The 71,205-nt window shown below is 39.5% G+C and overlaps 4 protein-coding genes across 5 annotated transcripts; all 4 read left to right on the top strand.

Annotated features, from left to right (window-relative positions):
• The first annotated feature begins 6,408 nt into the window (after positions 1–6,408).
• On the top strand, positions 6,409–18,449 carry amt (aminomethyltransferase). Its single transcript, XM_088330041.1, has 9 exons — positions 6,409–6,678; positions 10,963–11,130; positions 11,209–11,289; positions 12,967–13,098; positions 14,594–14,672; positions 14,753–14,898; positions 16,718–16,898; positions 17,954–18,109; positions 18,190–18,449. Exons 1-9 carry the CDS (start codon positions 6,430–6,432, stop codon positions 18,363–18,365), a joined length of 1,368 nt encoding a protein of 455 aa, XP_088186167.1. The 5' UTR covers positions 6,409–6,429; the 3' UTR covers positions 18,366–18,449.
• A 7,746-nt stretch (positions 18,450–26,195) lies between these two features.
• LOC148369983 (olfactory receptor 51L1-like) lies at positions 26,196–32,194 on the top strand. Its single transcript, XM_088330040.1, has 2 exons — positions 26,196–26,298; positions 30,969–32,194. The coding sequence occupies exon 2, from the start codon at positions 30,970–30,972 to the stop codon at positions 31,945–31,947; it is 978 nt and encodes a 325-aa protein (XP_088186166.1). The 5' UTR covers positions 26,196–26,298; position 30,969; the 3' UTR covers positions 31,948–32,194.
• A 3,155-nt stretch (positions 32,195–35,349) lies between these two features.
• On the top strand, positions 35,350–46,007 carry ifrd2 (interferon-related developmental regulator 2). Of its 2 annotated transcripts, XM_088332256.1 has the most exons (13): positions 35,350–35,990; positions 37,788–37,844; positions 38,544–38,660; positions 38,832–38,916; positions 38,992–39,116; positions 39,202–39,359; positions 39,463–39,516; positions 40,533–40,711; positions 40,821–40,929; positions 42,566–42,700; positions 43,836–43,964; positions 44,195–44,287; positions 44,401–46,007. In XM_088332256.1, the coding sequence occupies exons 1-13, from the start codon at positions 35,945–35,947 to the stop codon at positions 44,479–44,481; spliced, it is 1,368 nt and encodes a 455-aa protein (XP_088188382.1). In that variant the 5' UTR covers positions 35,350–35,944; the 3' UTR covers positions 44,482–46,007. The 2 variants fall into 2 exon arrangements, with proteins under 2 accessions (XP_088188382.1, XP_088188383.1); XM_088332257.1 differs by lacking the exon at positions 37,788–37,844 and having other exon boundaries at positions 35,352–35,990.
• A 4,330-nt stretch (positions 46,008–50,337) lies between these two features.
• apeh2 (acylaminoacyl-peptide hydrolase 2) lies at positions 50,338–70,730 on the top strand. Its single transcript, XM_088332254.1, has 21 exons — positions 50,338–50,555; positions 53,389–53,524; positions 53,595–53,670; positions 53,749–53,824; positions 54,813–54,907; positions 54,985–55,119; positions 55,197–55,288; positions 56,444–56,481; positions 56,668–56,789; positions 58,318–58,378; positions 58,583–58,677; positions 60,637–60,688; positions 60,783–60,886; positions 61,762–61,894; positions 61,984–62,067; positions 63,603–63,683; positions 63,934–64,022; positions 64,892–65,085; positions 65,178–65,280; positions 68,503–68,609; positions 70,037–70,730. The coding sequence occupies exons 1-21, from the start codon at positions 50,417–50,419 to the stop codon at positions 70,134–70,136; spliced, it is 2,112 nt and encodes a 703-aa protein (XP_088188380.1). The 5' UTR covers positions 50,338–50,416; the 3' UTR covers positions 70,137–70,730.
• The last annotated feature ends 475 nt before the right edge of the window (positions 70,731–71,205 follow it).

Genomic DNA, 71,205 nt, shown 5'->3' with positions numbered 1-71,205 from the left:
CTCTTACACTACTCACACACAATCACATTAACGGTGCATACATACGTCTAGGTCAAGGGTCAGGAACCTTTTTGACCCAAAGAGCCATAAAAGCAAAAAATGTTTTAAAAATAAATTGAGAGAACCACATCATATATTTTCAGACAAAATTTAAAAAACTGCCAAACGCGCTCTCTAGACAATAGCTAATTTTTCAGCACATTTTATTTCACATTTTATTCTGTGTGTCATTTGATGATTTAATCAAATGTATGAAATGATAATGCCAAATCCTGTGTCCCAAATCAATGTAAATATGCCATTTACAATTTGTCTTCCACCTTCAGTTAAGAGTGTTGAAGCCATTTTTTTCCATGAAATTTGTCCTTAATAACAGTTTCAAAACAATGAGCATGCAAAGTTCTTTTGTAAAAATGTCACAAATGACTGCAAACGATAAGCATATTGTCATATTCACTTTCGGTGTAGACTGCACTGAGCGAGAGAGGGAGTGAGAGAGAGAGAGAGAGAGAGAGAGAGAGAGAGAGAGAGAGAGAAGGAAGTGCCTTGCGCTGTGTGCAGGGATCCGCCCACCTGTACTGCCCACCCAATCAAAGTCGTTTGCCAGCGTTTTTATTTATCAATTTAAATGGTTTCTTCTCAAACTTCTGCATTAAGTTGCTTCGGCTTTATATGGACCAAAATCGGGACTAAATCACTTGACTTTGGAACGCCAGAGAGATGTGCAATAGTTACATTTTATTTCGGAGCCATATGTACTCATGAAAAGAGCCATATATGGCTTCCGAGCCATAGGTTCCCTTCCCCTGGTCTTGGTCATCACCATCAAAGAACAAGCTCACAGTTTATACTGTAATTACCTTCATGGTACTGTTAGGACTAGCAAAATGTGGTAAAGTATGGACGTTTTAAGCTATATGCCACTCATTGTAATGCCGCACAAACATATTAGAGATTCCTTGTACTGTACATTGAAAATCATTTATTTCAGAACACCTATAGGGGGAGCTAGAGATTTATACAAGTCATGCCAGAAAACAGGAACATTGATCAAATATTATACAGTCAAAAGTATATTGTATATCTTGTTATGTTTTGTTGGATGGACCCAAATGCAGGGAAGCCCGACAACAAATAATCCAGTGTAATGATTACCGAAGTGAATCACCTGCGCCCGCTTCATTGGCGCCTCGGACTCTGATTGGCTCCCTGTCCCTATTTATACCTACTCATGTCTGTCGCCTTTTGTCACTCCATCTGCGGATCTCTGTTTTTACACGGCAAGCCCTTTCTCGACCCTGACTCACGCCAGTCCCGTTTTTTGCTCCTGTTTGTCTCCCGTTACGACCTATTTTGATCTCGACTACGTCTGCTCTCCCCTCCCGGCTTATGACTTGTTTCTGACCCCGACCACGTCTTGCTCTCCCAGTACCGGCTACCGACCATTTTTCCGCCCCTGACACCACCATCGCTCGCTACGGAAGATCCACTTCCATGTTCGGATCCCAAGCCGAGTACGAGAGCGAAAACCGATCATGGGCGCACCCCTTCCTCTTCCTTCAATAAATCATGTGGTAATTGTTACGCGAGTGTGTCCTGTTTCCGTTCTGGTCCTGACATCCAGACCAAGACCAGAATCAAAAGACTAACCTGAAATGGAAGTGAAAGACAATTACCCTGCAACCTACCCAGCGGGAAGCTTTCACGTCCCCATTCCTTGGGGCAAGGGGAAGGCACCTCGGCCAAGGACCCTCAGGAGTCCAAGTTGGCCCTAATCTAGGTTTACCCACCAAGAAATCTTGATCACCCCCCAAATGCTGGATATTTTTTAAGCCCTATGCATTTTTCCAGGCTTGGAACCGATGCAAGTAGGATACTGGTTATGTCCATTTGATGGTGGATTTTTTTTAATTCATTCATTTATTTATCTATGTATTTATTTTAAATGATTACTATCTACCTATACTTTCCCACCTATTGCTACCTGCGTGTAACTCACCACAAGGACACTTTTCAATTTTCCTTGCGGTGGGAAAAGGCCTCCCACACAACGAGGTAATGGTACAGATATTGCGGGAATTGTTTTTAGGTGATGAGCCAGCAATGTTATTGCTGTTTTATGTAATCTTATTCCCAGGACCGACCCAAGCCTTCATGGGGCCCTTAGGAAAAATTAGATTTGGGGCCCCCTATTACTTGATCATTTCTATACCTCCTAGAACTCATTCTATGACATGTTATACTTTTTTTTAAAATAGATTAGTTTCATGAAATTGGTTTTGAAACAAGCACAATTAAAGCAAAATAGTATATCGAGTCCCTGTTTTAAGCATTTCATTTGTTATTTCGCTTTGACGTATTACTGTAGGGTTTTTTTGGGGGGTATTTTAATTATTTCTGAAGTTGTATTATTATTGAGGTTCTGTAGTTTTTTGTAGCGTTACTGTCGTTTTATTTTTGTAATATTTTTGTAGTATTTATTTATGGAGTAATTTGCACGTCACATTGGGTATTTGTATATTGTATTATTTTTGCTTTATTATTGTATTGTTCTCAGCTCAGGGATGCTGCTGGAAATGTGAATTTCTCTGCGGGGATGAATAAAGTATCTATCTATCTATCTAATTTGTATGTCGTATTTCCATCGTATAATTGATGTATTTTCAAAGCAGTATTTTAGTAGTATTTTTTATATAAATTTTGTCGTATTTCCATAGTAGTATTTTTGTCATATTTCTTTAGTATTTTTGTCATATTACTTGAGTTGTCTTTTTGTAGTATTTTTGGAGTAAATGTTTCTGTAGTAGTATTTTGTAATATGGTATTATTGTAGTAGTATTTTGGCAGTAATTCTTTATTTTTTTTTTTAATTTACAGAATGAAAGCAAAATAATATATGAGGTTCCTGTTTTTCAGGCACTTTACTTGATGTTTAGTTTGCAGTTATTGTGTAGCATATTTGTTGTTTATATGTAGAAGTATTTTCGTTCCTAGGAATCCAGATGGTGTGGTGTTTCCCGGAAGCACACCCCAGCCAGTCACGTATGCAAGAGAGGGCATAATCTGAGACTCCAGGGAAATAAGCATCTTAAGAAACAGATTGCAGATGTCATGTAACCAATAAAATGGAAGTGGGTAGTGTTTCGCTGTCCTGGTTTAAATATTGGGCAGCAGTAGCTCAGGGGGTAGAGCTCGTCTTGGGCAGCAGTAGCTCAGGGGGTAGAGCTCGTCTTGGGATCAAGAGGTCGCGGGTTCGATTCCCGGTACCTTCGAGTTATATATCGACGTGTCCTTCGGCAAGACACTGAATGGCTGACACTGCTATCGGTTATTGTGTAAAGGTGAAAGTGTGATGGGAGGTCTACAATGACTTGAAAAGCGCTATATAAATGCAGAACACAGAGCGGATAAACAAAGTGACATTGTTGGCACCAAAAAAGTTAACCACTCTTGGGGGTGGCTGTATCTATCAAGGTAAATTAATGATAATAATCCGAATAATGAAATCTATAATGTATTGTATTTCCAATTGCTGTTTATCCCATAATTTACAAGCTCTAATAGGAGTATGATGAAAACCCAAAAGTTGTTTTATCCGAGTAATTCCTATGTAAAACAAATGTTAAGTATCAGGAATGTTAGCACTTTGAAGACAATTTATAGTGTGTAATTGTGGAAAAACACAATTTCTCAAAGGAACTGTGAAAAATATTTATTGTCTCCGAGCGGTACAAACATTTTCATTCAGTGAAAAATAACATTGATTTGAATCCTCGGCAAACGCACTTGAACTGTCATACCTAATAGGTTTAGACATTTGTATTTTTTAAAATAGTGGAATCCCTAACTGCCAGTCAGTTACAGGGCACACAGAGGCATACAACTGTTCACATGCTCATTCACACCTATGGACAATTTGGACCGGCCAATTAACATCTCAAGCATGTTTTTTAAATTTGGGAGGAAACCGGAGTGCCCGGAGGAAACTCACGCAGGCACGCCGAGAACATGCAAACTCCGCACGGTGAGGCTTCGGTAGCTGGACCTCCACACTGCGGGTCATCAGGTCTATGCGCTGACCACCCAGCTGTCGTGATAAGATCAGTCCAACAAAAAAAAAAAACGGTTAATAGTGTCCTCCAGTCTGCTCACAATGTCCTCGGACGCCCGCGATCCTCCCCGAGAAAGCCCTGGATATCAGAAAGGACACTAAACATTATAGACCAGCGGCGTGAGGCCGGCTCCGAGGCGACCTCACGGAGTATCGGAGACTGAACCGCCTGCGCAATGTGGCCATTGCTGAAGATAGGGAGAGGTTTTGGCAGGCAGAAGCCCAACAACTTGAGTCCGCGGCCAACAACAACAACATGAGCCGCGTATCCAGTCTACTACGCCAAGCCCGTAGCGGCCCACACATAAAGACAGCCCTGGTAAAAGACTCAGACGGCAACCTCATCATGACAGAAGCCAACTGTCTCGCGCGCTGGAAGGAGCACTTTAGCCTCCTCTTGCAGCACAGCACCATCCCGGCTGATCCCACCCTCCTAGTGGCTGCAAACACAGCACCTCCTAGCGACGCCTGCTGCACAGACCCTGTAACACCCGAGGAAGTGAGAGCTGCTCTGAAGAAGCTGAACACAAAGAAAGCCCCCGGCATCTGTGCCATTACCGGCGAGATGCTCAAGGCCGGCGGTGATGGCATGGTGGAGTGGCTAACCTGCCTATTCAACCAGGTGTGGGAATCGGAGCAGCTGCCCACCGACTGGACCAGAGGAGTCATCATGCCCTTCTGGAAATGCAAGGGTGACAGGCTTGTCTGTGGAAATCACAGAGGTATAACCTTACTCTCCATCCCGGGCAAGGTCTTTACCAGGATCTTGCTCAGCCGTGCCCTTCCAGCAATCAGAAGCTGCCGCCGTCCCCAGCAGGCTGGCTTTATGCCCAACCGCTCCACAACGGACCACATCTCTGCCGTCCGTTTGTTGACAGAGAAGACCCGTGAATTCCGTAAAGATCGCCATCTATATATCGGATTCATTGATCTGAAGGCCGCCTTTGACACCGTCTGCCACTCTTCACTGTGGAACATCCTCCAAGCTCTCGGAGCACCACCCAAGATCATAGCCCTGTTCAAGCTACTCTACAGCAACGCAGAGAGCTGTGTCCGTATCAACGGCATTGACTCCGACTGGTTTACTATCTCCAGCGGCGTTCGTCAAGGCTGCGTGGCTGCTCCCGACCTTTTTAATTGCATCATCGACCATCTGATGTTCAGGGTTAGTGAGCGCATCCCCGGAGTGTCTTTCGGCAACTACCACCTGACTGACCTGGAGTATGCTGACGACACCATCATGCTCAGCACTTCCTACAGCCAGCTGAAAGACGCTCTGGGCATTTACAGCGAAGAGGCAGCGCGGCTTGGCCTCCAAGTGAGTTGGACGAAAACCAAGTTCATGTATGTTGGTGATGGACCAGATCCACCTCCCATCCAAATTGGTAGCGACATCGTAGAGCCTGTCAAGAGCTTTGTGTATCTGGGGTCCATGGTGACACACAATGGGGACCTAAAACCAGAGATTCTCCGCAGAAGAGCCCTGGCAGCATCTGCTCTGCAGTCTCTCTGGAAACCACTCTGGCGGCACCAGACCATCGCACGCAAGACGAAGCTCCGCATTTACAACCTCGCCGTACTCTCTATCCTGCTTTATGGCTCAGAAACATGGCCCCTGAACGACACCCTGGCCACAAGAATCGACGGTTTTGATAGCAGGGCTCTCAGAACCATCGAGAACATCAGGTGGCCCCAACGAGTCTCCAATAAAGAGCTTAGAGCCCGCACGTGCCAGCCCCGAGCATCTTCCTTGGTCGCACAACGCCGCACCCGCTGGTTTGGCCATGTCCTTCGTCTACCACCAGACCATCCGACACGAGCCATTCTCCAGTTTGACCCAAAGGCAGCAGGCTGGAGACGACCACGAGGGAAACCCCGCACTCGATGGCTCGACGTCATTGCGGGCGACCTCCAACAACACGGAGTTGCTGGAGAGGATGCAGAACAGCTGGCACAAGACCGCCAGCATTGGAAAAACCTGGTTCATCTGGTCGGCTCAACGCACAGGGACGGGACCCCCCGACCTTCGCTGGAGCAATAATCAATCAATCAATCAAATCTACCTAGAAGTCTCCGGCATCTTGCTGCTAAGCTGTGCTCTGTGGCACAGGTTTTCCTTCGCATTAGACAATATAGTGCCATCTAGTGGTCACATATTATACACTGGGGCTTTAGGAAAATGTGCTTCCCGCCTCCTTAACCTCCCAACATTTCACTTTCTCGACCTGATGACAGGAATTAACTCGTTAGCTAGCTCGTTCCTATCCATCAATCTGCCTAGTCTAGCGCATCCCTTGCTCCGAACTCCAACTCCCACAATGCCCTGCGCGTCTCTAACAGGAAAGCGGACACTCCATCACACGAGTTCCAAGTCCATCAAGTGTTCAGCAACTTTTCCAAACTGCCTTGCCTTTTGCACCTCCAAGCTGCAAGCGTCACACTTCATCGGCATGTGGGCTCGCTTGTCGGCCGGGTTCGGCGCTTCGGTTGTCGGGCGGCGGGCTCGCGAGGGAGCTCGGCTACGAGCGGCCAGAGAGCAACTACGAGCCGCTTCGTCAAGTGCGGAGGTGAGTCGACGCACGCTGAAGTGTTAACAAAAATAAATGTGTCTTTTGGACTCACATGTTCAAAATGCAGTAAAATCTGTGTGATTATTCCGATAAAATATCATTTGTGGTATCCCATACTCGTCGACCTCAGCCAATTCCTCCCCTCATTAATGATTACAACCCCCGTTGTTAAGCGATAAAAACCGTAAAAACACAAGGCAGTACCTATCTACTCACAACAGGATAACGTGAAATTCACAACCAGTGTTTAGTGTACCACTTCCTGTGCTGTGTCCTGGGCAAGTACAGCCTGGGTACACCCATCACTCTCCAGGCCGTTTTTTTAGTAGGGTTTTGCTCCCCCACATGAAAAATACAGTGCGGGTCTCCGTGGTTACCGGTAGCAGGAGAAACCTGCTCAGATACAGCACCTTCATCATCTGGTTGTTGTTGTAATTTATGATGACGTTGTCATCTGCTACCAGTGACTAAGGCAATCCGGATTAAGACAAGGTCATCCATCCATCCGTTTTCTACGCTACTTATCCATACTAGAGTCGCGAGGGTGCTGGAGCCCATCCCAGCCATCTTCGGGCAGTGGGCAGGGGATACCCTGCCAGTCAGTTACAGGGCACACAGAGGCATACAACTGTTCACATGCTCATTCACACCTAGGGACAATTTGGACCGGCCAATTAACAACTCAAGCATGTTTTTTAAATTTGGGAGGAAACGGAGTGCCCGGAGGAAACTCACGCAGGCACGCCAAAAACATGCAAACTCCGCACGGTGAGGCTTCGGTAGCTGGACCTCCACACTGCGGGTCATCGGGTCTATGCGCTGACCACCCAGCTGCCGTGACAAGATCAGTCCAACAAAAAAAAAAACGGTTAATAAAAAACAATATATTTTTTCCCCCGTTCAAACATTTGTATACAGCGTACACAATTTGAGCTATCAAAAAAATATACAGTTATGTAATCCTGTTTCTAAAAACTGGAAATGCACAATTGGAGAGCGCAACAACAACCAAAATTTATCTTACAAAATAAAATCACCCTCATAATTTTACTTTAATTATTTTCAAGAGCAAAATTCGTTTATCTTTGCACATCTGTCACATGAATCTGTGCATTCCAACCCGTGATTCGAATTTTCCACTTTTTACAAATTATTTCCTGACAAGAAACAAATGTGTTTCTTAACATTTTTCTTCCCTGAAAAATCAAACCAAGTTTATTGACCGTAATGTATAATGTATAAAACGGAGAATAACCATGGAAATAATAATTTTGCCTGAGAATTCATATAAAATCAGTGTCTCGTGAATTTGAATAATTGGTCTCGTTTGCACACATCTGATTGGATGAGGCCCTGCGATTGGCTGGCAACCAGTTCAGGGTGTCCCCTGCCCACTGCCCGATGATTGATGGGATGGGCTCCAGCATCCCCGCGACCCTACTGAGGATAAGCGGTGCAGCGAATGAATGATGATGATTGGATGAGTGATTATTCCGGAATGACTGAGAGCAATTGTGAGTTCATGCAGATGTAATGAACATCTGTGCCCTTTAGTATGCAATCTTTCAATGTGATTCTATTTTAATTATCATGAATTAACTGATATCACATTAACAGGTCAAGTCTCATCTCTATTGTTCCATGTTAGAAGGAGGCTGTCTTAAGTGAACTGGGTCATTCATTTGTTGGTCCAGCAGCTTCAACAGCATACTGATGCTAATCATTAATCCTAATTGGTGGTATTTATCACATTTTATCTCAGTGTGGTAGCCTTCCAGCCTGCAAAACTCAGTTCCTTAAATAATAGCTGACCTTGGACTTTTGTTTAAAAAAACAAAAGAGATGGAAAAAGTGCAAACTACCGTTCCACAAAGCATTGCACACTGATAAGCTTGACGTTCGTGTCTTGTTCCAAAGGTCAAACTTATTAATGTGATTGTGTTGTTGCTGCATGCTGTATTGAATTCTAAGGCTGCAACTAACAACTATTCTAATAGTCAACTGACTATTGAAGCAATTAGTCGAACATTTGGATAATTTTTACTATTATATTTTTATTAGCATGAATTTGATTTATTTTTGTGGCGAATGTTAAACACAAGAAAAAAATGGTATAATTAAAAATACATTTTGTATTGAACATGCGTCCAAAAATAAACAAAAAATGCTCTATCTAAAACCAATTAAGCACAGTGCTCAGTCAGTAGATACATGAAGCCATCGATGAATCTTTGTTCATTTTTAATGACAGGTGAATAAATAATATAATTAATATCAAGTAAAAAAAATGTTATCCCTGTACACAAGCAGTAGGAAACCTTTTTGAGACAAGGAAAATAATAATATTGGGTGCTTTTTTGTGAGAGCCACTCTATATATTTTAAGAAAGAAATCAACAAAACTGCCAAACTCGCTCTTTAGACAAAAGCGAATTCTTCCGTGCATTTTTTCACTGTTTGACGTTAGATGATTCGATAACATCTATGAAATAGTAACGCCAGAGCCTGTGTCCCATTTCAACATAAATATCCCCCTTAAAATGCAACTCCCTTCCGCAGTTAAGAGTGTTGAGGATCATTTTTCTCCTAAATAATGGATTCAAAACAAGGTGCAAGCAAAGTTCTTTTGTAAAAATGTCAAAAAATAGTGCAAACGAGTATACCAACGTAGATGCCTTTAGTGCAGACGGCGCTTGGCAAAGAAAAAAGAGTGTGCGCGCCCTGTGTTTAGCATCACCCATTCTTTCTGCTCACTCATTCAAATTGCTCTAGGTTCTTTGCTACAGCTTCTGGGTAAAACGTTTGTGTTTGGTTAACGTTTGTTTTGTTACTTTTTATCATAAAGTGTCTCAACAATGAACATAGATTGTTTAAATGGCTTCAGCAATTTGCAGCTCACTAAAACTGTGTTTGTTGGTGTGACACCTTGACTGTAAAATGTAGTTAGAATTGTGGCCTATAAATACTTCACCGAACCCTTGTTTCATATGTCCTATGTCTATGCTTCGCTCATGTGACAATGAACCCATTGTGAAGCAATAGCAAAGAGTTCTTTTTAATCCCTGAGCCATATGTAATCATCAAAAGAGCCATATATGGCTCTCCAGCCATAAGTTCCCGACCCCTGCTGTAGACCAAAAACTGGCTCATAAGCAGCAGTAGAAAAGTAAATGAAACGAATATTATTAACATTATCTGAAGTACATTCACTGGTAAACTGCAAAGTAGATAACAAAAGTACTTTTCAACAGTTTGAAATCACATTTTAAACGTTTCGATAACTGACGTTTGTTCAGTTTCAGTTTAATGGTATCCACATTCTTACTATGAGATTCTCATGGGTCCATTTGAACCCAACTGATGTGTCATTAGGTGACCAAACCCCCCAATTCCAACCCCTAATGCTGGATGCCAAGCAGGGAGGCAATGGGTACCAATGTTATAAGTCTTAGGTATGATCCGGCTTTGGCTCGAACCAGCAGCCTCTCAGTCTTGGGGCAGGCGCCCTACCCGCAAGGCCACTAAGCTGGTTCTTCGGACTTGATGGATTTAATATCAAGTATGTTTGTCTGGTACAGTCTAGCTATGCTCAAACTATTTTATAGCGAAATATATGCATGTATAATGTACAATGCATGTCATACAAACTGTATTGGCTTGATTCAAACTCTGATACGTATAACTGTCCGACTCTTCTTTTTAAATGTTCGTATATCACCCAAGTACTAACAAACTTTGCAAGTAGGCTTTTGGTTTGCCATATGCAGGCTAAAATGCTCCCAAACTTAAGAAATTATAGTACGCATACGGGTGGAAACATTTGTTGGCCTGGAGAGGGATGGGCACCACCAGGCTGTCCATGCCCACGACACACCACAGAAAACAGTGCCCCTACGACCCTAGTGCATAAGGGATCCACCCAACCATCCCACTTGATGTGGACACCGTCATTTTTGTTTGTTACTTCTTGAAACATAGACCTAATTGCACATGAGCAACTTTCAGCAAAGATTATATTCGTACCAGGAGAGGGATGGGCGCCATCAAGTTGTACCTGCCCAAGAAACACCATAGGAAATGGTGCCCCTACAACCCAAGTGGTTAAGGGATACACAGACCCACCTTCCCAGAAATGCTTGGACTCTGTTGCAAAAACGTGTCTGGCAACAATATTCGACAACGGAATTCTTTGTCGACTTGTTTCCATTATCGATGTTTGTCTACACCGTCGACTAATCGTTGCAGCTCTCTTTAATTTGTGTCCCTTTACTGTCGCCCCAAGGTCGCATTAAAGAAGACGCCATTATTCGACTTCCACCGGGCACATGGAGGGAAGATGGTGGAGTTTGCGGGCTGGAGTATGCCCGTGCAGTACAAAGATAGTCACATCAGCTCTCACATGCACACCAGAGAACATTGTGCCATATTCGACGTCAGTCACATGTTGCAGGTGAGACGCCGACTGGCCGCTATGATCTTTTTTTATTTTGCACTAATTTATGGCATCCTCTTAACATTGTTCAATTAGACCAAAGTCCATGGCAAAGACCGGATCAAGTTCATGGAGTCTCTAGTGGTAGCTGATATTTCAGAACTGAAAGACAACCAGGTGAGATCAACAATCTAATCGAGCAGCCATACCACAAATTCTGGACTAAAGAATGTGCCTTTTTTAAAGCCACATGTGCAGGTTTAAGGAAGAAACTCAGCTTTGTTGTTGTGCAAATTTCACCAGATTTTAAGCTGAATAAACAACCATTAAAATGAACTCATTCATGTCCATTTCCCCCATAAAAAAAAATCAGCAGGGAAATGTTTAGTACAGAAAAGGAACATTTTGCGGACTGTTGTCCAAAGCTGTCAATCTTAATCACCTAGCGCAGCAGTCAATATTCATTCAATTGGCATTAACATATATGCAGGAGTGCAACAGAAATCAGTATACATAAATGTTTGGAATCTTTCTAACAAGTCGTGTCGCCTGAATGAATATTTTAGTGTAGCAGCAGGTGACTAATTATCGGGTATATGTTTTCTATGAGGTGGAAAACTCTGACGTTACATTAGGCTATTAGTGATCATTTTTGTGTACCCTTCGTTAGTTTGCAACTAACGTATTTTCCAGACTTTAAGGCGCAGTTTTTTTCATAGTTTGGCAAGTTGGACTCTTACTCTGGTGAGACTTTTTTAACACACTGTTACCGGGTAAAAGTTTCACGTTATTTTAAACTGCAAGAGGGTGCTATAGGCCTGTGTTGATATTTTCAAAATTGCTGTTGTTGTCTTTTCCTTCTTACTTATGCATTTTTTGGCTGGTGCGACATATACTCCAAAGTGACTTTTATAGTCTGGAAAATACAGTGGTAGTAGTAGGAATACTTGGTCTCTTCCTTATCACCTTGTCATGTGTGCAAGTCATGGGAGAGGTTAAGATCACTCGCATGGCACAGCAAGTGTACATGCTTTTGAATTGTAGTCAGTACAGCTCATTGAGTTTTGTTTAGAGAATGTTATTGTCGCACTCTTGCTCGTATATTAATGCTAATTTAATTAACATTGACTGCTGTGCAATACATTGAGTTTTTCGAGTATTGTGAGGTCAAATGTGTTCCTTTTCTGCACGAGATAATTCCCCGCTGATTCTGCCAAGATGGCAAACTTACTTTGAAGTGACAGTGGAAACCTTGTTCATCCCTTTATGCTCATCACTCATTAGATATTGAGGCATTCGGCTACCGAAGGAAGTCTGAGTTACTCCTTCCATTACCTGCGCTTCATTCAATTTTTTCACTTTGACAGTCAGAGCAATTGGCGGCAATAGCATTTCTTCATCATTTGTCTTGTGATTCTTTGTTTTAATTAAACAGTCTGATTCCCTGATCCGCACCAGTTCTAAGCCAGCTGCTAGGTGCCAGCTGAGGCAATGCGCCGCCGGACGGCACGAGGAGCGCTGTTGCGTTTACACGGGGCCCTGGCAGGCACCGCAGCTCGTGAGATCTGCAGGAAGGGCCCCACACGCGTGCTTTTTAGCAGTGTAGTTCGGTCGCCCCTGACAACAAAGAGTCTTCTAGTGGTCAAAAGTGTGACTTTTAATGGTAAACACAAAATTGTCTGGGTGACCCCAAACTTTTGAACGGTAGTGTAAATGCTCATTGTATCACTATCTCAACCATGGAATTGAGGAATTTACTTTTTAAAATGGCCAAAAGCTCTAAAAAGTTCTAAAAAGCTAGACGTGTCTCCTTTAAAATGTCAGATGCTGCATGTGTCCACTTTTTATTTCTAGGGTACGCTGTCCCTCTTCACAAACGATAAAGGGGGGATCATTGATGATCTCATCGTAACAAAGACGGATCAAGGCTATCTCTATGTGGTCTCCAATGCTGGCTGTGCAGACAAAGACTCTGCTCATATGAAGGTGAGTGACAAACTCATTCCATAAGATTGCAGATTACAGTATTTTCCGGACTGTACACCGCTTAGAATTATAACGTGCACCAGTTAAAATATATATAGTTAAGGATAAAAACAAGTCGGATTTTTGGGGGAAATTTATTTGATAAAATACAACACCAAAAACGCACGTCATCTTGAAAGTCAAGTCAGGTCATGTTATTTGTATAGACCTTAAAACGAGTCTCAAAAGGTACAGACTGCAGACTATTATTACACCATCCCCTGATCTAAGACCAACATTAGTGCAAGGAAAAACTCAAAACCTCAGCATGAGGAGATCAAGAAACCTTGAAATCTGGCTGGACACGAGGTCATCACCCTTTCCAGGATGACCAGGCCGCAATGGGTGTGGCAAGGGCATGAACAAACAATACATAGAAACCATCAACATGAAATATAGGTCATTCATAAGCTATAGAATTTAACTGTGTTTTGAGCCTAGATAGAAAGAGTTCGACTAAGGTTGCAGCTCTAATCTCAGAAGGCAGATCATTGTACAGTACCGGGGCCTGAATGGAGAACGCTCTCAAACCTGCAGGTTTCTTCTTGGCTCTTCTGAGCCGTAACATAAGAGGAAATTAAATTTGAAATATATAAGGAGGTAAGTTCATGCATAATTTTGAATAACGCGGACAGGATCCTTGAATCACATCTTAAACTGACAGGGAACCAGTGGGGGTCAGCCAAAGTTGGGGCAATGTGAACAAACTTTCTCGTCTTAGTTACAAGCCTCGCTGCAGCTTCTTGTGCCAGCTGCAGGCTCTTGATGCTAGACTTCGGAAGACTGAAGAGAGGTACATTACAGTTATTGAGACCAGAAAGGCAATTAATAACAAAAATATTACAGAGAACAGGCTGATTAACTGTAAATGCCTTACATTCTATGTAAGGTCAATAACATACTAGTTATTCAGTTAACTATAGCATAAAGGGCATACTTAACAAACTATCAGTTTTCCTCCAAATCACTAAATCCAATGAAATCTTCATCATTGAGGTCACTTTTAAACAATACCCCCACCTCAGGTGTTGAGACGCATCGCTTTCTCTTCCACGTTGCTTACGTCACAGTCATCATCACCTATGCTTTTTGACAGTCCCTTAAAAGTTTCTCACTAACTCTTAAAGTTCCTTCTGCTGCTCGAGTTTCATTTTCGGCTGCATATTTCACAATTTGCAGCTTGTATTCTGCAGAATATTATTTTCTTTCTGTTCCATTGTTTTTCAGCTCTTCTCAGTTGTTTTTATATATCACTGGCAATGTTGAAATTATCAACCATACCACCCACTTGGTTTAGTGTCAAAATAACATGTGAAATGATATAATAATGTGTTCAAAATTATTGTATAAGTTGCACCCTGCCAAACTACGTGAAAAATTTCGACGTATAGCCCAGAAAATACTGTACAGTCGTATTGCTTACCTATCTGATTGTGTGCATGTTTATTTCCTATAGGCCAAACTTGCAGAGTTCAAGGCATTGGGCTCAGACGTGGACCTGGAGTTCCTCGATGAGGCTTTGATCGCGCTGCAAGGCAAGGACTTTATTCAAATCGGGTTGCTCAGTATTGTGCTTGTCATTCCTGATTGCAGGGGGTCTTTCGTTTACTTCTAGGCCCTTCCATGTGTCAGGTGCTGCAAGAAGGCCTGAAAGAGGACCTCAGCAAGCTGACGTTCATGACTTCAGCTCTGGCCACCGTCTTTGGTATTCCCGACTGCAGGGTCACCCGGTGTGGATACACCGGAGAGGACGGGGTGGAGGTATGCATCATTCTTTTTGAATGAAACAGTATTTTAAAAAATATCTTTCGTTCATATTCTATCTGCAAACCATGTATTATTCTAGTTATTATATTTTTTTTCTCATTTTACTATTATAAATTGCAAGATACAAATGAATATTAAATAAGTTGTAATTTGAAACTTTAATTTTCCATATATTTTTTTAATTTACTTTAATTTACTTCACTTTTCCTTTTGATATGCACCACTTCATTGCTGTAAGCTTGTGAGTTTTGTTGTATTCAGCTCAACAAGGCTTATGTACGAATGAGCGTGTGAATGGGTGAATATGACACACTCTTCAAATCATACGTTATACCGTGGCCCCGCCGCATAACTTTATGGGGCCCGTGACAGCTTAAACTGTCTCAGCGTCTAAGAACAAATAAGTCAAAGGAGTGCTTTGGCCAAAAACTTCATTTCCCACAATGCCCCGTCGACTGATCTTCATGAAGTGACAGCTCAGCGCCACTACACGGCAGTCTTTCCATATCAATGCCAATGAGTAGAATTGAGGCATAAATGTTCCCAAAAATGTCCAACAAGATTTTCTCATTTTCATCAATTTAGTTCATAACATATTTCAATTGTGTAGCAACATTTTCCCAATGCAACTGTAATGTTTGTGACTTGAATAGACAATAAATTATTTATATGAAGGAGTAGTTAAGGCAGCACGGCCGCGCAGTGGTTAGCGCGTGTGCGGCACAGTCCTGAGGTCATGAGATCAAACCTTCCTGTGTGGAGTTTGCATGTTCTCCCCGTGCTTGCGTGGGTTTCCTCTGGGCACTCCGGTTTCCTCCCACATTCCAAAAACATGCATGTCAGGTTAATTGGTTGGTCCAAATTGTCCCTAGGTGTGACTGAGCTAGCGAAATGGTCTGTCCCTGTGTGCCCTGCGACTGGCTGGTAACCAGTTCAGGGTGTCCCCTGCCCACTGCCTGAAGATAGCTGGGATGGGCTCCAGCACCCCTGCGACCCTACTGAGGATAAGCGGTGCAGATAATGGATGGATGGATGGATGGAGTAGTTAAGTGTGTCTTAAATGCCATTCAATTACATTCATTTAGATTACATCAAGCCCTTAAAAGGCAGCAATTACGCTGATGTGACCCTTGGTGAAAATGAATTTGACACCTCTGGTTTACAAGAAAATACTTATTAGGTTAAGTACAGTCTTTAGTACTTTTGATCAACAAATTTTTGGGCCTGGGGATCGTTTTTGTTCTTTTATTTTACAGTATTTCGTTGTCTACAAAAAGTAAAAAAAAGAAAATGATACTACTTCACTTTAGTTTTTCGAACGTAAGCCTTGCAAAAATCACTGGTTTGCCGAATAGGTAAGAGACTGCTTACAATCTGTCTATTTGTTTTGGAATTCCGTTTTGAGTTCAATTATCTCTTAAACACATACAACAGCTATGGCTCTTTGCATTGTCTCCAAAAATCATGGGAAAATAATTTCCTAGTTGAAGGTTATGCGGTAGCTTTTCCTCTTTTTGATGTTCTGATTTTTGGGTGCTTAACTTCTGAGACTAGTAATAGATATCTGGCTGTTTATTTGTATTCTTAATCACCTTTAGAGCAGTCATCCACTCTTTCAAAGAACTCCATAAACTAATGGAATGGATTATATTTTATTCTTATATTCTTTCAAACACAACACAAAAACAACAGCAACCAAGAATGAACAAAAAGAAGCAACTAATTATTTACAGACTAACAGCAGACCCAAAGAGAGTAGGCTTAATTTGACAGCGATCCATAATGAGTTCTCTTTGTGATTTATATTTTCCAGATCTCTGTTCCTAAGTCTAGAGTGGTGGAGCTGACTGAGAGGCTTCTGAAACACAATGAGGTGAAGCTGGCCGGTTTGGGCGCCAGGGACAGTCTGCGGCTGGAGGCCGGTCTCTGTCTCTACGGCAACGACATTGACGAGACCACCACGCCAGTAGAGGCCACTTTAGTTTGGACCATAGGTAATGTTTTTTTCATTAGTCAAGCGCTTACTCAACTTTTTTCATGAGTATTTCTGTTTTGATTACATCTTGGTGTTAGATTTCCTCTACGCTACCCAAGTATCATATTTTCCACACTATAAGGCACACCAGATTATAAAGCGCACCCCCAAAAATAGTATTCATTCATTCATACAGGCAAATGCCAGAGGGTGTTAGAGACCCCACAAAAACAGCCTAGCAACACATAATGTCTGAAATGTGATTGGAAGCAGGATAACTACAGAAAGCTAACAGGAAATTTTGAATTATTTGATAGTCAAAATATAGAATAGAGAGAGAATAGAGAATTTACTTTTATTGTCATTCTTTGTAACCATGCACACAAAACGAAATGTCGATACACCTGACCCGTACACTTAAACTGTAGCAAGCCGATGCAGCCGCAGCCAAACATGGCAGCCAGACAGGGCGCAGCCATTTTAGTCATTCGGTGACCAAACCCCCAAATTCCAACCCTTAATGCTGAGCGCCAAGCAGGGAGGCAATGAGTACCAATGTTGTAAGTCTTAGGTATGACTCCGCCGAGGCTTGAACCAGCGACCTCCCAGTCTCAGAGCGGGCGCCCTACCATCTAGGCTACCGAGCTGGTTTAACATAATTAAACAGCGGCGGGGTGGTTAGCGCGCAGCCCTACAGCGCGGAGGTCCAGGGTTCAATTCCAGCTTTTGCGGCCTCCCCTTGCAGTTTACAAGTCAAGTCACATTTATTTAATCACAAAATATCTCACTAAATATCGCGTTAAATTGAGTTTGACACCTCTGGTCTAGTGGTTCAGACCCGTTGTGCAATCATGAACAACCATCCTTTCCCCTAGCGGTCTGGTGGTTAGGATTCGGTGCTCTTACCATTGCCCTCTGGTTGGCATATAAAGTGCACTGGATTATGAAACGCAAGTTAATATGTCTGGTCAATTTGGGGTTTTTGGGAGCCCCATATGGTCCGGAAGTTACAGTACTATTTTAGAGTGTTTATCGTCCTTCATGTTTACAAGAAGAATGTCGTGTGACATGCAGGAAAGCGACGGCGGCAGGCCAAAGACTTCCCTGGTGCGGACATCGTCGTTCCGCAGATCAAGGCCAAGACGGCCAGGAAGAGAGTGGGCCTGCTCTCTACCGGGCCTCCCGTCAGACAACACACAGCCATCCTCAGTCCTGATGGGAAAGTTATCGGTCAGAGAACACGTTTGACATGACTTTGACTCACTTCTAGAGTAATATTTGATGAATCTTGTCTTCCATTCTGCTCATAGGTGAGGTGACCAGCGGCTGCCCCTCCCCGTGTTTGAAAAAAAATGTTGCCATGGGTTACGTGGACGCCGCCTTCGCTAAAAACGGGACAGCCGTTCAAGTGGAGGTCCGGAAAAAGGCCCTGCCTGCCACTGTGAGCAAGATGCCCTTCGTCCCCACCAATTACTATTCGGGATAGGAGCCACATTGCCACTTGTGAACTCATACACAATGCTTTTTGTTATTATTTTCATTTAGCCAATGAAAAACATGCATTCCAACATTTTGTGTGTCTTCCCTTTAAATGTTCTCTTTCAGTATTCAAACTTAAAGATAAAGAAACCAAATGTATTCAGCATTTCATATTGTGCTAACAAATAAAAAAATAAATAAGAATTTGGCGTTGCAATAGTATTGGCCCCCTTTGAGATAATACTTTGTACAGCATCTTTTAGCTGCAATCACAGCCACAAATCTTTTTGGGTGTGTCTCGATAAGTTTTGAAAAATAAGTATTTGCCCATCCTTCCTTACAAAACTGCTTGATTTCCCTATGGTTTCATGGTGATCCTTTGTGTACATGATCTTTCCACAAATGCTTTATAATAATAACGTCTGGACTTTGGCCTGGCCATTATAACACCTTTATATTATTAGTTTTCGACGATTCCATTCATGTTTAGGGTCGTTGTCCTGTTGGAAGATAAACCTGCACCCTATTCTCAGCTCTGTTGCAGACTCCCAACATATATTCTGCTAAAATTACCCCGTATAGGACTCCCTCATCTTCCCATCAACTCTTAACGATCTTCCCAGTCCCTGCTGAAGATAAGCGGCATGATGCTGCCACCACCATGTTGGACAGTTGGGATGGTGTTTTTAGTCAGATGTGCAGTGTTGCTCTTATGCCAAAGGTAACGCTTTGCTTTCAGCCCAAAACGTTAAATTTTGGTCTCGTCTGACCAAAGCTCTTAGCTCCACATTTTATATGTTTCCCATGTGGCTTCTTGGAAATGACATACAGGCCTTTTTGTGGTACTCTTTCAGAAACTGCCTTCTTCTTGTCACTCCTCTATGAAGAACAGATGTAGGCAGAGGTCGACAAATTGTTTCATTCACAGATTGTCCCACCTTAGCACTGTATGCCTGCAGGTCATCCAACAGGATCATGGGTCTCTTGGTTGCATTAATGATTCAGGTTTTTTTTCCTTGTTTGGGCCGTAAGTTTAGCGGGACTGGCAGGTCCTGGGAGATTCGCAGTGGTTTTATGCTCCCTCCATTTTGATATGATTGCTCGCACAGTGCTTCAGCAGATGTGTAACTGTTGCAAAATTAGTCATTTAGGTCAACATCGGATCATTTAGAAGTCGCCAGGGAACTTCTGGAGTCAGTTGGCCGAGCTGAGAGAACGGCGGCCAATATTTTTGCAACGCGTACTTTTCAGTTTTCCTGTCGTAAATATAATAAATAAATGTTGAAAAAAAAATTTCAACTTCACAATTGTGTCTAACATGTTGACTCTTTTGAAATATTTTTGATAGTTTTGAATCTTTCAGTTTCAAGCGTGAATTGTGGCAAATTGACAAAAAGTTCTTGGGGGAACAATAATTTTGCTCGGCACTGTAACGCTAGGCGAACCTTTTTGATGACATGTCAGAAGAACTTGGACCCCTGCAAAATTGCAATCTACAGGTTCTGTTAGCTAAATAATGAAAGGAACTGTTATTTTCTTTCTCTCTTTGATTCAATCTCCAGTCTGCCATGGAGCCCAAAGTTAGTGGAATTTCGCCTTGGCTCATGTTTTATCCCTTCTATATACAGTATGGAAAATAATACAACTATTACAGTATAAACCAACTATGGCTGTAAACGATTAATTTACTTTTCAATTCATTTGTTGAATATTTTGTCGATTAATTGATGGAAAAGGGCATTATTTAACAATAACATTGTGGGGGACAAAAATGTATTCCAATTTAGATCGTTTTTCACCGATATGTCAGGAAATATGCAAACATATGAGTCATTACTTTCCAAAGTAAAATCAAATAGCTGGGACTAAAACCTATATTTTTTCTTTTTTTTTTTCCTTTTTTTTCAACCCCTTTGTTTCCATTTTTTTCTCTCTATTGCGTTCTTTACATTTCTTCTTTATTTTCTTTTTTTCCTAAATTTTTCATTTTTACTTTCTCTTTTTCCATTTGTTTCATTCTTTTTCCTTTTTGTTTAGCCTTAAGTCTGAAGCCTGAAACGTGGCAATATGACGAAAAGTTCTTGAGGTGGTGACGCATGAGTCAAAACAAAACCTAAAGAACTAGAAAATAGTGGTCAGGCACTCTTATTTTGAGCAGACGGTCTAAACACCGCAACTTGAGAAAATAGTCAATTCGGCACTATAATTTTCCACAGTAAAATAGGTTCCGGTAAAACCGGCTATAGTGGATTTGATATCACATTCAAGGCCATTTCAAGCAAGAAAACACACTTTAAAATTATAAGTGTAAAATATCTTGTATGAGATAAATCAAGATTTAAGCTCCCCTAAATATGAAGTTATAATTATGGTTTAACTGAACAAGTTGTTAAAAATTCACACAGAAAGTGGTACATTATCGGAAAATGTTCCCGAATATACAAATAAAGCTCAATCATTCAGGCTTCATTTCGAGTGTCGCAAAAGGTCATAAAATTTGGCTGATTATGGAGGGGAGTTCGCTAGCTTAGTGTTCTAATGATCTACCTGATTATTCTCCAATATAAATGCCTACGGATTTCAAAAAATCTATCACTTTTTCAAAAAAAAAAAAAATCAAGACTAGTATTTGATTCTGCGGCTGTTTTATATTGAAGCGTCAATGATTCTATAACATTTGAATTTTGGTCAAATTTTGCCGCTACACTTTATTTTTCTTAAATATTGCACGTGAATATGGAGTTCAGGATAAAATCTACGGATATATTCTCAAATTTAAAGCAAAAAATGCGAAACAAGACTAGTAGTTTAGTCTACAACTGCTTTATTTTGAAGCAAGACTATAATAAATCTTTCTGCGTGAATATACTGACCGCTCTAACGATCGCGTTAGATTTTCGTCTGGTATAAAATTGCCACTTCCGGTTTAAAACATTCTTTTTCATTTTCTGAAAAACGGATTGTGCTTTGTATGTAAAAATAGAGTGCGGGATAAAATCTATGGATTTTTTCAAATTTAAACCAAAAAAATCTTGAATCAAGACTAGTATATTGTAGTCCACGACAGATTTCTTTTGAAGCGAGACGAAATCTTTCCGCGTGAATATACCGCTCTCACGATGGCATTCGATTTTCATCTCATCTCATTAGCTACACTGCTTATCCTCAGTAGGGTCGCGGGGGTGCTGGAGCCCATCCCAGCAATCATCGGGCAGTGGGAAGGGACACCCTGAACTGGTTGCCAGCCAATCGCGGGGCACACAGGGACAGACAACTCGCTCGCTCATTCACACCTAGGGACAATTTGGAGCGGCCAATCCACCTGAAATGCATGTCTTTGGAAAGTGGGAGGAAACCGGAGTGCCCGGAGGAAACCCACGCAAGCACGGGGAGAACACACAAACTCTGCACAGGAAGTCCTGTAGCTGGATTTGAACCCACACAGGAGGTTCCCAAGACCTTAGAACTGTGCCGCACACGCGCTAACCACTGCGCCGCCGTGCTGCCCGCATTCGATTTTCATTTGATAAAAAATTTCCACTTCCGGTTTAAAACATTACTTTTCATATCGTAAAAACGGATTGTGTTTTGCACGTAAAAATAGAATGCAGGATCAAATCTACCCCTTTTTAATGTCAAAAGCTTGGCATGTGCCTAATTCTCTTCAAATAAAAGCAAAACTTTCAAAGTCATCGCATATGTTTTTGATCTCTGCTGTCTAGCCTTGGGAGAGAGTTACATCAGTGTTTTCTTTGGGGAGCTCATCTTTGTTTTCAATCCATCAATCACGGTTATCCCCCATACGCCGTCCTATACACAAGGGGCTAATTTTCTTTAGTAATAGGCAAAACTCAAAGGAATACTCTGCTCTAATGGGCATGTTTAAACTGTATCGTGTTTGCTAGAAACAAAACATCATAGCATACAGTAACTCTCATTGCCAAAACTTTTTGTGCTAATTTACACATTAGATACACGGTATTTTCCGGACTATTGGTCAAATTGGCCAGAACTTTAAAAGTGCGCTTTATAGTTCGATATAGAAGAAGATCTGGGTTCACAAATCTTTGTGGGCACCAAAGAGGATGCCACTCTGGAAAGCTTTCTCCACTGTCGACAGTTCCTGGCCTGTTTTTGGATAGGGGCAAAGTTGGCACCAGTCCATCCCTTAATGCTTTCGGTCCAGTTCTTTTTCCGTCTTCCTCTTCCCCTGCCCCCTTAGACTATGCCCTAGAGCAGGGGTGTGAACTCATTTCAGCTGGGGGCCACAAATGCTACAAAAAAAATCTGACGGGGGCCGTACTAGTAAGTGTAAGAGAAAGAGAGAGGGAGAAAAAGACAGAGAAAGAGAGGGAGGGAAAGAGAGAGCGATAAACAGATTGGGAAAACAAGGGAGACAGAGTAACAGTGAGAGACAAAGAGAGAGTAGAATAGAGATATAAATGGAGAAGGGGGAAATTAATATAGAGAGAAAAAGAAAGTGAAAAAAGAGAAAGATAAAAAGAATAAGAGAAGTGAAACGACAGAAAGAAAAAGAGTCAGCAGGAGAAAAAGAGACAAAGTGAAGTGAGAGAGAGAGAGAGAGAGAGAGAGAGAGAGAGAGAGAAAAAGGGAAATAAAGAGGATGAGAAAGAAAGGGAAAAATAGAAAGAAAGAGAATATGTAATTTAGAGAGAGGAAATAGAAAGAGAGCTGGACAGAGAAAAAGAGTTAGAGAGTGAGAGAGAAAAAGAGGGAGTGTACAGGAGAAAGAAAAAGAGGGAGGAATAAATAAAAAAGAAGTGAGTCAGAGAGAAATGGAGAAATGCTACCACAATTTTTTTGCAAGTGTTAACTGGCTTTGGTGACATCCGGTGGAAATATTAAAAACGACAGCTCATTTTCCTCTTGCGCTTCTCTCACTGTTGTCTTGCGGGCCGGATTATTCACTGCAGTTTTTGTCTGCGGACAATGAACAACAGTTTTTCATGAGGACCAATGTGCCCCCTGATGGAGTTGCACAGGTTTTATTTTGTCACAATGGCTATGTAGCTGATAACTACAAGTTTCCTTTAGCATTGCATCTCTGTGGCCTGGATTTTCTTTTCCACTTTTGCTGTGAGAGTCCATTATTCACAATCATAAAGAAAGATGTGAGTAACCACCACTTCCAAGAGTTTGTTCTTTCATTTCACTGCTATGTTCTTGTCCTTCTGGTCGGGTTTAAGTCGAGCAAGTGCAGCTGTGGTTGGAGCTACACTGGCCATGCTTTCTGGTTCTGTCCCCTCTTTTATATGACAATTCCAAGATATTAAAATTCGGTGACCGGTTATGGCTTCTAGCAGTTGATGGTGATGTTTGTGGTTGGTACTTTGGAGGTTATTGGTCATTATTCTTGTTTTTTTTTCTATGCTGATTTTTGTTCCATACTGGGTTAATGCTTTGTCAAGGTGATTGACCAGATCTCTGAGTTCCAGTGGTTCTCCTGCCAATTCGGCAATATTATCAGCGAAACGGAGGTAAGTAATAATGTATCCCCTAAAGCTGATTCTATCTGTATGTTGGTCAAGAACTTCAGTCATGATTCTGTCAAGAAATATGTTGAACAAAGTTGGAGGGAGAATGCAGTATTGTCTCACAATGAACTTGGTTTGAAACAAAGCACTAATGGTACCATTGATCAGTGCTGCACTGTTGACATCATTCAATAGTCTGAAGTAGTTCCTGGCCCATGTTGTGCTTTCGCATGGTGGCCTATAAAGCGGCTTGCCATACCCTGTCAAATGCTTTCTTAAAATCCACAAAGACGTGACAATAGTTTCTTTAATGTCGTTGAAATTTCTCACAAAGTGTTCCTTCCCTCTCTGATTGATAACTGCCTGTTCTTTGGCTAGGATGTTTTCATCTTTTGGTTTCAATTTTTTCAGTAGAACATTTAGCATATCTTTACTTGCATGGCTGAAGGGCTGATAGTTCTGTAGTTGGATCATAGTTGGAAGTTTCCTTTCTTTGGTTGCATAGTAATTCTCAATTTTGTCCATGCAGATGGCTATTGTCCTATTTACTAGATGTTTTTGCAAATGTTTTTTAAGACGTCAATCGTAAGTTCACCATCATTTCGTATGAGTTCTGCCGCCATTTTGTCAATTCCTTGAGTCTTTCTGTTATTCATCGAGTTGATGACTTTTTGGAGGATAAGGAAGTCGTCTCTATCTCCTGGCCCCAAATTCATAGCAGAAAATACAGTGGATAACATTGGAAATGCATAGTTACAATTTAAATATACTGCATTTGATAACTGTTCTGCCTTTATTAAATATTTAGAGTGGTCTTTAAGTTCTCCTTTGTTAACATGTTGATTGTTTTTTGTCTGTTTTGTTTCCTGTTACAAGCACCCATTCAACATTCATTCATTTACTTCATGCACTCAATTTTGTGGGTCTCATATGCAAACCCAGCTCTTACTATACTTTCAATCCCATGCACCTTATAGTTGGGTCCGCCTAATGTATGAATATATCACAGAAGACTATTTTTGGGGGGTGCACCTTGTGTTCTGGTGTGCTTTAGAGTGCAAAAAAAATACGGTATTTTTTTGCAAAAAATTTGTGATTTCCATTTTTTTGTGTGGGCCATTCATAAGGTAAGTCAACACCCTCGAGTTTGATGATAATAACATAGAAAAAAAGACTTGTACTAGTTTTTCACTTTGTCGTATATTAACTCCATTGTGTAATAATTAGTGTCTCCTGGGGGTAAAAAACAACAATTTATTAAAAGAAAAACAATATTGATTTAAATAAAGCGCAAAAATCCATGCGCTATCATATAAACGTGCATTTTTTTAAACGACTTGTATCTTGAGAAATAAGCCTTTATTTTTACATTACGTGAGTGTCACCTAGAGGGAGCTGACATATTTGTCCTCCATCTTGTTGCTAAGGGTATCCAAAAACATCCAAAAGAGTGTGCAAAAAAAAGAAGTGATCCCTTTGAGTCTCAAGTCAGTCTAGTCTAGTTTGTATTCTTCCTTGTGCTTTTTAAAACTTTATTTTGGTTGCATAAAACCATCCAGTGACATCTAGTGGTCCAATCATACACATTGTCTATTTAAAATCGATGTTTGAAACCCGTGGCCCACAGGCCAAATGTGGCCTGATACACCATTTTTAGTCAATGCTCATTTTTTTCCTTTCTTTTCTATTTTCTTGTTTTGTTTCTTTTTTTCCCCAGCTTTTTTCCCTTTTTTCTTGTTTTTTTTTGTTATTTCTCTTTTTTTCCATCTATTACTTTAGTCATTTTTTTGTTTATTTCCTAGTTTTTATTTTTGTTATTTTATTTAATTTTTCTTTCTTTTTTATCTGTTTTTTCTTCTTTTTTTCTTTTCTAAGCTTTTTACTTAATTTTTATTGTTTTTCTTTTTCTTTCTTTGTCCTTTTTCTTTAGTTTTTTAACTTCTTTTTTCTTGCTTTTTCTTCTTTTTCAGTCAGTTTTTTTCCTTTTTCTATTTTTATTCTATTGTTCATTTTTTTGTCCTTTTTGCTTTATTTCTTCCCGTTTTTAGATTCATTCGGTGCATAAAGTTAATAATAATTGCCAATACATGGACTAAGGTAACAAAAACCATCTGACGAGCCGTTTGGGAGCTGTAAGAGCTGCATCTGGTTATATTATGCTTAAAAATTACTAGATAAAACAATTGGAAATTAAATCGAAGGTTAAAAGCATTTGTTGCCGCCTTAAATCCGAGAAAGTTTTGTGGCAAGCACTAAACAAGCCCGGGGGGATTGTCGGATGCGTCACTCGTGTTACCATGGCAACGACAATCCATCATCTTCCAGAATCGACAAAACAGCAAACTGAGCCCACCTTCGAGGCGGCCTCAAAACATCTCACATGGAATAAAAACATCTCGCATGGAAGAGCGAGCGCCAGAAGAGAAGAAAAAGATCTTTCGGCAGGTAGGCCCAACCGTTGTACTACTGACAGTGTTAAAATATCAAAACCCAATTGGCAGAACTTTTGTCGTATAATTTTACCCATTTTTAGATACCTGATCTCGTCTTTCAAGAGAAAAAAGAACATGTATACTTAAAGCACACAAACGCCTTAGATGGAATGTTGAGGTCACGAGTATTTTTTTGATTGGATACATAAATATTTTTTACAGATAAGAGGATTTTTCTGATTTTGAGCACGTTTTTTGTTTATTTTAATAGAGGAATAAGATTGTTATTCTTGAAATAAGCAAATGTATACTAAATATTGAGGAATATTTTCTACCATTGGGGTAATACTTCATTTTTTTGCAGTGTAGATGGTATTTGCTAACTTGTACACTCAAAAATGATTACTTCATTGGTAAAAAATGTTACATTTTTTAAGGATGAAAAAAACAAATTCAACATATTTCATCTAGTTGATTAGATGAAAAACGATGTATCATCTTTCAGACAGTAGAAATATCAGATCTACTCCTTTACTTACACATTAGACTACAGCTTTGAAGAGGATTTTTCTGATTTTGAGGATGTTTGTATTGATTCTAGGAGAGAAATAAGATCAATATTCTTAAAATAAGCAAATTTATACCTACCTATATTGAGCAACATTTTCTGCCATTGGGGTAATAATACTTCGTTTTTTTTGCAGTGTAGATTGTACTTGCTAGCTTTACTAAAAAAAACATTACTTCATTGGCAGAAAATGATGTTTTTTTTAAGAATTTGTTTTAAAAATCCAACATATTCTGTCAAGTTAATTAGTTGAAGAAAAAGAAAGTGTATTGTCTAGCTGGAAAGTATTTCCACCGAGACATACCAAAACTACTACATTACGCGTTAGACTACTGCTTTCCTCCACTTAAAAACACCTAATAATTTTTTGTTTTTAAATCCACAGATTTTTCCAATTTAACCCGAAAATAAAGGCTTGAGACTATTGCCGTATTTTCAGGACTATAAGTCGGAATTTTTCTATTTCATAGTTTGGCCAGGGGTGAGAAATTATTTACACATTATTGTATGATTGTACATGTTATTTTCACACTAAACCTTATGTGTGAATTTATTAACACATTATTATATCATTTTACATCTTATTATCGCTCAAGGTTTCTTTATTTTCCTCATGTTGAGGTTTTGAGTTTTTCCTTGCCCTCATGTAGGTTTTAGATCTGGGGATAGTGTAATAATAGTCTGCGGTATGCAATATGTGGTCTGTGCAGCCCTTTGAGACTCCCTGTGATTAAGGGCGTCACAAATAAACATGACTTGACATTAAACCTTGTGTGAAATTGTTAACACAATATATCATTTCACATGTTATTTTCACGCTAAACTGGAAGAGGGCGCTCTAACTCTGTGTTGATCATTTTAACATTGCCTGTCTTTTATATAAAAAAACACTAAGAACAGCTGGAAAAAAATGGCACTGAAAAGAAAATCATATTCTGGAGATTATAAGCTGCAAATAATGAAATAGGCAGCCGAAAACGCTAATCAAGAAGCAGAAAGAAAGTTTGGAGCTAACGAGAAGCGGAGGTGATGATGAGTCTGACCGAGTTGGAGCAATTGTTTAAAAGTGACACCAAATATGAAAATTTCATCGGATTTAATGGTTTGGAGTGAAACTGATAGTTTGGTAGGTATGTTCTTCATGCTAGTCATCTGAAGAACTCTTAATATGTTAGATCGTTACTGACATTACCATGTAACGTTAGTATACTGTACACTTATTCAGCCTGTTGTCATCTATTTCATTTTATTTTTAAATTGCCTTTCAAGATGACCTGTGTGTTTTTGGTGTTGGATTTTAATCAAATGAATTCCCCCCAAAAATCTGACCTATACTCTAGGTGCGCCCTTTAAATGTTCTTTCCTTCTTAATAATGCATTATATAATCCGGAGCGGTTTAGATTCCAGAAAATACAGTATTCTAGTATACGGTTGCTTTTTTTAAAGCGAGTTTAACTTTTTCTGCTGGGGCGGCAGTAGCTCAGGAGGTAGAGCGATCGTTTTAGGATTAAGGGATCCCAGTTCGAATCCCGGCTTGTCCGTGTTACATGTCGAAGTGTCCTTGGGTAAGACACTGAACCCCCAATACCCCCAATAAGCTGGTTAGCGCCTTACATGGCTGCACAGATCACGGCCGCTATTGGGAAATGTGAAGCACAATGTAAAGCGCTTTGGGAAGTCATTGACTTGAAAAGTGCTATAGAAATGCAGATCATTTCATTTCATTTCTCCACTAATCGCATTATTTTTCCGTTTTGGTAAAATTTTGCCAATTCTGGTTTTAAACAAGAACATTTTGTTTGTTTGTTTTCCATATTCTGGTGACGGAGGGCAAAAGGTAGGCATATACGCCAAGATTGTGAAAAATAGTCAGAAGGAGCAAAATGATCTGCCATTTGTTACATGAAGGGAACATGAAGTATGCAAAAATGTCCTTATTTCACTCGTAAAAAATGTTAAAATGTCATTTAATTTAAAAAATGACACTCAAATTGTGCAACCTTTCCTACTAATGGTGTAAGATTTCATTTTTGCAGTACAGATGGTACTCGCTTGGTTGTACACAAATAAAGTCTTACCCCATTGGCAGACAAAGTTGTGCATTTTAAGTATGTAGTTTTCATCTAGTTTATCTGACAAAATTAAAAAAAATCATATTAAATGAAGAAGAAATGTATTTTCTAACTGACGTTTAAAATATTTTCCACCAACATTGAGGGAAAAAATCATCTGAATGAGTAAAATAATCTATCATTTGCAAGATGCGGAGTTTGTATGTTCTCCCCGTGCTTGCGCAGGTTTCCTCCGGGCATTCCGGTTTCCTCCCACATTCCAAAGAAATGCATTTCAGGTGGATTGGCTGGTCCAAATTGTCCCTAGGTGTGAATGAGCGAGCGAGTTGTCTGTCCCCGTGTGCCCTGTGATTGGTTGGCAAGCAGTTCAGGGTGTTCCCTGCCCACTGCCCAATGATTGCTGGGATGGGCTCCAGCACCCCTGCGACCCTACTGAGGATAAGCGGTGCAGCTAATGAGATGAAATGAGACGAGATTTGCAAGATGTTCTTATTTGACTTGGAAAAAAAACAGTTAAAACATATTGGAATTTAAACAAATTACAATGACACTCAAAATAACCAATATTTTCTGCCGATGCGGTAAGACTGAAAAAATGTAAACCAGTACCAGACAATTTGGCTCAATTGAAGTATATTTTTTCCCATTTCCAAATATTTTGGATTTTTTGGGCCGAATAAGAAAACGTTTACCAATACATAAAATAGGCGAAATTATCTTCATCGTTTTGTTTATTTTATTTTATTTTTTATTTTTATTTCTACAACAAACAAACATATTCATGTTAGATAATAGGATATTGCTTATTTTTATTATTCTATCAGAAAGAAAAAAAAGAAAACTTCTTAGAACAGGCGTGGGCAAACTACGGCTCGCAGGCCCATCGTGCTTATTAAGCCGGCTTGTCAAATAAAAATGTAGAAAATGATAATACTGTATTATAAAATTATATATATATATATATATATATATATATATATATATATATATATATATATAAAGTACTATTAATGAAGTAGTATTGATTTGGTGCCATTTTTGTGCTCTATGTCCCCTGACAATCAAATAACTTTATATTTTTGTCATCTATATTATTCATCAAGATATTTATCACATTTGTGATGAGCTAGACGTGTTCCATTTTGAATTTTCCGATGCATATTATGAAATTTAGTGCTTCAAAAGGGGAGATCATTTGTTACTTTGCTTGGGCGGCAGTGGTTCAGGAGGTAGAGCGCTCGTCTTGGGATCAAGAGACCGCAGTTCGAATCCTGGCACCTCCGTGTTACATGTCGAAGTGTCCTTGGGTAAGACACTGAACCATAATACCCCCAATAAGCAGGTTAGCGCCTTACATGGCTGCACGGCCGCTATTGGGAAATGTGAAGCACACTGTAAAGCGCTTTGGGAAGTCGTGACTTGAAAAGCGCTATATAAATGCAGATCATTTCACTTCATTTCATTATTCTTAAGATTTCAAAACTAATTTTTATTAAATTGTTTATTCATAGAGAAAAAAAGACTTATAACATGTACTTGTAAATGACCATTTTGTTTATTGATAAATGCATATCATCACCGCTGTTCTTAAAAGACGTGATGTGACTTATCTCTTTTTTTTCTATGGTGATTTTTTTTGTCTGAATTGAATGTGCAAATCAAAATTGCACAGTTCTTTTTCAATGTAAAAAAATAACTATATATGATTTTAAAATTGGATAGTGTAGCTCATTAAACTCATGGGGGGTAGTTTTATTACTACTTTTTTCATTCATTTTTTATTTGTTAGCACAATATGAAGTTGAATAAATGTTTATTTTCACAATTGTGTCACACATGTTGTTGATTCTTGAAATGTTTTTTTTTAAATTATTATTGAGTTTGTAGCCTGAAATGGGGAAATACGTCAAAAAAATCTAGGGGGTGTGGGGGTTTCTTTTGCAAGGTTCTGTATACATGACCGTTGATGTTCTGCCAATGGGCAACGTTTTTTTCCCTTTTTTTGGCTATGTACTGCAATGAATTCGTTCATCATTCTTCAGAATGAGCAACACCACGACCATGATGTTCACAATGACAGCGTACGCGGCCCTGGAGGAGCACAAGAATCTATTTTTCCTCCTCTTCCTTTTTCTTTACGTGGCCGCCATCTTCCTCAACGTCCTGCTGGTTGCCATCATCCATTGGAACAAACATCTGCACCAGCCCATTAACATCTTCACCTGCCTGCTGTGCTTCAATGAGATGATGGGCATCAGCGCCCTGCTCCTTCCGACCCTCCGCATCATCTTGTCGGAGAAGCACCAGGTCAGTCTGCACTCGTGTCGGGTCCAGGTCTACTTCCTTCACACCTACGCCACGTCTGAGTTCTCCATCCTGGCGCTCATGAGCTACGACCGTCTCCTGGCTATCTGCTCGCCGCTTCACTACCACTCCGTCATGACCCCGGCCAAGATCACCAAGCTGATCGTCGGCGTGGGATTGTACCCGTTCAGCGCCTTCGCCATTTATTTCAGCTCCACCCTGACGCTTCGCAATTGCGGTAAAGTTATCCTCAAGATGTATTGCGTTAACATGGAGCTGGTGACAAACGCCTGCTCTGTGCCGCCCTACCTGAGCATGGTGGGCCTGATTGTGATGATAGGGATGGCGAGCCCCCTGATAATCATGGTCGTCTTCTCCTACGTGCAAATATTGCGAGTGACCAACAGGGTCTCCAAAGCGTCTCAGGTTACCGCGCTGAAGACGTGCATGCCGCACCTGGTCTCCTTTTTCAACTTCTGCATCGCCTCCTTTTACGAAGTCATCCAGTACAGGTTCGATTTGAGCGCCTTGGCCCTGGAGGCGCGCATTCTCCTGTCAATGTATTTCACAATCATTCCGCCCATCACCAACCCGGTGATGTACGGATTAGGAACCTACCAAGTGAGGGTCCAAATTATGAATATGTGCACGAAAAACAAGATATGGTCTTTGAGGAAGGCTAGTTCACCAGAAAATGTTGCTTCAAACAAGCCTTAAATGTCCTTATCATTGTGTCCGGTGTTCTGACGAAAAGTCTTACTCTGTCGAGACTTCCTATTGGAGGCTGATCTGACGGCAATTTTGTTTTTTTTAAATAATCAGGTAAAAGAAGTAAAACTGAAACTCGGAATTTAAGCAAACAGAACTTTTACTGGTATTATAAAACAAGGGTTAGTGTCATGTTGAACCATAAACAAAAAAACAAGCTTGACGTGATAACAGAAGACAGGACAAAAGTGGCACTGAAGTCCTTCTGTTATCATATCAGCTTGTTTTTTTAAATTAATGTTTGGACACGTTGCTGGTTGTTTTAAAATCTAGTTTTTGTTGTTGTTGAGTCTGTCTGTCTGTTTTTCTTAATAAATACCATACTTTTTGGAGCACATCTGCCTCCTGTTTCCTGTATTTGGGTGCCCAGACGCAAAATTTACAACTTGGAAATCATCAAACATCAGCCTGTCATGACACAAGAACACAGCCTTAGATCTTTTATTGACAATGGAAAACTTCGTCAGCTGGTTCCGGTAATCCAATTATCTGATTGTAAACCGAAAGGGCCAAACAAAGGATTGCCTTTTGGGGGCGTTGGGTGTGATTCTCCAGTCTGCAAATGGATTGCAGGGGAGAGGTTTCTTTAGCAGAAATGGGAGGGGAGGGGGTTTTGTAGCCAGCCAGATATCCTCTTTATATTATTCAAATATATAAGTTTTGAACAGATAGAAAATATTGCACAAAACAACAGAATATGCAATAATATAAAACAATAAAAAAAAAATCTTAGTGTTTGTCAAATAGCTTACCATTAAAAAAATACATGTACTAAATAAGCAGCACAGTGGAACAGTGGTTAGCGCGTCCACAGCACAGTTCTGAGGTCATGAGATTGAACCTCATGTGTGGAGTTTGCATGTTCTTCCCGTGCTTGTGTGGGTTTCCTCCCACATTCCAAAAGCATGCATGTGAGGTTAATTGGCAGGTCCAAATTGCCCTTAGGTGTGAATGGGTGAGTGAGTTGTCTGTCTCTGTGTGCCCTGCGACTGACTGGCAACCGGTTCAGGGTGTCCCCTGCCCACTCCCCGAAGATAGCTGGGATGGGCTCCAGCACCCCCGTGACCCTACTGAGGATAAGCGGTGCAGATAATAGATGGATGGATGGATGTACTGAATAATATACACTTAAAAAATAAAAAGTTTTTCGAGGCTCTCTGTGCCGGTGCAACTACAAGCATGTCCCTGCAACTCCACTCTTATTTATTTATATTAAATTATCCCACTGAATGGACCACGAATTGCATGACCTAATGAGGGTATGATGAAATTACTGGGCAATGCTTTTAATGATTGATTTCAATTGATTTTATTGCTATGTTGTTGCAGGCCTAATTTGGATACTTAATTCGGGCTACATTTGCATATAAGTGCGTCATCAACACCAATATCTATCCTCTAAAGCAGGGGTAAACACACTTTTTGAGGAAGAGGCCGCAATAAGTAATACATTTGAACTAGCAATTGGCCTTTTTAAAAATTATTTTCACTCTAGTACGAAAAATAAATCATAAAACACATATTCAAGTATTTCAATTGAAAAAAATAAATAAAATAGAAAAAGGGGGAAAAGAAAGAATAAAAGGGGATAAAAGACAAAGAAAGAAAGGAGAGAAAATGATGAAAAAGAGGAAACCGGAAGAAAAAAGCTTGGCAAAAGCAAGGAAAAAAAACAGATTTTTTTGTTTTGTTTTTGGGGGTACATATAGCAGCAAGATGGTGTCAACCTATGAGTATTTTAAAACATGGATGTTCATTTCATAGTCCATGGATTTTTCCTTATTTTCACATCAGTATTTGTATGTTGTTGTTGCTGTTTTTTTAATGAATTATATTCCTCCCACCAGGAGGTGCTTAATAATACACACTGTCCTTTTAGACTTTATATTAAGGCTGGGGTTTTCCAAACCTTTTCCTGCTTAGGTATTGTCCAACCATAGAATTTCCTTCTTCAAACAAAAGGGGTTTGGGCGCTAATATTAAGGGTCTTAAATTAACCGGATACCACACAAGAACATTGATTTGAAGTGACCTGGGCCTCACTACAAGGATAAAATAAATACAATCTGTGCTGAAATGGTGCTGCGTGTACCACTCTTCTTGAATCCATTTATTGATCTGATTTGGGCAGAAGTGACTTATGCCACGAACCACACCGGTGTACAGATACCTCACAAAAGGTTCCTATACCACACTGCAGTTACTTAATATTCTCTTTGGTTTTTAACCATGCAGATAATGAATTAAACAATGGAAACACATCATTTTGAAAAGTACAAAATTTTGTTTCGTACTTTTCAAAATGATGTGTTGACCTGTTTAAAATAACATAGAGATATCCCACTCATTTATAAAGGTATAACACTAACACTTAGGTAGATTACCACACCATAGTCACTCAGCCAGTAACAGTTTGTGAAACCTGGGATGTTGCTGAAAGCCCATTAAATTCCCTTCAGACGCCACCTCGAAATCTGTTTGGCTACACAAACTGCTTTCTCCGAGGCCGATTGTATAAGCCAGAGCCTGCTAATCTCGTCCTGAAGGACTCAAGGTAGATTTCTGAGCCTAAAAAACAAGTAATGGAGGGAATGTGATTGGTCAAATGCTATATTATGAAACCACACATTCGGAAGCAGAACAATTAGGAAGAAGAAATGAGAGGAAGCTGGAAGACTATTTGGAATTATTCAAAAAGTATTGATGGACAAAATATAATTACATGATTCAGATAGGGGCAGCACGGCGGAGCAGTGGTTCGTGCGTATGCGGCATGAGGTCATGAGATCGAACCTTCCTGTGTGGAGTTTGCATGTTCTCCCCATGCTTGCGTGGGTTTCCTCCAGGAACTCCGGTTTCCTCTCACATTCCAAAAACATGCGTGTGAGGATAATTTGCTGGTCTAAAGTGTCCCTAGGTGTTAATGAACAAATGAATTGTCTGTCTCTGTGCCTGTGACATAGAGACTGGCTGGCAACCAATTCAGGCTGTCCCCTGCCCACTGCCCGAAAATAGCTGGGATGGGCTCCAGCACCCTCGTGACCCTACTGAGGATAAGCAGTGCAGATAATGGATGGCTGATTCAGATATTTTTGGGGCCTGCAGATAAGGCCTTGCAGGCCCTCACTGCCCACGACCGAATTTAAGTTTTAAAAAACAACAATGAAACTTTTAATAAGAATTATTTTTGAAACAGTTTCGACGGACAGTGTGCCTTTAGGTTTTTGTATAAAATGTGTTTCTTGGTTCAAAAATGTTGGGAAACATTGTGCTCGACGTCGTCAAGACAGGACGTTTTGTTTATGACGTAGCCAAAAGCCACGCCCCCGTGACGAACCCTTTTTTATTTATTTATCTTATTACTTGGATCACTAAATCTTCTTCCATATTCAGCCATGCAAAGCGATTTTTGAGTCGCCGAATACTTTATTTTTTTATTCCTTTTTATTCGCACTGACCTTCTGTGAAAAAGAGGGATCGGTGAATTGGTGCTGGCATCCCTGAACAAGCTGACCTGGCAACCTTCGCGAGCCGGTGTGCTCTCGACTGTGAAGAAAGAAAGATGGTGGACTTGGCGACAACAGCGTGCTCCCAACTTCTCCCTGAACTCTTTGACAAATGCTCACTTCGACAACCCGCTGTTATGTATAGAATACCTGGAGACAAACATAGATAATACACCGATAACAACCGTGAAGGCGAGTGAACTTGTCACCCGTGGACAAAATCAAATTCCCGAATTAGGGCGGTTGTTGTTGGCAGGGGTCGTCAGCGAGTCAACATTGGACAACTCGTCAAAGGAGATTTAGGTTTTTTTTTCGGTTCCTGAATTGTCATCGTTGAGAGAAGTCCAAATGTCTCCAGACCGATTGTAGAACTACGAGAAGATTTTCTTTTTGTCGGAGGATAACGTTGGCTAACGAGTCCTCGCTAACACTTTCTCGCCATGCCGCGAGGTAAAAAAGGGAAACGAGGCTCTACAAAAGCCTCAGGTAAGTGTTAAGCTAACATTTGTCTGGTGACTAAAACATGAGCGCCGATTGCATCCAATTTTAAGACAATATGTTAAAAGTTTGTTAGCTGGCATTGCCACATTACTAATATGCTAACTTGACTACTCCCTACCGTTTAGAATTCTAATATTAAATGAAGAAAAATGTTTTGTTAAACACAACCGTCAACTTCATTATTAATCATAGGCATGTAAGGAATAAGTACTCTCAATAAATAGGAGTAACTGACCTTGGTACAAAACATGTTAAAAATGCGGTATGTCCAATACAAAAACCCTATACTGATACCGTTGTTACATAACATTCCATCCCTTAATAAACTTGTATAAATAAATTACTGTTAAGTCCCTCAAAGACGTTTTTCTTAAAGATTATCATTATTTCTAGAATGGTTAGAGAATGCGAGTCGTCAATAACGAAGATTTTAATAATTAACAAAAATCCATAAACTATATAGTTGTGCTTTTTTTTTAAACACGTGCTGATCGAGAAATGTTGTATGTATCTTACATAAAAGGCTAACTAGAGGGAACTGACATAATTGTCCTCCATACTGTGCCTACAGGTGCAATAACCTTGTGAAAGGCTGGACAAAAATGAGAAGAAAATGGTGATTTTTGGTCACTTACCTCTCCGTACATTGTATTCTTCCTTGTGCTTTGTAGCACTCGTTCTCAGTTGCTACACATTACAGGAACATCTAGAGGTCAAATATGACACCGTCTGACTTTATTGTTGCATCTATTTAATTGTATTTTAATCATTATTTTTAATAATGGGACAAGGATTGTTAAATGGCGGCAAAGAGGCAGACAGCACAAGTAACATTGCAACTATCGCTTCCTTAAATAAGAACGGCATTGGCACCGATTATACAGACATTTTTATCACTAAAGTAAGGACGCAACTATTGCTTATGATTGCTCAAACGTGGTCAGAAAAATATCAAACATTTTTCTATTCACTAAAGATCTTTATTCACGTCATGTCCATGGCCAAGGAGTTTGAAACGGTCCTTTGACACAGTAGTCAGTAGAAATTATAGCAATTAACTCTAATGCCTTCAGTGTTTGTCAATTGTTTGGATCTCTTAACCTCTTGGGTCGTAAGGGCACCGTTTCCTGTGGTGTCTTGGGCAACCCTCTCTAGTCCAACATATGTGTCCACCCAATCTCGAACCAGGGACCTTTAGCGTATTGGGGGAATGTGCTAACCACTGCACTACAAAAACATGATGCCTACAGTATAGTTACAAATAATTTCTATTTTGATACTTCTCACTACTGTAAAGTTTTCTATTTATAGTTTTATATTAAACTGATTTCATTTTAACCTTTTCAGTGACAGCTGTCAGCTCTGAGTAAATAGAATTCCCACGTGGACGTCCAACATGGCCACGCGTGCTTTGAGTATGCACTGTGCCTGTCACGTGTGCAGACTCGTGTTTTATGCACTGACGTGGCTCTTTGGCATGAGGGCTTGAATTTTTTGCACACATGGCTTTTCCTTTTGACACTTTACTGTCCTGCGGCTTAGCTTCTTTAATTCACTGAAGTAGTTGCTAGTCTTAAAATACATTGCAGGAAAACCACTGCGCCAGACGACACATCTTGACCAATGAAAAATCTGTGTGCACTGTAACTGTGCATTGTTGATGGTACATTTGTCACTTATATTGTTCTTTTTGGGCTTTCTTTCATACCCATACGCATTCCATTCCAATCCCCACCGCCACCCGAAACACCATTCATTCCTTCACTCATACATAATCTCTAGGATCACTTCGTCAGGAGGTTTTACAACTGCAGTTGACAGCAAAGGCTTCCCTGAAAGGTAACTTCTGTGAGTCAGTGACTCCTTGGCTTACCGCAGAGGACCTTTCTCTTTTGAGGAGAGCATCCTGGAAAAAAAAGTACTTGACTGATTCTGAGTCATTATGTTGCTTGAACCTCATGACCTGCCAACATTAACGTACGGAATACCACTGAGGATTGTGTTCATGGAATGCTAATTAGTCCAACAGTAGAAAGTTCTAATCCAACCTAAAACTGTTTTTGTGTACTGCACTGCATTTGTTGTTGAAGGGAACTTTCTTTAAGTACAACACCATGGTCTAGTAATGTATATCTGAAGTTAAAATGGTAATGCAAAGGTTTCCAAACCTTTTGTTCTTGGGGCCACAAATAGAAATGAAGATACAAGGGCCACTTTGATTTTTTTTAAATTTTATTTTATTTTTTTACATGTTTCAAGCCCACAAAAAGCCATTACACTTATTTCAACACATACATAAATAAATAAAGTTCATATGTTAAACTTGGTAAAAATAACAAAACTTTTTAAAAGGAGATTAAAGCCTTTTGTGTATAGAAAACCGGGACATTTTTTCAAATATACGCACCACTAAAAATGTTTAGTTTCAATTTGGACACCCGTTACTTAACCATCGCAGGTGAAGAGCCGTAATGCACACAGGACTGGAGTATTACCACTTCAGGTCCTTTATAACTCCATTTCTGCTTTGTTTGGTAGGTGTAAGAAATGGAATAAAGGTGGAGTCGGGAGCTAGTGATGATGAGCTTACTTCAGACGTTCTCAGCCACTACAGCAGTGCCAGTGAAACTACCTCAGTGTTGGAAGAGGGAACAGGTAGGTCAACGATATGTAACATCATTTTAACTATTAGGTCACTCCAACTTCTACTTCTCACTCATAAAACATTTCCATATGTAGAAAGCGTGATAAGAGCTGTTTGGGGTGGTTTTCGTTTTTTGTTTTGATGAATGTCCAACACTGACTTAATCTTACAACTCCACTTAGGAGGAGAGGAGGTTGACGAACAGACTGCCCAGGAGGAAATAGAAGATAAACTCAAGCAGTGCATTGACAACCTCACTGATAAGAGGTAAGCCTCCTTTCTCCGTACAAGGTCAGGATGCCCAAAAGAACGATTTCCTGTCTCATCTTGACACTCGCTCAGTGCAAAGACTCGGCTTGCAGCTCTGGAGTCCTTGCGGCAGGCCTTCTCATCCAAAGTGTTATACGACTTCCTCACGGAGAGACGATTTACGGTCAGCGACTGCCTTGAAAGGTGCCTTAAAAAAGGTGGGTCCAGGTTTTCAAATTTCCTCCTGCCAAATAAATGTGTCGTTAATTGATAACGATGTGGTTCGCCATGTGCCATGCTCAGGTGGTGCTGAAGAGCAAGCTGCCGCTGCAACCGTATTCGCCCTTCTCTGCATCCAGTTAGGAGGAGGAGATGAAACAGCGGAGGGCTTCAACATGCTACGGCCAATTCTTTCCAGCATCCTGATTGACAATAATGCCAGTATGACATCGCGGCAGAGTGTGAGTATGCATGGCGAACTGCTCACTGTTTTTTATCAGCCACGTATAATAAAACCATCTTATGACCACTCCCTAAAAATGTTTTCTTTTGCCTCACCCCCAGTGTGCCAGAGCTTTGGGGATGTGTTGCTATGTCTCTGCATCTGAAGATGGAGAGGTGAGAACAACCTATATACAAAATGACTTGATGCATGGATCAGGATTATTATGTTCAGTTAAAAGGTCTCACAAATGCAAATACAGTCATCCCTTGCTGTATCACGCTTTTCTTTTCGCGGTTGCGCTACTTGGAGGATTTTGATAGTGTATTGTGTTCTGCATTCTGATAGGCGAAACAGTTGCCACGCCTCTTTTCTGCTTGTCCACCTGGGCATCAATGATATTGCGGTCTGAGACGTGGAACGAGTTGCTTTCTTTCACCAACAAAGTTGGCATTCTCGACGTGCAAAACTTTTTCTTTTCTTTTTCTGGTCCAATTGGTGTTTTTTATTTTTTTGTGGGGTTGTGGACGGTAAGGTAAATGCAGTTTCCACATGATGGCCACAAGTATCATGTAAAGTTGATTGTGTCCTTAATCATGTGTTCAATAAAACTAAGATTATTTTTATAATTTGACATGACCGAAGTTATTTGTAAAAAAAAAAAATGTACTTGTGAAGTACTCGCCTGTAAATTTTGTTTTTTCTTGAGTATTTAATAAGTAAGTAAATAAAGGTTTTGACAATTGCAGGATGTTTTTGGAACTCAACCCCGCAAAGAAACGAGGGATTACTTTAACATATTCCTTTTGTTTCTAAAAAAATATTGTGAAGCTATTTGAGAGGATCAATTGTAATGTCGTCAGGTTCCCAGCAGTGGCACCATGTCAGTTTGTTTTTAGATAGATAGATAGATAGATAGATAGATACTTTATTCATCCCCGAAGGGAAATTCACTTTTCCAGCAGCATCCCTAAGCTGAGAACAATCGAAAATAACTGAGAACAATCGAAAATAACACGGGAGCTAGTGTATTTGAGTAACAGACGACAACTAATTTAACAATCGGTTGAAGCCTGAGTCAGTCACTTCTCTACATAATGTATCCACAAATTCTGAAATGCCTTTTATTTTGTATTTGGCTGAACATACTTCGGTTTTTATGTACATGTCAACACAATTTAAACCTTTTTAGGAATTGATCAAATCATTGTCCCTCCTGGAGAGCGTGTTCATGGCTTCCTACCCTAACAAAGAGGGAACACTACCCACACCCAAACCTGGTGGGCCGGGACTCCACAATGCGGCTTTGCAGGCTTGGTCCCTGCTGACCAGCCTGTGTCCTACGTCTAAACTCTCCGTCCTTCTGAAGCTGTGAGCACAACTTTGAGTTCCTAAACTAACTCCATTAATTTGATTTCTGACTAATAAATCTAGATTTTATACCTCCATTATGAAACTAATTATTGTTTCTTTTTCGCAGTCACCTCCCTAAGCTCCAAGCTTGTTTGCAAAGTAGTGACGTTAACTACAGAATAGCTGTTGGAGAAACTATAGCCCTGTTGGTTGAGCTGGGACGTGAGATAGATGAGGTATGTGCACATGCAGTCATGCACATACACCCCTCCCCCACTGATGTAGCTGATATTTTTGGGGTCAAAGCATATATGCATGTTCAAATACATACTTTAAATTCCGGACTATTAGCCACTACTTTTTTCCCAAACGTTCAACCCTGCAGCTTATTCAGTGATGTGGCCAATTTATGTAATTTTTCTAACAGCCGTCAGCGGCTTTTGAGTACAAAAGGTAAGATTTAGGCCGGTGGAATATATGCACCGAGGAAGTCTGCAACTTCTTAGCTTGTGCACAAATTAAATTAACGTTGACATATCCTCATCATGCAAATTTCAACAAGGCACATGACGCAGCCTTCAAGCTAAACTCAATCGAGCAGTCCGATAAAGAAGGAAACAGAACTACTGCACGTAAACTTTACTTTGCGAGCGTGTTGCTAGCGTGTTTTTGAATAAGGGAGCGTGGGAGGACGTCTACATGGCAAAGTCTCTTTCCCATATTAAAGGAAGAGGACTTTGATGAAGTCAGTTATAAGGAGGAAGATGAGGACGGTTTACCGTGATTTCTGCTTGCATGGTGTATTTTTTTTTAACAGATCCGTTTAATGCATTGCGAGCGTGTTTGTAGTAGCGTTTTGCTACCCTTCACAGGCACGGTTTGGGATGAAAGATATAATATTATTATTAAAGCTTTGAAAACTCTCGGTGTACCGTCTTTCTTTGTAAATATGTGTAACCATGTATAATATGTATTTACAACTGTATATTTTTGTAATGTATTTATTTTGGACACTTCATATAAGTCTTGCACAAAAAGAAGGGGCGTAACAAACGCGGGGGATGACGGGAAGTGGGGACCGGTAAAGGTGAGTGTTTGTGGACACAGCGGACAATAGTGGATATATATTTTTCCCACCCTTTGGAAATATACACTTTTTTCCCCTTGGATTATTTTCAACGGGACCCAAACTCTGCAGGTCTGCATCAAATTTTAACTACCGGTATCATTTTCCGTTCATTATTCCGGCTGTCGTTTTTGAACGGTGTACTTTATTTTAAGTTAAAGATGCGGGTCCCAGGGTCTGGTTTGGGTTAATTTTGTGATTGTGTTACATGTTTTAATGTAGGCGCATGCGGCTTATATACAGGTGCGGCTTGTGTAAGTACGAAACTGGTTATCCTCTTAAAATGTGGTGGGTGCGGCTTATAATCAGGTGCGCTCTATAGTCCGGCACAAAAATACACTTCTTAAAAAAAGATTCAAATCGAGCAAGATGAGCATGGAAACATATTTGAAAATAAATGGTAAATGGAGCGCATTTATACAGCGCTTGAACCAGTCACTGAGGACCTCCAAAGGTCTTTACATTGCATTTCACACTTTTACCCATTCACTCACACACCGATAGCAGTCAGTCGTGCAAGGTGCCTACCAGCTTGTTGGGTCTATTGGGGGTTCAGTGTCTTGCCCAAGGACACTTTGACTTTTAATAGCCAACAATCGACCCGCAACCTCCTGTAGTCCCGAAACGGCCCACGAAAAGCTTTAATCTCAATAGAAAATAATGAACATTTTTATTTCAGATTAGAAAATGATCTATACTTGTGTATGCGCTGTGTGAGTCTGGAGTTGTTGTTTTTTGATGTGCAGAATTTTGAGGTGGAAGACAATGATGGTCTGTGTGAAAGTCTGAAAGGTTTAGCGACCGACAGCCACAAACATCGTGCCAAAAACGACAGGAGGAAACAGCGCTCCACCTTCAGAGATGTTCTACATTACATTGAGGTGGGTGTTGGCGTGCATTATTGAAAGTCCTATTATGTGTGCAAATGATTTTTAACTTATTTTGATTGAGGGCGTGGGGTTGTAGTTTCATTGGAGTAGGCTATTGCGTGCTCCTATAATTTTGATCCATATTTCTGTGCTGTGAAGCTCTGCCGAGTCTTGTATTGTTTTAAGTTGAAGTTTTTGGACATTATGCCCAAATTAAAGACACTCACCCTAATGCATGGGTGTCCAACATGGTGTCCGCGTGCACCAGAGTACCCCCTAAGGACAGTTGATGTGCTCGCGGACCTGTTCAGAAAAATAGCTCACCATTGCTGGGTTATTGTGAATTTTCAAGTATCTTTTTTTTTGTTTGTGGGGGAGTGTATTTATCCCTATTTTCAGATCATTAACCTGGAAATAACATGATGATAAATTGTTGTTTTAGTAATTCAAAAATTCCTGTTCAAAGGCTTCATGGACAAAACAAATATATTCAAGTATTGTTGACTATATTTAAGCAATTAAGATAATCTATTCATGAATGAAACACATTTATCTGTTTATATTTTTATTGATATATTTTCCAGGAAATACAACAAAATAAATTCAAATTGTTTTTTAATAAAGCGAATGAGCAAATAATTTGCAGTTTTTTTAGCCAGCTTTGTGGTAGCTATCTTTTACATTTTTTTCTCGTTGGCTATCTTGTTAGAATTTTTGCATGCTATACAGCTAACATTTGATCTTTTTGGTAGCTAACGAGCCTCCTTATAACTATACTACTTATAACTATGTATTTTTTTTTTCTACTGGCTATTTAATCAGCTTTTTACCTTTTTAGCTAGCTATATAGTTAACTTTTTTGTTTTTTTTACCTGTTTACTTTTCTAGTTAACTATTAAGCTTATTTTAGCTATTTATCAAGCTATTTTAACAATCAAACTGGGTGCCCTTTGCGCTAATTAGTAACAATAAGTAGCTTTCAGCTTGAAAAAAGTTGGAGACCCTTGCCCTACCGGATGTTCCTTTGCCCAGCATTTGGAATTTAGTTGATAAATGGCCCTTTGTTATAAACTTTGCCTAAATTTAAACAAAATAAAAATTGTGTTTACTGCAATATGATGCTGATGATGTCTCAATTCTGCTTCAGAACGAGGACTTCACAGAAGAGAAAATCAGTTTTGGAGTAGAGAGCATCTACATTGACAGCTGGATGAGGCGAAGAATTTATGATGCTTTCAAAGAAATCCTTGAGTCTGGTGTCGGGCATCATCTGCAGGTTTGCAAGGACTTAATTACACTGGATGTTATTAATGTTTGCAGTGGCTCTTATATACCAATTTTTGGGAGCCGGAGTGGCAGAGTTCTGTGCTTTATGCCGGCCATAAAAAATACATATTTAAAATAAGCAAACTGGCAGAAAACTCATTTTCAAGAAACACCATGATGTCTATCTACAGTAACTGAATTGAAAATGTTTTAAGTGGGGTTTACTTTGTGGGTCTACAGTTGAACCCACTCCTGAGAGACATCATTGGACTTGGGCCTCCCATCATCCTCGACGCCACCATCAAAGCCAACAAGATTTCACGATTTGAGAAGGTAAATGCAATGAAATGAATGCAGAGTGAGTGAGGACATTTCCCTTTCTGTGCAAAATGTCCATGTTGTATCCTGAATTGTTCCTTAATCTAAATTATATTTTCACCTGCCAGCATCTTTTCAACTCCGCTGCCTTCAAGGCCAGGACGAAGTTGAGGAACAAAGTCCGAGACAAACGGGCTGACGTCATGTGAAAGAGGGAGAGAAACAAAAACTCGACACCCATCGGCTGCCTTTAAAGCTGCTCTAGTCTCGCAAAGGGCTAAAAGTGTTTGACTTCCAGGACTTGAAATGATTAACCTGTGGATACATCCTCCAGATTCCAAACAGATGACACTCAAGTTTGGGCTTCCTTTATAGGAAAAATTATGTTTTGAGTGTTTATCATATTGGGGTGTCATTTTATCAATGATAATTTATTGTGCTAACTGTCAGTACTTGCTATTTAACAAAGTTGAACTGGAATGCAAATTGTTTGTTACCTCGGACGAGAAGTTTTATAAACCTCATCCTGGAAGTATTCATAACCCATTTTACATGTTTTCGATCAGCCCTGTTCTTGAATGAAATGTTCTGAATTCAAATGACTAACATCCTTTGACTCATATTAGAAAAGACAAAGTATGTGCAAGCCTTTGCAAAAAAAATAAATATATATATATATATATATATATATATATATATAATAATTTTTGCAAACCTTAAATTTTGATGGCACAATTTTAACCAATGTTTTTCAATCCTAAGTTGAAGCTTTGGTAGAATAACTATTTTTACATCATCCCAGTTTAATTAAAAATGTTTTCTAGGTTTGGGTGATCCTAAAGTAAATAAGTATGATCTAAACAAAAAGTGTTTTGTTTCAACATAACTTTTTGGGGTTCTGTGTAAAATACTAAAATAAAGGGGTTATTGTGTCTAACTCACAGGCGAAGTTGTCTTGACAGGGACAACTCAATGGTTTTTACACGATTGCTTCATTTTACAATTGTAGACTAGATTAGTGAATCACAAGCCTTAAAATCAAATGCTATTAAGTTATATACATTATATTTATTTTAAAGTGTGGTTGCTTGACTACCGTTTATTTTTTTTTGTATATTTTACGTGCAAACAATTGGTTTGGCGGAACACATCTGTCCCTTGGAAGTAAATGGTGTGAAAACATACCAGGATTTATTGTGTATTTAATTGAAGGTACACTTGTAGGCATTGTATTTTGGGTCTAATGCGTCATGGTTTTTAAAACCTGATTGGTGCTATTGAAAAATCTGTGGTATCCGTTCATCGTCCTGCAGAATAAAAACAAAGAATCCACAATATATTTTTATATCAGATATCTAATGTAATGATATTGCAAAATCACTACATGTGAAGATTACAAATAAAGTGGTTTGGCATGCAATATAGTTTTAATTGCAATGATAAATGCCTAATGGGCACCAAATAATCACAATTGTAAGATCTTTTTCAAATGAGGAGTTGAGAATATGAGCATCGGCTTTAAACTACACCTACAAATTGTATTTAATTGGAGAAAGGTGTGGCGTGACGTACAAAATGTTATTTAGTTGGAAAATGGGTGGCGTGATGTATGCTTACATTTACAAGATACGGTTTACAGGGAGGAGAAAATTGAGTTTTTTTTCCTGTGGTTGAGAGTTGTGTGTATTTAATTGCAGGGTGATGTTACTTGAATCATTAAAGGATTGGATTGGGAGTTGGTTGTCATCTTGGTCAGTCTTCCCCTTATGAATCATAAGTATTAATGTTCATCTGGTCCAATGGTTTGTGTGACTTATCATATTTGCAATTTCCATACAAGCTTTTCTTTTTACTGTTATAAATGTAATTTATAGTTGAACAATTTACCCGGGTAAATTTTTTGGTCGTTGTCCTGCTGCATGATCCAAGAGTTAGAGGGCACAAACTGAAGGCCACACGTTTCTCTTGAAGATCTTCTGGTAAACACCAGAATACATAAGTCTGGCAATCACTGCAAGTTGTCCGGTTCCGGGCAAATTATTTTTCACTGTACTATTTACAAATGGAATACCATATGCAGTGCCCGGACTGGAAAGAGTGTGATTGTTTTTGTTGCTTTAATCCATATGTTACCAGTGTTTGCACTAAATGAATTTAAATACGGAAAATACAGATGAAAAGCAAAAAAAAAAGTACAAAAATTAAAAAAAATTATAATGACAAAAAAAAAGAGAGAGATAAAACAAATAACAATCTAGGAAAAAATAAAATATAAAAGGAAAATCAAAAAGAGAAAAAGCTAACAAAAAACAAACAGAAAAAGGAAAATGATCTGCAACCTCATTGGAAGTGTTTGAATCTAGGGTTAAAAACTTATATTCATTGATGAATGATGTCGACTTCAAGAAGCTTTCAACCTCATTCTGGTATTACCTATATTTCATGTTGGTAATGTGATGTAATAGTAGTCTGTAGTCTCTACAGTCTTTTGAGACTGGCTACCCAAATAAATATGCAGGAAAAAAGCAGGAAAAGGGAAAATAAAAGTAAGAAAATAGAATAAGACAAAAAAAACTGTTTGGGGGTCCTTTGATCAGTATTTTACTAATGAATGAAACTTGATTTCGAACATTCATTATCTGCACCGCTTATCCTCAGTAGGGTTGCTGGGGTGCTGGAGCCCATCACAGCTATCTCCTGGCAGTGGGCAGGGGACACCCTGAAATAGTTGCCACCCAGTCGCAGGGCACAGAGACAGACAATGCTAAAGGTAATTCACCCTGGTCATCCTGAAAGGGGGATACCACTTGTGAGGTCCCTTCTCTCAAGGTTTCTCTTTTGCCTCACGCTGAGGTTTTGAGTTGTTCCTTGCCCGCATGTTGGTTTAAGATCAGGTAATTGTGTCATTGTAATCCTGTGCAGTCCTTTGAGACATTTTTGTGATTAAGGGCTATATAAATAAATTTGACTTGACTTGACAATTCGCTCGCTCATTCATACCTAGAGACAATTTGGACTGGCCAATTAACCTGACATGCATGTTTTTGGAATGTGGGAGGAAACCGAAGTGCCGGAGGAAACCCACGCGCACACAGTGTGAACATGCAAACTCCACACAGGAAGATTTGATCTCAAGACCTCAAAACTGTTCCACACATGTCCTTACCATTGCGCCGCCGTGCTGCCCTATTTCATGATAAAACAAATAAAAACAAGTCAAAAAACAATGTGAACGTAGCATGTCCGAAAAGTAATATGAAGAAGCATATGATTATTTGATCCTACCCCACCTCCTTAATAATTGTGTCTTCCAGCTAAATATCCTGTATATATTTACGTATGACAAACACTTCAAGAATATACATGTTTACATAAGTTTTGTGGATGCAAAAATACTCATCATCATTTCCACCACTTTCACCGTCATCATCATAATCTTTGGACCACCGTTCTTGAGTGTCCTAATCTTTGCATTCAAAAGACAGGGTAGGGGAACTTGAGCCAGATACCTCCAGCATCAAAACACCCACCTGTCTGCGCTAACTAACAAATGTTCAGTAACGTTTGTTTTGTATTCTTATTAAAAGTTAACTCCATTTATTTAGTTTTCATTTAGTTTTCACCATCATCCCCAACATATTTTTTCGCCTCATTGGTTTGTTTGTAAATATATAACATCTGCAAAAAGCTCCTGAAAATATTCTATGAGAATGTTGTGGCAAGCGCCCTCTTCAATGCGGCAGCGTGTTGGGGAGGCAGCGTCAAGAAGAAGGATGCCTCTCGTCTCAATAAACTGGTGAGGTAAGCGAGCTCTGTTGTGGGCACAGAGCTGGACAGCCTGACAACAGTAGCTGAGAGGCGGGCACTGGAAAAGCTGCGGTCAATCATGGACAATTCATCACATCCACTACACAGCATTATCTCCAGACAGAAGAGCAGCTTTTTGTCACAGTCTTGTACCACGGACAGACTGAGGAGATCTTTTCTTCTTCATGCCATGAGGCTCTTTAACTCCACCCGGCAGAGTAAAGGCCCACATTAAACCACACCCCCTACATTGCATATTACCGTATTTTTATTGCAGTGTGTATTCTGTGTAGCACTATCTAGATACTCTATATAACACGCTACATTGGGTATTAACATGTCACATTGGCTATTTGTGTATTGTATTCTTTTTGCTTTATTATTGTTTTGTTCTCCAGCGCAGGGATGCTGCTGGAAGTGTGAATTTCCCTCCGGGGATGAATAAAACATCTATCTATCTATCTATCTATCTATCTATCTATCTATCTATCTATCTATCTATCTATCTATCTATCTATCTATCTATCTATCTATCTATCTATCTATCTATCTATCTATCTATCTATCTATCTATCTGTCTATCTATCTGTCTGTCTGTCTATCTATCTGTCTGTCTGTCTGTCTGTCTGTCTGTCTGTCTGTCTGTCTGTCTGTCTGTCTGTCTGTCTGTCTGTCTGTCTGTCTGTCTGTCTGTCTGTCTGTCTGTCTGTCTGTCTGTCTGTCTGTCTGTCTGTCTGTCTGTCTGTCTGTCTGTCTATCTATCTATCTATCTATCTATCTATAGATCTAGATCGTAATGACTTTGGACAATTCAATTGTGACAGCAATGTAATAACAATGACAATAAGAATAGTCATATAGTTGATGACAATAATAACAGAAACTACAAAAAAATATAATAATGTCAACAAAATTAATTATTAGCTTGACCCATCTATTGACTGTATAGGGCTGCTCACTAACATTATATGGATACCAATACTACTACTACTTGGAATAATATTAACAGTTATAGTCACATCAGTTATAATAATAATCATCATCACAATAGTTACAATGATACCAAAATATTTTTTCGTTTTACCTACCTATTAACTCTTTTATGCTGCTTATCACTAAATGTCATTCAGACACTAATAATAATAATAATAATAATAATAATAATAATAATAGCAATAATAACAACAGTTAAAAACAGTTATGTTCACAATAATTATAATATTACTAATAATGATAGCAAGGGTGATTTATGGCTTAAACTACCCATTTGCTCAATAAACCTTCTAATCCTTGACTGTTATTCAGACCCAATTGTTTTCCTCTTTGTACTTTTACTACTAATAATAACAAAAGTAATTCATCATTTAAAAAAAGTCTAATATTCTACTATATTACAATAACATTTTTATTTTCAATCCCCAGTAAACTTTCAATTAATTTATAGTTTTATACTCATTAACTTCAAAGTCAAACAACTCTGAAAAACAAAGCAATGTTAACCTTTTAAATACAATTTTTTTAAGTCAACAGCACATAATCTATGGAAAATGCATATTGACCAATCAAAATAAGCATCCCGACTATTGTAAAGATTGTAAAGATATGAAAGGTTTTCATTTACATAAACAGGACATGGATGCATCTATTACTGCTTTTTCCCCCTGCATTTGAAGTCATTTTCAATGGGCAGCTCCTTTTTATGACATTTTCTATCTTTTAAAAATGATATGTTTCATTTACAAGACAAAAAAAACAGTTCTTTGCAACCTTTTTCTAAACAAAACCCTATATTTTTTTCCCTTTAAACTTAAATTTGGACAAACTCTTTTCACTTTCTAGTAATAGTTGAATTGATTGTCTTTATTGGTTGTATCAACGTTTAAGTTGAGTTTAAGCTGCTTAACGAGTCCGGTGGTAAAATAAGCAGACCTATTTAAAACAAAGTGCTTAGAAACTGGCCTAAATTATAATAATAGTGCAAAGTTTATAAATGAAAAATAATATTGTATCGTAAAAATAGTGCAGTAACATTAAGCAGCAACAGTACAGCTATCCCCAAATGTCACTGGGTATATTTTTTCACAGTTTTGTGCAAAAAATATTAGCAGCAACAATAAATATTTTTCTGAAGTATTTTGGTGTGTATAGTCTTATTACACAATTTAACGCCAAGACAACTTCTATTTATAAGCGTTTCGATCCAGTGACGTAGTAACCTCATACGTCACTGATCACGTGTCACACAAGCTCCGTTACGCTTTTAAAGCAGTAGTAAGTTTCGCTATCGCTAGCAGACGGGAAACATTTCTGCGTGCTTTAAAGTGACGTTTGAGTCGTATGCTTGGCAACCAACTGTCCATGGAAGACAGAAAACTTGCAAAGGTTTATGGACAAGTCAGCTCTGTTCCCTCTCCATTGTCCGCAGACTTGCGTGATCAAGTGCAGGATGACGTTCGTGTCATCACATTGACTGCAGGTACTCCGTCGCCCATGTGATCTTTCGCTAATGTTTCACATAATGACGTCATTGAATCGCGACACTTTGGGGACTTCAAACCCATCTCATCTCATCAGCCGTACCGCTTATCCTCATTAGGGTCGCGGGGGGGCTGGAGCCCATCCCAGCCATCTCCGGGCAGTGGGCAGGGGACACCCTGAATTGGTTGCCAGTCAATTGCAGGGCGACTTCAAACCCGAGGCGTGCAAACTCTTTTACCACGCGGTTAAATTAAGGAGAGCAATCTTTTGTTTGCATTTCAACCCTGGTCGTAGTAGTAGAAGTAAGATCGGGCTTAAAAACTGTCCATTAAAGCCCCAACCAGCCGTAGCCCGACCAATTTGTTTTATTTGTGAGGACTCGGGAGGAGAGGTGATTTATGATAACAAATTTGTCACTGAGTGTGTTGTCACTATTGCACGAGTTTTCAGCTATATTAGGATTATTACTTAATCAGCACATCATAAATTAACAATCACATTGTCAATTCAATTGCATACCTGTCAACCTGTATGTTTTTGCTGTACAAAGTACGTTTATTATGCATTTTAGGACGTGTACGACGTACAAGAAAATCTGTACGGAAAAACGCAAATTTGTCAATGATGGGTACCATCCGGTATACACCAACTATCACGAATGGGCAAATCAATCAATCAAGTCAAACGAGTTTGCCGCGGTAGCCTCTATCTCTGTATCGTTTTTTTCGTTGTAAACGAATCAAGCGGTTTGATGCTACTGCGCATGCGTCTGCCGCCTTGGATTTCATTTGGTAGTTGTGTAGTGAAAGGAAGTCCGTCTCTTTTTAGAGAACCGGCTTTTTCGGCTCAACTCATTAAAGAGCCGGCTCCCAAACAGCTCACTTGCTTTGATGCAGTATATTACGAATTATTATGTTGTATAAAGAAGTTAAGAAAAAAAGGAAGTATAAAAGGAGAAAATGAAAAAAGACAGGTTTTTGGTTATCCCTTTAATCATTACATTACCAATTATAATTTAATGCAGAAAATGAATTAATAATTTAAATAAAATATATTATTCTACTTAATTATATTTGCATGTATTTTTTCCTTCTACAGTGAACATCCAAGCTACTTAATTTTTGAACTTGTTTATATTAAACCACATTCATGTCAAGCAACTCAGTATCTCACAAAAAATGTTAATTAACAATATATATGATATAACGAAACACATGTACAATATAACATGTTAAACTACATAAATAAACACGTTTGGAAAAAAAATATGGTGTAAGATTATTTTATAAAGGAAAATGTGACCGTTTGTAAGGGCATGGAGCCCTGGAGGTTGACAGTTATGTAATTCTTATAAATGCACCTTATGCTTATCCACATATTTGAATAAACTATTCGCTACTTGTGATTATTTGATGTTTCAAGGTTTCCATTAATTGGGTACTTTCCCAGTCATGTTTTCAAGTGTCCTTGAGTCTGCCTACGTTATCAGAACACCTGCAAAAGCCAGTTGGATTCAGTTTTAACAAAGGATGTAATTATGCAAATTCCATTTAGTCGAATCCACGCCTTTTTTCTATAAGTGTAGGGCGAGGAGGCGTTTCTTCGATGCCTTTTGGAAGGAGAACACGCTCCTGACCAATTGGTCAGGAATACAGTCAGTTTTATTTTATCATGTATCTGTGATAAATGTCCTCAATTGAACTGCTCTATTTTTTCTCTGTCCAAATATTTGGTTTGTCCCGAGAGTTGGACACACAGCGGAACACGGAATGTTTGCGCCGACACAAACTAACACCTGTGTTTTGTAACGAAATCGAAGTTAAACAATCATTTACATCCTCTGTATATCTGTGTCTGCAGATGTTACGTTAACCAACAATTTTCCATAATTGACTGATTCTCCCTTTATTAGTGTACAGTAAAATTTTAAGGCCGTCCATCATTTTGACAGGTTGAAAATTGGGCCGAATACCACAGCAGCAGAATCTAGTGTGTCACTTGGAGAGCGAGGTAGGGAGACAAAAAACAAATGATGAGTGGATCATAGAGACAAGTAGGAGTTCTTTGAGTTGACATGAAAGAGTTTAGGACATTACATGTTGTGATGAAGCAACATTCTTATAAATGTATATTTGTTTAAAATAAATAGCGAGAGAGAGACGCGCGGCCCGACCCGAACCTAATGATTGACATTTTAGGCTCGAGCCCCGAAGAGAGAGCTTACCTCTGATATGTCATTAATACTGCTGTAATATTGAAATATGTAACTGCCTCTATTTATTCTTTTTTGGGATTATTTCTTTATTTATAACTCCTTCATTAATGTAGTCATAATTACGGAACTTGAGTTGTGTGTTATAGTCAGAAGTGGCTTCAATATTAGGTCAACCACCTTACTTCTTCTAGTGAAATACCCAAGAAGAGACCGGAAACATCAATCGCAGCTCATCAGACGTAATCGACAAAAAAAAGCCAGCGAAAAAGATCACATTACGTAAAGTCCATCTTCCTTTCTTGTTCAGAAAATACAATTGAATTCCTCAGGCAAATGTCGATCGGTTTCATTAAGACTTCCCCCAAAAGTGACATGATATCATCAGTCGGACAGTGCTCCACCATTCAACCGTGGGATCTCTTTAATATTTAACTTTAACTAACCACCTCATTCTTTGCCTTCGTGAATTATTTCCGCCATTGCTTATTTATCCTCAGAATATTCAATAAAACAAAAACCTTAGAAGGAACTGCTCAGCTGCAGCTGTTACTTTGACCAACCTCTCGTCTCATAAGCTGAATTTATAAACTAACACCTCAGAACCAACCATTTTCAGCGTGGAGTCAAAATGATGCAGTGAGATCGTCCAGAATTTGTTACTCGCAACAATGGACTCTAATCTCAGCACTCACAGACCTGCAGAACATCAAGACAGTCCTCCCGCCAGGACCATGTGTACCTTTATCTGGAGAGTAAGTATAAATATTTTTCACCTAGAAATAATTGGTTTTAGTGAAACATTATTTTTTTTATTCTTCATAGATTGCTTACTGGTTTTTCTCCCAATGATGGATTGAGAGCTGTTGTCCGAGAAACTGGTGGTCACCAGCTGTTGGAGGTGAGCAAGCCATCTGGTCTTCTCGGACTATTTGTTCATCTCACCATGTGTGTGTTAACACTGGTTGTACGACTTTAGATTTGGGACAACCATGGCCTCAGGAAAGGCCTCAACCTGACTGTCCTCAACAAACATGGTGGCGTGTATAATGATGGTGAGTATTGTGACCGAGTGTTTATTTTTTAAGTTTGTTTCGTGTTCCCTTTAGGGAAGGACCAAATCTGTTACCAGGTCTCATCTTTCTAATGTATTAGTATCGGCATTGATACTGGTATGAAACTAATGTGGTATCAAAAATTCCCTAGTCATACATGTTTATAAAACAAATTATTCATCATTTTGGTAACCCTGTAATACCTCATTTATTATCCTCTAAAGTTAACCCTCCTTTTTTTTTTTCACGCGCTTTACCCTTGCTCACAGTAATAGTCGAGCAAGGATAATGGATCGCGGCCGTATGGGTGCTGTTTAATTTCAGGCAGGAAGAACTGACAAAATGAGCCGCCAAACAAAAATTTGCTCTCTCTGCCCCTGCTCTCAGCAGTAGTCGACTAGAGATAATTGATCATGGCCAAAAAGTGCAGTTTACGTAGGCCCCAACGACCCCCTTCGGCACCCCAAATGAAGAAAAAAAGAAGCTTTACTTACCCCCGCTCTCAGCGAGTCGATCAGGGATAGTGGATCATGGCCACAACCATGCATTGCAATTCATGTGGGCAAGAATGTCACGCCTCCCACAAAAGTGTCATCCGTCGCTCCCTGCTTGCAGCAATAAGGGATTGGCGATGATGGGTCGCAGTCGGATGAGTGCAGTTTATTTTCGGCATAAATGGCGGCAAAATATTAACAACAAAAACGCCATCTGCCTGCCCATGCTCGAAGCAATATGCAATTGGGAAAAATGGGTCAAGGACTATATTTCAACCTGCGATACACCGAGTCCACTAAATATGAAGCAAAAAGTAGCAAGGGATTTTGTCATTAAGTATGATTTTCCCTTCCCTTGATATATCTTTCTACGAAAATAATCCACATGGTTCGATTTCAGAGTGTTTACATACTGTACAACTGTATTTCCTATTTGGACTTATTTGTCTATGCCGGCACTTATGCTAGTTTGTTACTTTGTTGTGCACCTTCAGCTCAGTTTGGTGGTCTTTCCTGGTCAGAGTGTGAGAGCAAGATTGTATATGTCGCTGAGAAGATCAAAAACTCGGACGAGCATTCCTGGGCGGAGGTTTTTTTTCATAAACACATGATTTCCTACTATACATAGATGAAATATGTAATTTGATTATTCATATGGACAAACAGGACAGGAGTGTGTACCGTGAGGACTGGGGCGAGGGTCTAACCAACAAGAGCACTCCAGTCATTTGTGTGGTCAATCTTCATAATGGAAACGTGGATGTGTTGCCGGGTGTGCCAGATGGCATTTCACCGGGACAGGTGATCACTGCAAATAAATACCATGAGATTTGCTGTTTTGTGTTTTGATGGTGTGTGTCTCTCTTCATGCCCTTTAGGCTCGCTGGGCTCCCGGAAACCAATCGGTGTTTTTTATTGGCTGGTACCATGAACCTTTCAGGTTGGGACTCCGATTCTGCTCCAATCGCAGGTTCGAGAGATAAAAACTTCTAAGTTAGCATTCTGTTGATAATGATCAAGGGAGTTTTTTTCTAAAAACGCCTTTGAGCTAATCATTTCAAAAATATTTAGGAGAATTAGAATTGGGCCTTTCAGATCGACATAGAAAATATAAATTAACGGAATAACCTGTAAGAAAACAAATAAGTACAATAAAAATAATGAAATCAACATAGCATTTTAACAAATAACAACGTTGCTCCCAAAATTATTTTAGTATTATTAGTATTTAATATACCGTATTGTAATAAAATGTATCAAAACTGAGAATTTATTTTGTTTCTTTTTTTTTAGGCCCAGCACACAAAAAAAAAACAGCATCAATCATGAATTCACAAAAGGAAACCATAAACGATTTGCACACAAACAGCTGTACAATACAATAATAAAATACTTAAACATGTGCCCGAAGAGATTAGGCTGAAACCAAAGTTTTTAAGTGCCTACCCTGTTCCATTTTCCTTGCAGGGAAGACATATTTAAAATAAGAAAACAATGACGTTTCAAACTCATAATAGTACCACTAGTGACTCATATAACATACTGTATGCTATCGTAAGAAACTCTTGATATCTTAATCTTCTTAAATATATATATATATATATATATATATATATATTTATATATATATATATACAGTATATGATTGTTTAAGGTCATCTTCTTAATAGGACTATGGCTTTTCAATGTTATGTGAGATCATTGGACCTTGAGGTTATCGATTCCCCCTGACATAATGAGTGTTTGCCCTGTAGAGAAACAACTGTTGAATATATATGATGTGAGGATATCTGAGGGGCCAAATGTAGTTACCGCAAACGTCTAAAAGAATGAGCACCACTTCTGTATTTTTTAGACGATTATTCTTTTAAATGTGGATGACTTGATGCTCCAAACAAAGTTTCGTTGTGCTTTGACAATGACAATACATATTCTGAATCTGAAATCTCGTGTAACAAAAAGTCTCATTTTGCTGAAGACTGCCATATTTATACATAGATTTGTGGTTTATGTAATGATGGGATTGCTAATTTGGTAAAGAAAACCCATTGATTCATACATCCAAGAAGAAAAGGACAAGAGTCTACAGTTATAAATCCTGGACTCCTTTCACTGTATATTGCAGGTCAGCTTTGTTCCAGCTCCACATGGACGCTCGTTGTGGTGAGTCCCTCAAATCACCCTTCAAATGAACGAATGCATCGCTTACCAAATGCATTGCCAATGTTTAAAAAAAACTGTATATGAATGGATTCATCTATATTAATTTTGAATCCAATCACAGTTATTGTTTCATGGGTAAAGCACACAACATTTCAGATTGTGCAAAGTGTACGTCTTTCAAAACAGAGCGCTTGATGGAGGACAATCAATCAGTGTCCTGTCCCAGGTTGAGTCCATGTGGGTCCACACTGATCTACCTGCAGGGGCAGGTTTTTGGGCCTCATAGTCAGTGCCTCAGTCTGCAGCAGGTGCCTCTATCACGTACTCTACAGCAGTGCTCGGCACCCACTGGGCCGCAGACTGGTACCGGGCTGTGGGTCTGGTAACGAGCCACATTGATTTGCTTGTACCCTGTTTATTCATGTATACAGGCATCTTTTTCTCCCCCAAAGAAAACTCAAAGTTTGGTTGCATGTTAATCCGAGGTTTTACGGTAGCATAGCAAAGATTGATCTGTCGACTGACAGACATTGCTGCCCTCATTTTCACAGCATTGGATGCAACGGAATTCGAGCCCGGAGTGCCGAATTCCAAACATTAGGCCACTAGGGTGGTAGATGACATAGAAAAGGGAATCACACTATTTTTAATCACCGTGCCGTGTTGTACAACCTTGTAATAGAGCAGGGGTGGCGAACACGCGGCTCTGGCCAATCAGAATGCAGCTCTTTGCCTCATCATATTTTTTATACACTGTGGCTCTTTGCCTCGTTTCATGTTTAGTTTTTTCCTCCTCTTAAAACACACTTGAATCCTTCAGAGTTAATAACAAATAATATTTTGAAATTAATTTGGCAGATTTCTTGTTTTTATGCTGCTCCGGACTGACTGCCAATCATCTGTGTAGGTTACGTCTAATGCCGGTAAATTAAGTAAACATTTCATTAGAGTGTTAACTGTTCCCCTTACAGTCAAAGTGACAAAATGCAAAGCGAAACGGAAATATAAAGATGATCACAGGGCATTTCCGGCAGAATGGGAAGATGCTTACTTTTGTGTTGAACGAAATGGCAAATCACTCTGTTTATTATGCAGTATCACGATATCCCATTTCAAGACTTCAGCCACATTTTAGCACAGCCCATGCTAATATTGACACGGAATTCCCTAAAGGTACCGAACTACACAAGCAAAAATTGAGACCCTTGAAAAGCCAGGTAAAAAGACAGTCTCGAATGTTTCAGCAATTGATTAAGCCTTGGAGAAACTGTGACACTTTCCTCCTGTAAAGTGACGTGGAACATTGGCCGTGCTAAAAAAACATAGTGAAGGCGAGTTTTTGAAACAGTGTTTTGTGGATTTAATTGAAACTCTGGCTCCAGATCATAATAAACTCAAAGATTCCATGACTGATCTACAGCTGTCACGACACACTGTTGAAACCAGAATATTGGACATAAACAAAGCGCTTGAATGAGGTCTGTGCGTGGTGTGGCTCTTTGACTCTCACAGTTAAAAATTTCGGCTCTTTGTGTCAAACTTGTCACCCCTGTAATAGAGCATTATGGGAAAGAGTTCAATGTGATACAGTGAGTCAAAATAGTGTGATGAGATAAAGTCAAATGCTTTCTCCTATGTCATCTAGATACTTAACAAAGTTTAAAGTTATTAAACAGTGGATCTGGGATTATTATTATTATTACTCATGTTATTCTTGGGCGGGGCCTCAACTATATACTGTAGTCAAAGATTTAGCCAGTCTGCGGTACAGGAGAGGTCGCCGACCACTGCTCAACAGTAAATGTGTGTGTGCTCCATTAACTTGGTTTTCTACAGTTGGACTTAGGCAGCAAGGAGACGTCCACTATTGTGGATGTCGTTCACAGACCTCAGAGCGGTAAGCAACATTAGTCATAATATTCTTTGTGATTTTTGCAATTCCTTAAATGTCATTTTGTCAAAATTGATCACCATTAGTACATTTTTAGTCTGTATTTCGTCTCTGACATTTCTCAGCCTTTATACGCTCAAATCAAAGGAAACACGATTATGGTATTTACACAATAGCATGTCAACATTTGGAAGTGCGGTTTTGCTTCAGGTGGATTTGCTGGGATTTACGAAGCCTTGCCGTCTTGCTGTTGGGCTTTAGATGGTCAACGGATTGTGTTCAGCAGCGCCTATCAGAACCGCAAGGTATAACATTTGCATGCGTGCGTCGGGAAGATTTCAATTGATTTGAGTGAGATTCTTTAGAGCACGGGCGTCAAACTCATTTCACATTGTGGGCAGCAGCTGTTATCGGTAGATGTCGAGTGGGTCGGACCACTAAAATGATACAGTACTCTGCAGGGATGAATCAAGTCAGTCTCTCTCTCTGTCTCTCTGTCTCTCTCTGTCTCTCTCTCTCGATCTCTATCTCTATCTCTCTCACACACACACACAGCTCAAGAGCATGAGTAAAATGTTGAAAACTGATAAACTTTCTTTCACAAATAATTTTATTCAACTTCTCGGATCATCTTAGAGTCTAAACTAGTATCAAAAGGTACTGTGAAGTTCTGAAAAGTATGAAAAAGCACTGAAAAGTGAATTAAAACTAAACGTCAGTGTAGATCCGAGGAGAAAAGTGATCACCTGCAGTTTCGAATATGTCCACTAAATGTCGCTAAAGCGACGCTCTCGAAGCTGTGTTTCCTCATCAACCTCACTGAACAAGTTCCCAATGCACAATGTTCAATTTGTATATGCTTTCAGTGGTTCAGTGGTAGGATTTTGCTTGCTATGCGGGAGACCCGGGTTTGATTCCTGGCTAATGCAATGAAGATAAATGTTTACCCATTCAACCAATTAGGTTTTTATTGCATTTTTTCTCTTTTAAGGCCTTTATCACTTACTTGTTCATTCTGTGCTGCCACGTCTTACCTCCTTAAACAATGTTCACTAAGTTATCAATGACATGTAGGACATTTATAATCCTTATCCATTAATTTTTTTAAATTTTTTGATTTTATTTCATTAATCCATCATAAAGAACAAACTTCTCACTCTTTAAGGATGGAACAGAGGTTAACCTATGTATACTATATAACGCTTGTCAAAGATTAATTTGATAACAACCAGTTTTTGGCCAATTTTGGGGCTCTTAGAAAAACTAACCATCTACAAAATTGACAAGCATTCTGAATTGGCATAACACTAAAAGAAATGGCCCGCCAGCAATACATTACTCATTTCATTGTTATAAAAGGACTCTTGCAGTCAAAACAGGTTAATGAAATGACAATGCAGCCTACATGTAAAATTTAGAATCAGGAGGAAAAATAATGCAACATATCAACTAAGTCCATGGAAATGCTATGAAACCCAATCATTGTTAACATGATAGAGAGTAGAGGTGCCAGATGTAGATAATCTGGAGATAATCTTATCCTGGTAGTGAACCTGGTCAGAAGTGGTTAGGTCTGCATTTATATAGCTCTTTTCAAGTCAATGAAGACCTCCCAAAGCGCTTCACACTTTTCCCTTATAAACACCAACTAACCGATAGCAGCGTCAGCCATGCAAGGCAAATACATGCATTAGGATTTAGTGTCTGGTACAAAGACACTTCGACATGGAGGAGCCGGGAACCAAACCTGAGATCTCTTGGTCCCAAGACGAGCGCCTTACGTCCTGAGCTAATGCCGCACGGAGCAGGCTGGCTTTAGAGAATAAACAGACGCAGTTACTGAGCTGAGCTAAACTTACAAACTTATTGTCGTGAAACCGACTTAAGGCTAAATTCATTCAAAATAACAATCATATCCAAGCCAACTCCCTCATCATGGTTTTGTGCAATACCACATTTGGGGGTACTGCAAACGGGTTAAAAGAGCTAAATATTTAGTAGGCTTGTACAGTGCACCAGAGCATATTTCGTCCACACCTTTCTCACCTTTTCAACCCCTGACCCATTTTCATGCCTGTAATTCAGTTGAATGTCTCATTAAACAATAATCTCAAATACATTTTTAAAAACTCGCCAGTACATGTCTACTAGCTTATTGCTAATGTACATTATGAGAATAAGAGCTGTTACTTAAAATGTCTGCTTGATTGAAGTAGTTAAAAATATTAAGCCTTTGACCTAATTTTACTGACCTGTTTTGTCAGGATCTCTTCATGGTGGATAGAAGGTCAAAGAAAGTCTACTGCCTTTCCAGGGGTAACTTTTCTTCCTTTCTCTAAGATTGATTTCCCACTATATCGTTCTAGAGATGTCTTTTTTCACATTTGAATTTCCCTGTTGCACGTTTTAGGTATGTCTGATCCTACCAAGATATATGGCAGTTGGAAGTTGCTGACCGTCCAGAAAGACCTGATGGTGGTGTGTTGCTCCAGCCCCAATACACCGCCGACCATGGTTAGAGTTTACAAACACACTTACCTTACATTAGGCACAATTTATATTCCAATTAAAATCCAGAAGCTTGATGAAATTCAGATGACTTTTCACAAATTGCCATATTTCACAAAAAGAAACAAAATTGATCCAACATTTTATATTGTGGTAACAAATAAAACATTAAAAAGAAGGTGTTGCAAAAATAATGGCCCACTCTGAATTAATACTTTGTACAACCTTCTTTTGCTGCGATCACAGCAACAAGCCTTTGGGTATGTCTTTGTAAGTCTTGAAACACAAATATTTGCCCATTCTTCCTTCAAAACAGCTCAAGTTCCTTCAATGGTGATTATTTGTGCACAGCATTTCTCAAATCTTTCCTCAAAATTTCGATAGGATTGAGGTTTGGACTTTGGCTTGTCCATTCTAACATATTTATATTGTTAGTTTTACAGCAATCCATCGGACTTTTTGATTTATGTTTATGGTCGATGTGTTGCTGGAGGTGAACCTGCGGCCTATTCTCAGGTCTCTTGCAGACCCCAACAGATTATTTGAGAGTATTTGGCACCATACATCTTCGCATCTACTCTTAAATTAGTCCTGGTCCCTGTTGAAGAAAAGCAACCTAAAAGCATGATGCTGCCATCACCATGTTTGACAATGGGCATGATGTTTTCAGGGTGTGCAGTGTTTTTCTTACGCCAAACGTAACTTTTTGTATCAGGGAACTTCTGATGTCAGTTGGCTGAACTCAGAAAACAAGTGGCCAATACTTTTGCAACACCTTTTAATTTTTTTATTGTAAATATAAAATAATATGTTGAAATAATTTTGTTCCATTTTAAGATTGTGTCTCACTTAGTGTGTTTGTGTGCTCGGTGTGTCGGCAGCTGGTAGGTTTCCTTCCCCACGTAGGTGAAGCTGTGACCTGGCATCGCCTCCAGGAGCCTGTCAGGACGTTTGACTTCTTGTGGACTGCTCTAGAATTTGAACCTCCCCCAGAAGAGGACAACAAATTATATCGTAAGACTTGAAAACTACCTGCAAAAGCGCTTTTGGGTTTTCCTACAGTTTCTGTAGGCTCTGCGTGTTGTCCTGATTTTTGTCTCTAGCTGGATTGAAGTTTGGAGGCATCCTTGTGAAACCTTCTGGTCCATTACACAGAGATCAGACACCGCTTGTGGTCTACATTCATGGTAGGTCCATCGAGCTACTTTAATCCCTCGCTACTTTGTGCTCTGCATTCAGCAACCTCAGTGCATTGTGGATTGAAAAATATTCCTCGATTCTTTATCCCCAATCATATTTTAGCTCTTTTTTTCAGGGTTCCCGTGGATCCAGGTAAAGTCTTGAAACGCATTGAATTCCATCTATCCATCCATTATCTGCACCGCTTATCCTCAGTAGGGTCGCGGAGGGTGCTGGAGCCCATCCCAGCTATCTCCGGGCAGTGGGCAGGGGACCCTGAACTGGTTTCCAGCTAGTCGCAGGGCACACAGAGACAGACAACTCGCTCATTCACTCCTAGGGACAATTTGGACGGGCCAATTAACCTAACATAAATGTATTTGGAATGTGGGAGGAAACTAGAGTGCCGGGAGGAAACCCACGCAAGCACGGGGAGAACATGCAAACTCCACACAGGAAGGTTCGATCTCATGACCTCAGACCTGTGCCACACACGCGCTAACCACTGCGACTTTTACGTTGGTCCATGGGAAAGTGTATATTTAATGAGAAATGACAAACATTTTGCCATGGCTAAAAGCTGTGCCAGGTAATGTGTATGTGGCACAATCTATTGTGTGCAAGAGATATTTGATTTGTTTTTCTTTTTTACTCGTTTCAATTGTGTTTTTTTGGCAACTTGGTCTTAATATTAATTTCTAAAGTTATTTAAAAAAAAGTCTTAAAAAGACTTAAATTCAACTTTTCATAAGCTGTAGCCTACCTTAATTGAAATGCGCAGTTGTAACTGTGATGCATTGTCCCCATTTAATTATTACTGGGAAAAGGAGCCAGCAGGTCACATATTTTTTTTGCTTTCGGACTGCTGAAAAGTGCCATTGTTGCCCGCCTAAAATGAACTGCAGTGTTTTGGCCACAATCCCATATCCACAATTGCATATTGCAGCAAGTGGCGACTGTCAGAAGGCACCTTTGTCAGGCTCTGCAGAATTTTTTTTCCCATGATATCCTAAAATGAACTACACTTTTCCGGCCAGGATCCATTATGCTGGACCTATTTTGTTGCGAGCGGTGAGCGTCAGAAGGCACTATAGTCTGTAGGTGTGCCCCTCTGACCATGATACATTATCCTCGGTTGACTATTGCTCAGAGCAGAGGCCAGTAGGGCAATTTTTGGGGGGTTGCTGAAGCGTGCCATTGTGGTTTGCCTAAAACTAACAGAATTATTTTTGCCGCAATCATTTATCCTCAGTTGAATTCCTGAGAGCGAGGGCCTTAGAGCAAAGTTGTGTCTTGTTTAGCGAGTCTTTCCCATTAATTCTGCCTCAAATGAACAGCACCCATGAAGCTGTGATCCATTATCCCTAGCTGCCTTTTGCTGCGAGCTGGTACCACCAGAAGGTACTTCTGAGCACGTTAACAGTGGGGCTACTTGGCAGATATTTGCATATCGGGGGTTGTTCTTGTCCTCATTAACCGCAAATAATGAGGGATATACGTTTTTCCCAATTTAGTTTTTCATTAAGCAACTTGACTTCCACAGGTGGGCCACACTCCCAGTTTGCTGCGGAGTGGAACAGCACCACTGCTGGTCTCGTCTCCCTTGGCTATGCTGTGCTCATGGGTGAGACAAGCATGTAACACAGGGACTAAAACTGCCTGCATATAATTTAGCATTGAGACAGTCCAAAACAAGTTTTTACACTGTTAATGGTTTTAAAAACTGTCATTTTGTGCTTTTCTAATAACTGTGACACATGGGACCTGATTTGTATACAATTTTCTACTATAAATATAAAACAAAACATATTGGTTTAACTCGGATAGGATTTTGTACTAACAGTACATTTGTATTCTGCTTCATTCATCCAAAGTAAACTACCGTGGCTCGACGGGCTTTGGCCAGGACAGCATTCTGTCTCTTATTGGAAATATTGGAAGTCAAGACGTTAAAGATGTCCAGGTACCTAAACTAACCTAACTTAACTTATATTTACCAAACTGACTCATTGGTTTTTTTTAAACCTTTTTTTTTCAAGTTCATTTTTTATTGAGTGAAACTGCCAGTAAAAAACATAAAAACATATTAAAAACTATTCGGACAATTGATTATTGATGGCTTCTCGCTCTTAGTATTTGAAAGGTAATTTGTCCGGTCAATTCCGATACCGAACGAGACTCAAACATGCTAAATAGTTCCGCGTCCCCCCACTTGGTCGGCGGGAAAACTTCTTAAAGGGACAAGTGGCGGTCAGCCATACAACAATGAGGAAGAACAGGGCTGTGACGTCGTTCGATGCCGGGGGCTGCATGCCTGCCACACTGAGCGGATGAGCGCGGATCCTATTCATTCCAATGGCATCATCGATTTCCTTTGGGTTGCCATTGAATCATAATGGGAAGTGCAGTATCGGCTTCAGCTAACTTTAAGGGAAAGAACATTGAAGTCAATGTGATCGTTGTTCATTCCAATGGCCCCATTGATTTCCAATAGGAGCTGGAGCACTGCGCGCAGCCCGCTAGGGGGCGTTTAATTTAGGTTAATCTCATTGAAGTCCATGGGTTGGCATTGACTCACAACGGAAGGTGCAATGTTGGCTGCCGCCTGCCAGGGCCTGCATTATTTAGGAAAATCACATTTGGAAAAAGTAAATCCAAACATTGACGTTTAAATAGAAATAACATTAACATTATACAACTATAACCATTTTATATATGTTTAATCTTGTATTTTCAGGATGGCATGACACAGCCTCAAACTTTGGTTGCGAAACATTGCACTGACATAACTTTACTATAACCAACCTAACTTACTCGCTTGCTTTTCCCTAGAGAGCTGTACTTGCTGCATTGCACAGTCATAGAACCCTCGACCACCGCCGTGTGGCTGTTATCGGGGGCTCCCACGGCGGTTTCCTGTGTTGTCATCTGGTGGCTCAGTACCCAGAGTTCTATAGGGCGTGTGCAGCCAGGAACCCTGTCATCAATGCTGCCACCTTGCTGGGCACTAGTGACATTGTGGACTGGTAAGACTCACTGTACGTTTGCCCTGCCCCCCAACCCCGCTTCTACACTAGAAATGTTTTACTCTGTCATGTTTTTTTTCCTTTTTCCCTAGGAGGTACACCAGTGCTGGTTTAAAGTACTCCTACAACCAAATTCCAACTGCAGAGGCCTTGGCTGTCATGCTCGAGAGATCACCCATAATCAAGGCTGCACAGGTCAGATATTACAAACGTCTTATGTATTAGACACGTTCTATTATGTTCCCATGTCAACTCATTCAATGACAGCCGTTTCTCTCAAATCGGTAATTTTTGTGATTTTGATAATTTTTGAAGGCCTACAGAAAATGTAGTTCAATAGCTATATAGGCATAGGAAAGATTCAACCTTTAACTTGTTTCTCAAGTCAACACAATCGATGTATGTGTTAGAATGAACATTTTCAATACAAAATCTAACTTTTGGATAATTTTTGTCTTTAGATTTTTGTAGTTTCTATAAAAAACTTGCATTTAGTATATAATTATAAATTGGCGTAGTAATGTCCAAAAGCCTCTTAGTATTTGGTAGCTCTGCAGTCGGGATACTTTTATGCCACTTTTGTTTGTAAGGCCAAACTAAAAGGTTCTAGTTATGATTAGTAGACTATATAAAAAACAGTGGCTCATACTCCTTATACTGAAGATGTTCTTATTCAGCTTTTTAAAAAACTTTTCAAGATAGAAAATGTGGTGTCCGTAACATTAAAATATTCTACTTGCTGACGCCATCTTCTGGCTGAAATCGTTATTGCAGCCTCTGTCAAGTTGCATTCATGGTACGTGTATTGAAGGTATTGTTGGATACATTAATCAAAACATGACACAAAAAAAAAAAAAACAATGTTGAGAGTGAGCATGGCCAAATATGGTCACCTTACGCCCCCTCCCCTAAGGAAATTTGACAGATCTGTTTCTGCCAACCTTTGCTTAAAGGTTTGCACCGTATTTGCACAAATAACCCGGTCAGGCAAAAAATTCCAGATTTTTGGTATCCTGAAAGAAATAAAGTTTCCGTGCAAGTTGCTGGTAGGCACCCGTAACTTATATCTGTGACCACGTAAACCATCAACACGACATAACTCAAAAAATTGATCAAAAGGCACATCGATCATTCCATGCAGTACTTTGAACACAAAAATTAAATCAAATCGAATTCTACGGAGCTCCAAAAAGTCCAAGTTCAGTCTTTGTAGTCTTTCTGGATATGACAAGCTGTGCATCCCAGGTATCCGCTTCGTATACCGTCGTTGAACTCCTTCCAGTAGGTTAATGTCCTTGAGTAAGTAAGGGTTCCACACAACGCTGTTATATTCTAACCCGGGTCTAACATAAACGCAAAACATTCGAACTAAGAATGCTGGGTTCTTGTTGTAAAAGTGTCTGTAAATGTTTGATGCTATGTTATTGGCTTTGTTGGTAATTTTGGCGATATGCGTGATAAACTTTAAGTTTGAAGTAAGAGTGACACCCAGATCCTTATGTTCAGTAACAACATGCAAATCATGATCAATAATGTTATACAGCGGAACAGAACCATGTAAAAACGACTGCTAAGCATTTATGAGATGACAATTGCAGTTGCCACTTTTCGGACCAAAGAAAAACTGATTTAATGTCATTTTGGAGAGAATCAATTGTTCCTGTAACCTGGGTTTTTGGTAAGAAAGCCGACAGTTTAGCATCATCGGCAAAAATTGAGATGTCACTACTTTGAATGGCCTCAGGTAGGTCGTTCACAAAAAACAGAAATAATAATGGTCCTAGTACTGAGCCCTGCGGTACCCCACTACAAACTTCCGACCACGCTGAAAGAACATCATCAATTTTTACGCATTGTTTACGATTTGACAAATATGCTGTTATCCATTCAAGCAGTTTTCCACTAATACCATAGCATTTCAGTTTTTGTAAAAGCTTGTTATGAGACACTTTATCAAAAGCCTTGCAAAAGTCTAAGTAAACAACATGACCAGCCATATTGTGAACAAAAAACATACTGATAATATTATTCAAACGAGCTATTAAGTTAGTCATGGTAGAATGTCCGGACCTAAACCCATGTTGTTTAAACGTAAAAAGATTGTGCTCCTGTATACATTTCCATCTGAGATAATTTTCTCAAACACTTTACAGACGCAGCTAGTCAAGCTAACTGGTCTATAGTTGGCTGCGCTTGTTGTGCTCCCCCCTTTAAAAATCAGTATGACAATAGCACTAAGCCAGTCCTCAGGCAGCTGTGAATCCTCAAAAGATCTAGAGAACAGGTAAAATAATGGTTCACATAAAAAGTCAGCTAGCTTTTTAAGCAAGAAATTTGGAATTTTGTCAGGGCCGGCTGAAAATTTGCTGGGAAGTTTTATCAAGTATCTATGAATTAACTCCTTTGAAAGTTCCACAGAATTTAGAACAGCTGAAGTTCTGCTGGGAAAGTCGGGTGAAACACCATTGTCACGACCAAAAACACTGGCATACTGATCATTTAATATACGGACATTGTCAGCATTATCTGTAGCAACTGTACCGTCAGATGCCTTCAGGTTGGGAATAGATGCCCTAGAAATTAGTTTACGGTTGATGTATGAAAAGAATTTACGAGTATTATTAGCCTCTAAAACTTCGTGTGTACGTTCGTGTTTATCTTATACGTGCTCGGATAATCGCTTCTTTTTTTCATCTTTATGAAAGTTTGTGTTGGTATTTCGACTGTATTTGAAACGGTCCTTTCTTTCAGTTTTCATCCAAGAATAAAAGAAACCACGACCATGCGCGTGATATTACTCCCCCCCACCTCCCTGCCTAAACACAGATGATAAAAGTAAGATGAAAGCAGATAGATGCAGTGAAAAAAAGAAGATAAAGGCTCTTTGAACTCAGTTGGGCATTGTTAACACATATATTATAGTGAAAATATTTCATTTTAAAGGACACCTCAAACAAGGCACCCTACATTTAGGTAACTTACTTCTTTAAGATGATTGTTTTTCATTTTATTCCACATACCCATTCTTTTTCCCCTTCTGTTATATTTTTCTTTTTTGGTGCCGCAATAAACCTTGGTTTTGTACAAAACTGATACTGTACACGCTAAAAAAGCCTCAATTACGTGTTGATTTTGCTGCGCTAAAGCCGAAAATTTCAAGGTAGCTCCTATACAACTATAGTGTGAATCAGTGCACTTTTTTAGAGAGGCGAAAAGAACTATATAAATTCAATGATTGTGGTAAATGATGTGAATAAGATTGTCTTTTATCAAATGTAAACAACCAAATGAGGTTTATTCGTGGTTGAAGTCCCTCTTGTTAATCAGAACCCCATGTGAACGGGGCTAACCCATGCCACTAGTCATGCAAACGTTTTTTCTGGGTTATTGCAACATCTCATTTGTGATTTAACATAGATCAAGGCTCCTGTGCTTTTGATGCTGGGAGGAAAAGATAGACGGGTGTCTCCCCATCAAGGTCTGGAGCTCTATAAAGTGCTAAAGAGTCAGACATCACCTGTCAGGTACTGTATTGTTTCAGTTCTAATGAACTCAAAATCGCGTTTGGTGCATAACCGTACAGTTTTAACTACAGTCTACCATCAAGTTGTCACACCAAAAAAACACGTTTTGGCTGTACATCGCCAAAGACTCTTATATGGAAGCTCATTAAAAAAATATGTTCACTGTTTAGACACTTCATGACTAAAAAAAACCCCTCAGATCCAACTCTAAGCACCCAAAAAACACCAGCCAAGAACACAGAGCAATTTGATGGGGTGGGCGGAAATGTGCACAGATAGCACGCTCCCCTCACACACATGCCTTGTGCGGTGAATGGAAATACATCCGTGAACTTTCTGGTTGCAGCTTTTTGTGAAATTTTTATAAAAGGACTCTGCTCGCACCTTGTTTTCAAACCATTATTTACGAAACAAATGAAGGTCAAAATGAGCCTCAACAATCTTAAGTAACTGTTGGATATTTGTTGCTATAGGACACACGCTCTGGCATTATTATTATCTCATAAATTGTATCAAATCATCTAACTGCATACAGTGAAAAAATGTGTTGAAAAATAGCTTTTGTCTGCAGAGCGAGTTTTGTGGTTTAGCTGAAATTTGTCATGGCTCTCTCTCTCTTTTTCTCTCTCTCTCTCTCTCTCTCTCTCTCTCAAAAAAAAAATATTTTACTTCTATAGTTCTTCTAATTAAAAAGGTTCCCGACCCCTGCTCTAGGTCGTTTCTATCAAAAGTTATGATTCTTTTCTTATAGACCAAATGCTCTCCTCGGCAGTTAGAGGGCAGTGTTATGTGTGTATAGCATAGTGAGTTGGTTCAGGTGTGAAACATTCTTTCAACTGTTAATATAAACCAGTGAACACATTCAATGTCAAACATGTAAATACTTCCCTACATTGTTTGTGAATAAATGTGTTTTGTTTAGAAAAGATCCCTTCTCATCTGTGAATATGATATGTAGGGTAGGTTACTGATCTGGGCTAATTGATAAATGCTAAGAATTTGAAATTGACATTCTTTTACTGATCCGGCCCGTCTCAGAACAGAAAGTCTGGATCCGGCCCCAGAACCAAAATGAGTTTGACATCCCTGCTCAAGGTGAAGCTCGTGTTATGTAAAATCAATTTCTTGAACGACGAGTATTTAAGCAATGCACATTTATGTGATAGTTCATGTATTTTAGTTTTTTTAAACCGCAAGGAAGAGCTAAATGATGCATACTGTTCTTTTAAAGGCAGTTATATCACAGAATTGCATAGCCACAAGCGAAGAAAGAATTGTATGACTTCTTAGAAAGGTTGTTTCTAGTTCAATGCAGGAAAGACGACAATGTTTTTCTCAAAGTTATTTACTGGTGATTAGATTTGTTTGCATTGAGGCTTTCTCACCCGAGTGCTTATTTGTGATTATTATTTTATTTGTCTTTGCAGGTTGTTGTGGTTTGCAGAAGACGGACACTCTCTATCCAGAGTGGACACACAGGCCCAGTGCTTCGTCAACACAGCATTGTGGCTCGACCGGCACCTTTGACATGCATGTACAAAAACACACATGCTTTTATTATACACATGGTGCTTCTCATTGCGGGTTTTTTTCCGGTTACTATTAACTCATTCAATACCATAACCTAAAAATACGTTTTCAGAAGCATCGTACTTAAGTGCCAAAACGTAAAAATAGTTTTTTTCTTGTTTTATTTAAAAAAAACAACAACGTATAAATGGTTTGGCGCAGCTTATCAGTAAGTATCAAGCCTCTGGGAATGGTTTCAGTATGATAAATCACCATTAAATGACACGCGTGGCTTTGATCAGATCTTTGTCCACACATCGAGGAAGCCATACTTAATAGTGTTTCTTCCTGTATCCAGCGTTTGAAGCGTGTAGGCTGCCCCATATGGCGTCTCGACGTAGTGAAGCAGTTTGGTGAGAAAAGCAAAGCTATGGATAATTACAGGCAGTTAATGCTTAAACAAAGTTTGCTTCTTTCTTTTGCGCACGTCCGCACCAGCAGAATCGTGTGATCACGTCACCAGAAAAGGCGCTGAAAGGTTCTTGCAAAATTCATGCATTGTTTATGCATGAGTTCAGTGTGCTTCCAATAAAATTTTATTTTGCAAGCAAAGTGTCTTTGTGTTTATTTAAAGTTTTGTAAAGATATTATTTACCAAAGTGAAAATTAAAAAAAACTAAGTAATGTTCAACTGTTTTTGACTAAAGTTTTGTAAAAGCTGGAAACACACAAGATGAGAGTTGAAGGATTCTTTTAATATGTCCTATGCCGATATGGCTTCAGAAGTAGATATTCTGTAATGAGTCAAAATGGTGAAGAAATGCCACTTCCTATTTGAGAGTAACGTCTGGCATTGAAACAGTTCATGTAATAAAAACGTTTTTTTTCCATTCTTGTCTAAAGTAAACTGTCAGATAATCACAAAGGTGCATTTTTATGACGTCCAGCAGAGGGCAACCTGTTACTTTTTCTCCACTTTTCTTCATGCGCAGTTGCATTCCTAACCCCAAGGGTGGGATTTTTTTCAATGAAACGAGTTGTTTGGTGACAAAAATGAGTTGGGTGCCGAGAACGGTTTACTACAGTG

This window comes from Urocampus carinirostris, chromosome 3 (genome assembly GCF_059441175.1).
Source record: "Urocampus carinirostris isolate Australia breed hairy pipefish chromosome 3, RoL_Ucar_1.0, whole genome shotgun sequence".
In the NCBI taxonomy this organism is placed as follows: domain Eukaryota; kingdom Metazoa; phylum Chordata; class Actinopteri; order Syngnathiformes; family Syngnathidae; genus Urocampus; species Urocampus carinirostris.
Note: the sequence above shows the minus strand (reverse complement) of the source record. Positions and strands in the feature narration are given on the sequence as shown.

Excerpts from the sequence above, each read along its gene's own strand:
- amt (XM_088330041.1), top strand. The coding sequence starts at position 6,430 with ATGCCCTGCGCGTCTCTAACAGGAAAGCGGACACTCCATCACACGAGT. Across the intron at positions 11,131-11,208 it reads ACGTCAGTCACATGTTGCAG|ACCAAAGTCCATGGCAAAGA; the intron begins GTGAGACGCCGA and ends TTGTTCAATTAG. Across the intron at positions 13,099-14,593 it reads AAGACTCTGCTCATATGAAG|GCCAAACTTGCAGAGTTCAA; the intron begins GTGAGTGACAAA and ends TATTTCCTATAG.
- LOC148369983 (XM_088330040.1), top strand. The coding sequence starts at position 30,970 with ATGAGCAACACCACGACCATGATGTTCACAATGACAGCGTACGCGGCC.
- ifrd2 (XM_088332256.1), top strand. The coding sequence starts at position 35,945 with ATGCCGCGAGGTAAAAAAGGGAAACGAGGCTCTACAAAAGCCTCAG. Across the intron at positions 37,845-38,543 it reads AGCAAAGGCTTCCCTGAAAG|GTGTAAGAAATGGAATAAAG; the intron begins GTAACTTCTGTG and ends TTTGTTTGGTAG. Across the intron at positions 42,701-43,835 it reads ATGTTCTACATTACATTGAG|AACGAGGACTTCACAGAAGA; the intron begins GTGGGTGTTGGC and ends ATTCTGCTTCAG.
- apeh2 (XM_088332254.1), top strand. The coding sequence starts at position 50,417 with ATGCTTGGCAACCAACTGTCCATGGAAGACAGAAAACTTGCAAAGGTT. Across the intron at positions 53,825-54,812 it reads TGGTGGCGTGTATAATGATG|CTCAGTTTGGTGGTCTTTCC; the intron begins GTGAGTATTGTG and ends GTGCACCTTCAG. Across the intron at positions 64,023-64,891 it reads AAGACGTTAAAGATGTCCAG|AGAGCTGTACTTGCTGCATT; the intron begins GTACCTAAACTA and ends GCTTTTCCCTAG.